General features: G+C 42.0%; 2 protein-coding genes across 2 annotated transcripts; one reads left to right on the top strand and one right to left on the bottom strand.

Annotated features, from left to right (window-relative positions):
- The first annotated feature begins 13,440 nt into the window (after positions 1-13,440).
- Positions 13,441-29,904, top strand: CCDC152 (coiled-coil domain containing 152). The gene is made up of 8 exons (XM_058680019.1): positions 13,441-13,527; positions 15,533-15,638; positions 21,251-21,319; positions 21,994-22,058; positions 25,306-25,408; positions 27,415-27,542; positions 29,340-29,423; positions 29,683-29,904. The coding sequence occupies exons 1-8, from the start codon at positions 13,441-13,443 to the stop codon at positions 29,803-29,805; spliced, it is 765 nt and encodes a 254-aa protein (XP_058536002.1). The 3' UTR covers positions 29,806-29,904.
- A 4-nt stretch (positions 29,905-29,908) lies between these two features.
- Positions 29,909-40,076, bottom strand: SELENOP (selenoprotein P). The gene is made up of 5 exons (XM_004583679.3): positions 39,862-40,076; positions 36,186-36,403; positions 35,270-35,482; positions 33,630-33,747; positions 29,909-31,416 (listed from the first exon to the last, which is right to left on the bottom strand). The coding sequence occupies exons 2-5, from the start codon at positions 36,386-36,388 to the stop codon at positions 30,784-30,786; spliced, it is 1,167 nt and encodes a 388-aa protein (XP_004583736.3). The 5' UTR covers positions 36,389-36,403; positions 39,862-40,076; the 3' UTR covers positions 29,909-30,783.
- Positions 40,077-72,089: the final 32,013 nt, after the last annotated feature.

The following is a 72,089-nucleotide window of genomic DNA, read 5'->3' as shown; positions in this document are numbered from 1 at the left end:
CAGTCTTAGTGTTTCTCTATTAGGTGGAAATTTACAGCTTAAAAAAATATTTATCTTCTAGCTTTGTGAAAGTAAATTTGAGGTCCTCAAATGGCTTCCAGAGTGAGCACAGTAATCCTTTGAATATGCTAGGAAGGCTCCATGGGTAGGGATGACGGATAACACCCAGAAATCTGTCATTCTTTGCAGTAGGAATCCTAAGTAGTACCAGATAGTGTCCTTTCCATTTAGTTTACATTTGGTGAGAGGAAAACTCATCTCTATAAGTGTGTAACAAAATGAGATGTCCTGGGAAGATTGGCTATTTATGAATTTTGGTTTAATGACAGAAGAATATTATTTCCAAATTATGCCTGACCTAGATTATTAGTGCATGCTATTTCATCTTGGCTTAGATGTCTGAATCACTCCCCAAGTAGCCACTATAGCCAGAGCTGAGTGGATCTGAGGCCCGGAGCTTCTTCCAGGTCTCCCATGCAGGTGCAGAGTCCCAAGGCCTTGGGTCATCCTCGACTGCTTTCCTGGGCCACAAGCAGGGAGCTGGATAGGAAGTGGAGCAGCTGGGATATGAACCAGCACCCAGAGAGGATCCCAGGCAAATGCAACGTGAGGATTTAGTCACTAGGCTATCACTCCAGGCCCACAATACGACTTTCTTATGTTTGAGTGAGAGGGAACCAATTCATCAGATCAGGACACATTGCAAGTAGACTACTTCCTGTTTAGAAACCTGGACTTCAGGTAAAGTAAATTCGTATCCTTATTCCGTTACCAAAAAAAAAAATAATAATAATAATAATAATAATAATAATAGTAATAATAATAAAAGAAGAAAACTGAATTGTGGTTTCACCCAAAACCTACTTAGAAGAACTATAGATGAGATTATCACTTAAATATTACAAAGTATTTCCAATCTTTAATTTGAAAAGTCTCAAAAATTCCTTGGCAAGAGTTGCAAACAAGTGAGGAACTGTCCAACTATACTTTCAAGTTGAATTAATCAATTCAACCAAGGATTCTGGGAATAAACACATAAAGAAAAAGGATTCTTTGAAGCCTAAGATTGCAGTATCTGGACTAGGTAAGTACAGGAATTTTGTATCATGGATATATGTAGGATAAAATCTTCATTTATGTCCCTGAGCCATTTATAGGACAAAAGCATTTGATATTCCCCCTAATGGACTTTAAAATGAGGATACTGCAGGGGGACAAGTATGGAACCAGGAATCTGTAATTAAGAGATTTATAATCAAAGGTTTGAATCCATGCTTGGCTTCTGGTATTAAGGGATGTTGACATTGAGGAGAAAAATCATACCTGTTGTTTAGAAGATCTAGGACAAGGGCAGAACGTGTAGTCTGTCTATGTACACCCTGAACGCAGCGGCCAGTCTGCTTTGGAGATTGTCCAAAGTGGGTCTTCAGTCAGAACTCATCACTGACATGATAAAGATGTCGATTTAGGGATGATTAGCCCAAAAGAAGTGCCCAGGAAACAAAGGATATCTCTGCTGAGCAAATGAGCCTGACATCCCAGCACTGCCATCTTTTATCTGGTAAGCGAGCTGCAAAGTAAGTTGTCAGGAGCAGCACTTACCACCAACTCCCATGACAAGAGCTCTTTCAGGGTGACATCCTACATCAGAACTCAGACTAAATCAATGACTTCCACATCAATTAGACTGATGATATCCTTAACTATGACATACAGGATGATGAGGGACTCTAGGAGTGTGATGGTCATATGGGTTCCCGTGAAAGCTTTGAGTCCACAGGCCCCTTCCATCCTTGAATAAGGAAATGAGGAAACTAGGAGTTCTCCCTCCCTTCAAAGCTAAGGGCCAACCCATTTCTGCTTATTCTCATTTACATTAGGGACAAAGGATTGGCAGACTTTTCATACGAAGTCATACCTTATGTCAGTATCATTCTTTTGGACTATTCCCCATGGTTGCATGCCCCTCTTAAGGTTGACCCTGAGGTCACAGGGCACTAGCTACTGTGACTACTATCATACAAGCCTATTGTCTACGCTGCTGCTTGCTACACTGCAGTCCCTTTCCCCCTTAACGTTATCTGTTATTAACAGACTGCCCAAATGCTGTGTCTGGCTTCTGGTATGGTCTGCATTCCTTTGTGGGAGCCTAAGATTCCCTAGCAAATACAGCTAGAAATGTTTGCTACAGCTTGAACGAAATTTGTGTTTTCTCATCTCTGTCTTTGGTTCCTGCCCCTTCCTCCGTCTGCAGATCGCCCGCTCAGCACTCCTGTTGGAATCAGCCTTCACAGCCTCCTTTCAGACACAGCCTCTGATTCTCTCTAGCCCTTCCTGATCATCGCCTTCTCCAAGCCTCTTTTCCTGGCGTTTCTATCCCTCTACTTGTTGATTCACCTGAGAAGTGTCAGGAGATACAAGGATTCCTTTGCATGGGGTTTCATCAAGCGATAATCCTCAGAAGGATGTTTCCCAGGGGAAAACTTTGTGGACTCGCTATACGTAAAAGTCACAATGGGACAGGCAAGCTCAGAAGAGAATTGCCTGCTGGAAAACCAAAGTGGTGGAGCTTTTCTGGCAAGGGTTAGGGGAGTGTCCAGGATGTAGATGGCAGAGAATGGGCAGCCCCTCCTATTCAAGACAGAAGCACCTTCAAGCATGGTATATTCAGAAACTCAGTTCAAGGAGTTGCTGCTTTTAACTCTAACCTTTCTTGTTTATGGTAACCTTGTTCCCTTTGAGTCCAGTACTGCACGATAAACTGTCATAGAGCATACCCTGAAAGCAACTTATGATACTCTCAAAAGGTTTCTCTAACCGTGTTCCAGCACCCTCTTTCTTCTAGATTCTCCACTCTTGGTTACATAACCACCCGGAATGGATTTACCAATGTGTATTCTGGGGGAATACCAGATACCTAAAGTTTTCTTAAACGGATGAGTCCATGGTCAAGTAATCCTGGAAAACACCTCATCCTGCACTTCCCTCAGAATGCATCACAGTGCAGGCTGACAACAAGAAGATGCACACATCTCTCTCATCCCTCCTCTCCTCCCTGGTCCTCTGCATCCCTCCCAGAGGCCTACACGTGGGTTGCAATCTCTATACCCTCATCTCTGCAATGGACATTTTAAAATCAATGATTTTTTTCAAAAAAATCATGAAATTAAAGGTAAAGAAAAAGAAGGACGTGGCATGATGACACAATGGCTAAATCCTTGCCTTGCACTGGCCAAGATCCCATACGAGCTCAGCTCAGCTCCAGCCATTGTGGCCACTTGGGAAGTGAACCAGCGCATGGAAGATCTTTCTCTCCTCTCTTTCTCTCTGTAAATCTGCCTTTCCAATAAAATAAATAAATAAATAAGTCTTCTTAAACAAAAAGGAAAGAAAGAAAAGGGAAAGAAAATTAGGCCCGGTAACTAACCCTAAGCACCAGAAACAATTTAGTATATAATATTGCTTCATGGGAAGAAGTTTCTGACAATTTCATGGTGAAGAGAAAATACAACGTCAATTGTTTCATAACATCTGTGTGTCCAAAAACACACTTCCTGAAATAAATATTATTTTTCTGATAAACTTGACCAGTGCTGTTCTCTCAGTAACTTGACGACCAGTTCCTGAGGGACATCATTTTCATGGTGTCTGTATGTGCTTAGAGCAAGAAGGGCCCTTCTGCTCTCCTCTGTACCCCCCCAACCTTTGCTATGAAAACCCTGGCAAACTTGCGGGAACATAAGTATTTGGGCCATCATCTTCTACTCCACAGGCAGGCTGGCAGAAAGCTTGATCAGAAGTGCAAAGTAGCTCAGACTTGGACCAGACGTTCTAAGATGAGGGTGTCCCAGGCAGCAGGCTGACACACTGCACCACCACACTTGGAAAACATAAGAAGAAAGATGATGGGGAGGGATAGAATATAAAGAGACACAGATGATGAGTGCATCACTGACAAGGCTGTGCTAGAAGTCATGAATAAAACAACTCTCTGCTGAAAACAAATAAACAAAATAAAACTTCATAATTGATTAGGCCACAAAATTTCTGGGGCAAAAATGTTGCCATTTCTTTCTTGGTACCGTAAAAGATCCTTAAACGGATGCATGACTGCAAGCCTTGGGCCCTTTCCGCCTTCTTCACAAGCCCCTCTCCTCCGGCCTTCAATGTGTGACTTCCCCCCTCCAAACTTCTCCAGATCTTCTTTCCTCAGCCTAAACGCCGGCTCTGCCTCATCATGGCTGGTCTAAGCTTTGATCTGGCATGGTTTTGTTTATTTATTTTTTCAGGGAGACCTTACCGTGACCTCCACGTCAGGTTAGCTCTTCATGACAATTAGCACAATTTTTTTAGTACTTATGCCTTTCTTTCTCCCTTAATTTGAGAACAAGCACTACATTTATGATTGCCATTTTCTGTGAGCCTATCAGGAGATCTAGCATGCACTATGTGCTCAATTAATAGTAAATGGATGAATTCCAGATTTGAAACTCGCTAAAAACTTTTTTTGTTTCTTTTAAGAGGTAAAACTTTGTCCTGCCTCTGTTTAAGTCTTATGAATGCTTCAAGCATACGTGTGCATTAAAAGTGACATGTATTATACAACAGGTTTTATGGTGAAGCCATAAAAGGTAATTCACCTTCCTCCTGGCTCCCATAGGATGCACCCTTTGGAGGAAGTCAGCCACCATATAAGAACTCTGACAATAGTGAAACTAGCATGATAAAGACCATTGGCAGGTGGTGCAGACAGCAGTGTGGGCTAAGCACTCTGTCCCTGTTAAGAAATCAACAACCAGTGACACCATCTCAGGTCTTTCACTCCAAACCACGCCCTAATGTCACTGAATGACTCGCTGCTGCTATAATGAGGAAAAAGAATTGTTCACCCACATGTGCTCAAATTTCTGAAATACTAGCTGCCTGAAATAAACTAAGGAGCTTATTGTAAGTATCATTACATTTTGGAGTGCTTTGGTTTGATGCTGGAACATTCAGAGACTAGAGAAAAATTACTTAAAGAAGGTCTGAAAATTGAGAGCACCTACATATACCAGATAAAGAGTGCAAGAGGGTGGGCCCGGCGCCGTGGCCTAGTGGCTAAAGTCTTACCTTAAACACACTAGGATCTCATATGGACACCGATTCTAGTCCCAGAGGCCCCACTTCCCATCCAGCTCCCTGCTTGTGGCCTGAGAAGGCAGTCGAGGACGGCTCAAAGCCTTGGGACCCTGAACCTGCGTGGGAGACCTGGAGGAAGCTCCTGGTTCCTGGCATCGGACTGCTGCAACACCGGCCGTTGCGGCTCACTTGGGGAGTGAATCATTGGACGGAGGATCTTCCTCTCTGTCTCTCCTCCTCTCTGTATATCTGACTTTGTAATAAAAATAAATAAATCTTAAAAAAAAGATTGCAAGAGGGTAACACATACAACACAGCTACATCTGCTTTGCAAAGTTTTTAAGTTCCACGAAGAAACATGCACTCATATGCAGAATCTGAACTATCAACCCATCTCCTACATTATAGAATGTTTCAGCACCTCAGATGATATTTGGATACTAATTTAAATATATGCCCCATGCACTTTTCAATCCCAAAACATCTTTATGCATGTGAAAATGCACAAATACCTAAACTCATACCTCACAGACTCACCATAAGTTAAAGCACATTCTTTTCACAACCACAAACATTGAAAACAGAAATAGCAAGAGAATTAAAGGGCTGAATTTTTCATGATAATTTAATCACCTTTTAATACTTCATGTTAGAAACTTCCTTGAAAAATTTCTAATTTTACTGAGCACGTGGGTTTGCTATCAATGCTTAGGTTCAGAATTATAAATCCTTACAAACTCCTTCTGGAAGATAGGGAGGAAAGAAAAAATATGCATAATTATAATAATTTATTATCTCTTAAGGTAATAAAAGCTGATGATTTTCCTCTTCACTGAATCTTGAAAAATAATCCTTTCGCAATACTTCAGAACACTGCATTCCAAATTTACGAGATTTCAAAGCCATCAGAAATGCTCTAGGGACTATGCAATTATAGCGAGTTCACCAAAACTTCTTTTAATGAAATTGAGGAAATGGGAATTCCGATAGAGTTCTCCACATAGTATTATATGTAGCATAATACCTTACATTATTGCAAATTTTATCAGGACTTTTTGTTAGGCATATGCCTCAACTATTTTTCAGTAGCTTTGCCCCTTTTGTAAGCTATATATTGTCCTGTTTGGACAATGACTGTTCATTTTTGCTTTTAAACTTCAACTTCTAGATATGTACTGTATATATAAATAATGTTACTTCTTCCATCAATCAATAATACCAGAATTTATGATGACCCAAGTTACAAATACCTAAGCCACAAATACCCATGCTTCCAGTCTGCAAATATCCATCCCATAGAGATCTCTAATCTTTTTAGTCATCTTATGAAGAATTTGTGAGAGCTTCACTCTTATAACTTAATAACTTTCTAAATTCCCCCACCTTCAGATACTATGCATTAGAGAATAGTTTCATTCTATGACTTTGGGAGCTGAGGAACCACACGAAGGCCCACAACTCAATACTGTGCTGTTATTCTAGCTTGATATTCTGAACTGTTGAATAGTATCCCTGTGTTTTTATTTTGCATGAGGACCCACAAATTATACAGCTAGTCTGCCCACAAAGAATGAAAAGCTAGAACACATTCTACAAAAGATTTAACGTTACATTTTCCTGAACAACTTCTTTTTTTTTTTAAGATTTATTTTATTACAAAGTCAGATATACGGAGAGGAGGAGAGACAGAGGAAGATCTTCCGTCCGATGTTTCACTCCCCAAGTGACCACAACGGCCAGTGCTGCCAGGAACCTCCTCCGGGTCTCCCACGCGGGTGCAGTGTCCCAAGGCATGGGCCGTCCTCGACTGCTTTCTCAGGCCACAAGCAGGGAGCTGGATGGGAAGTGGAGCTGCCGGGATTAGAACCAGCAGCCCATATGGGATCCCGGGGCATTCAAGATGAGGACTTTAGCCGCTAGGCCATGCTGCCGGGCCCCTGAACAACTTCTTTTAAGAGTCCATCCCCAGCCAGAAACTCTCCCAGTTGCATTTTCCCATGAAGTCATTTATAAGTCATTTTCCCTGTGCATCGATTATTTTGCCTCATGCTGAATTTTCTTATAAATATATATATGTATATATATATTGTCTAGAGACTTCAACAGGTGGAGAATCCAACATTGGTCCTGCTAGCCCACCAACAGAACAATGTCCAACCCCTCAGCTGAATCTGCATTTTAACACGGAAATCTGTGGTCATTTAGGTTACTAAAGTAGATGTTAATGTTGCTGATTCTCAACAGTATTTAGTTCTGTTAAGTCCTGCAGTTGGCTTGAAAAAGGCTTTGAAAGAGTACAGTGTTTTTGGCAAATAAATAATACAGCCTCTGATATTTTCCTGGTTGCAAGGTGAAACTAGCTAGTGGATTCCAGGGGAATAAGGGATGTCAAGAGACTATGTTGCCATTTTGACCCAAATTGTCCCTTCAAAGCCTGATATAAACTCTACCTGAGTTATTACCTTGAAGTGTGAATAGGATGGGCGTACAGATAAGAGCAAGTCAAAAAAGCAGTGGGCAATGCAAAGGGCAGTCTTGGTAGTTATTTGCTGTTTTTTCATGTCTTTTCTCTCTCACTTTCATCTAATCCACTGAAAGACTCTCTCAGACAGCTTCTCAGAATGAATGTTTCATTCACCCTTTAGATCAACACACCCTTATTGGCAAAAGCTACATTCCAAGACCCTTGGCAGAGGCCTGAAGCCATGGAAAGTACTGAACTCTATATATGTTATGCTTTCCCTTCACATACACATCACAATAAGGTTTTATTTATAATTAAGCACAATAAGAGATCAACCACAATAGCTAATAATAAAATGAAATATATTTTAATAAACAATAAAACAGGCCATCATTAAGTAAAAGGTGGGTAATCTGAACACAAGTACTTGACTCCACTGACAACTGATCTGATACTCAGGAAAGGTGGTAAGTGGAGGTCAGGAGTATAATGTACAGAGTGTGGATATGCTGGACCAAGTGATTATGTCCTAAGCACGGTGACGTGGAATAGCTTGATTTTTCATCATGTTTCTCAATGTAAACTCAAGCTGCAAACTGTTATTTCTGGAATTTTCTATTAAATATTTTTGAGCCACAGTTGACCAAAGATAACAGAAACCTTAAACAATAAAACAATGGGTAAGGGGAAACTACTGTGTCAAATGTTTATGGTTTTTTTCTTGTCACTACAATTGTTCTTTCTTAGGTTATTTGCTAGTTCCTTATCTATTTCCCCTAAAAAACTGTAGGCTCTCAGGGACAGAAAGCCAGGTCTATGTTGTATTTTTCTACTATTCTCACAGATTTCAGAACATGCTTAGAATTCAATATTTCTTGAATAAATAAATAGATAAGTGCTGATAGTGATAAAAAAGGCAAAGGAAAAAATAAAAACGAAAAGCTTTCTTCTTAGAAGACCAATGCTTTTCAAACGCTCTAATCAGTCAGAAAATGAACACTTTCTGAGCAAATATTCAAAGAATTCTGTTTCTCAATTAGATGAATAACAAAACTGTGAATCCAACTATGAGTTATTCCCTTTTGAAAGATCAAACATTGGAGACTCATATATTTTCTCATTGATAGACATATTTTGAGCTCACTAAAATTCTCTGAAAAAGAATGCTTACATTTATAAGTTGGAAGAGAAACCTGTGACTCATTCCAAAATGGAAAAAATCAAGCTACATAATGCTTACTTGCTTTTAATGCATGGGTCCATTTTTATTTTTTTCTGCCTAGACAAGATATTTTAGAGAAATATACATACAAATAAAATAGAATTTCTCCTCCAGAGAGGCCAAAAAAACTACAGAAAGATATTAGTTCAAACAGCTGTAATACTGCCACCAAAAGGCTGACATGTTCCACGAGGAAGGACAAGTCGCTGCTGATTAGCATGATTTGTGTTAAGTGTCATGAAGGCAGTCTTTTTGATGAGTGATAAAAGAAAATTGTTTCAAAAATTAATGTTACATGAGTCGCTTTTCTGTGTGACATTGTATATACGCTAATTTGAAAGGATCTGCAATTTGGGCAGCTGTTTGCTTTCAACATCTGTATGCTTCATTACTAATGTGGGGAAAACCTTATTTGAACAGAAGAGTGAGGACCATGCTCTAAATTTCTCTCTTTTATGACTTCTCTTGCACCATGCTGTAACAGCTTTCAAATAATACAATGTGAGTTTTTCTAGCACATTTTTTTATTTTTCTGCTAGCTGAATTTACAGCCCATCAAAAAATTAAATTCATAAGAACAAATCTCTCATCATCACTCAAAAAAAAAAGCTAGATGAGACAAAGTTGACAGTGAAATGCATTTCCAAAATGCTATTGAATAACATTTGAAAATTACAACGATCAGTTTTTAAAGACTTACTTTAAGTAAGAAATTCAATGAGCCCTAAATGTATCATTTCATTCAAGCATCGCAGCATCGTAAGAGTTAGGCCCTATTATCGATCTGTATGATACAGATAAAGCAGCTGAGGCATATGTAATTAAGAACTCGCCCCAGTTGCCCATGGATAAATAGAAGTGAAGCTTTTAATGCACAAGCAGCCCCATCCTTAATCTCTAAGCTAAGACAAAACTCTGCAGATGGGAAATGCTATTAAGAGAGTGATACTTCGTAAACCTCCTTACAAGCCAGGAAAATAAATTTGGACTGTTGTTTACTCAATGCTACAGATCCATAAACCAAAGCTTTACCAGCGTGGTCTACTGTTTCCTTTTAAAATTTTTATTTTTTTTTTTATTTATTTATTTATTTATTTATTTATTTATTTATTTATATTGGAAAGGCAGACCTACAAAGAGTAGGAGAGACAGAGGGGAAGATCTTCTGCTGCTGGTTCACTCACCAAGTGGCCGCAACCGCTCGAGCTGAGCCAATCTGAAACCAGGAACTTTCCTCCAGGTCTCCCACACGGGTGCAGGATCCCAAGGCCTTGGGCCGTCCTCAACTGCTTTTCCAGGCCACAAGCAGGGAGCTGGATGGGAAGTGGAGCAGCCAAGACACAAACCGGTGGCCATAGGATCCCAGCGCATGCCAAGGCAAGGGTTTAACCACTACGCTATCACACAGGGCCTGTAACCTACTCTGGTAAAAGACACAGTTACTCATCTAGAAATCACTGGTGTGGCTCCATTGTAGAAACCATGTGAGAGAACACCTGAAAAGCAGGAGGGACAGAGAGGAAAGAAGGCCACGGTGGTAGGAACGCGGCGGAAGGGAACTCTAGGACAGGGCACCAGCCGGAAGCGCAGGTCGGACGCGTTGCTGAGGGGACTCGGCTTCCCCGGAGAGGACGACAGTCAGAGGCGGACCGGCCCAGGGAGAAGGCGGAGAGAGGCCGGGAGCACCAGGTACGCTCCATGTTCTTAATCCGAGGATCCAAATTCGCATTTTTCCCCGTGGAGACTTTTTTCTTCATACCCGCTGTGTCCCGGGCACACGGTGGGTTTTTGTCCCAGTCAGCGTTCTCACACCCACGAGTCCTCAGCGCTCCATACCCGACGTTTCTGTTGGGCCCCAAGGTGGACAGAGCTAGGATGGAGGGAATTTACAAAAGGCAGCGAGGAGGGGAGCGGCAGGGACCGAAGCCTGCCCACCCTGCGTCAGCGAGGAGCGGCAGGGCTCACCCGAGGTCAGGGCGAGGGATCCAGGCAGGCAGGAGGCCGGGGAAGGACCCTGGGCTGTGGGGCAGGTGCAAGCTGGGCTTGGAAAGCACAAGCCAATGTGGCCGGCGCCTGGGTAGTTTGGAGGCCTCGCTGCTCTGCTTGGAATCCTGAGCCCTGCACCTGCGCCCGGGAAAGCCACAGAGGAGGGCCCACCGCGAGCTTGGGCTTCTGGCACCCACGTGGGAGATGTGGAGGTCGTTTCTGGCGCCCAGCTCCGCTGGGGGAAGTAACCCAGCTAACCAGAGATCTGTCTCTTGCTCTTTCTGTGTGTCACTGCGTTTCAAAAAGATCTTAAAAATGACAAGCAGTAAATTACGACAGTGTGGACATTGTTCTCACTGGGCAAGAACTCCTTATCTACCGAAAGGCTGTTACCCCAAATGGGAGCCATGAAGCTGCCTAGGCATGAATCTGCTGACTCAGCGATGCACAGCACCCCAGGAGTCATCTTGGCATCACGGAGCTGGAAGAGTATCGAGCTCAAGCGAAAAAGCACTTAGTTCAGGAGGCAGGTTCTGAGATGAAACTCTTAGTTTCAAATGTTAAGGACTCCAGTGAGGAAGTTGGCTGAACTGGGTTTTGCATTTACTTCCTCCAATTACTTTGTAATGACTGTTAAAGCGCAACATCAAATAGTGGTGATTTTTCCATTTTATCACAAAATGAGTTTTACCATATTCATCATGAGGAGATATTGCAGTTTTTTTCTCTTACCATGTGGATTAAGTTTTAATTAAAGGATTTAGTGTTTCATTCATATGTGTGAAGTAAAAGATAATTCAATAAGATGAAATTATGTGGCTAAAATTCAGTCTTAAAAATCATTACTAATTGTCAATGTAAAGAAGAAAAAGGACATAGGAATTCTTAATGAAATATTTTATAGGCAGGCAAACTCTGGTTCAGTATATTTCCTTTTTTAAAGGCTATGCCTTCCTCTGGGCCCTGCGCAGTAGCCTCATGGCTGAAGTCATAGCCTTACACGCTCTGGGATCCCATATGGGCACCGGTTCTATTCCTGGCAGCCTCACTTCCCATCCGGTTCCCTGTTTATAGTCTAGGAAAGCAGTCAAAGACGGCTCAAGGCCTTGGGACCGTTCCCTCAGGTGGGAGACCCGGAGGAAACTCATGGCTCCTGGCTTCGAATCAGCTCATCTCCAACTGTTGTGGCCACTTGGGAAGTGAATCAGCAAGCCAAAGATCATTCTTTCTGTGTCTGCCTCTCTCTGTCAATCTGACTTTCCAATAAAAATAAACCCTTTTTAAAAATGCCTTCCTCAATTATTTTTTAGTAATTACATTGGGACTTCAAATTAGTTGTCATTTTATTAAACCCAGGTGTTGGCTCATGTTCTTTCTAGAATGTAAAATGTCTGAATTCCAAATTTATATCTGCCCTGCTTTCTGCTAGACAGACATCTAAAGGCAAGGGTCTCGTGCTTTCAGTCTATGTTCCCGTTTCTTCTGGACATCTTTTTATCAACAAATGCAAATGCTGAGCACTTTGGTGGAGTACTCTCAGCCATTAAAAAGAATGAAATTCTATCATTTGCAACTAAGTGGTCCCAACTAGAGACCATTATGCTCAGTGAAATCAGCCAAATCCAAAAAGATAAATATATCTTCACTCTGATTAAGGCAACTTTCATAAAGGTAAGTAAATGTGCACTTATAATCTCACAAAGGATGTAACGAAGACCAGAGTACCAGGAATCAAAGATCAACAGTATGCATCTCTACTCTTGAATAAGTTAGGCCTCTGATAAAACTGCTAAATATACTTAGACAACAGAATTCTAGGCTCGCTAACATTGCTTTATCTTTTAATGTCATAACCCATATCAAAATCAAATGCTGGAGGTTACAGCTGAAGGGTTACATTACTGTAGAACACGAGGGACAATGAGGAGGGGAGAAAAGGGAAGAAACCCTATACCTGCAAAACTGTAAAACAGAAAATAAGAATAATAAGGAAAAAAGCATTCTCTCCATCCTCGATGAAAGAGTTTGCTTCTGTGAGTCTGAGGAATTCCTTACAATGGATTCTCTAACACTGAAACTGAAACATTTTCCCTTCATCAGCTGGTTGGTTATTCCTAGAAGTTCAATCTTAATTAAATTATAAAAGAACAAAAATACAAATTGAGCATTTTGATATCCATGTTCCTTTACTTCCAAATAAAACAAAATATGAAAAATAAGCCCATGAATAGAAAGTAATTATGACATGCTAATAAGTGCAGTTAATGTCTTAAACAGAGATACTTACACGTAAAAAGTAATATCTTGCGTTTAATATGTATCACATTTGAAGTCCAACCATATTGATGACAAAGAGGTGAGGGCAGGACAGTGGCATCGCTGGTTTTAATCTTTTGTTTGCTTACTGGGATAAATATTTCCTATTATATCATTGTACTGATTTTATTTTCATATGGGGAAAATTCTGCTTGGGAGATAAGGTGTAGAGAAAACAGTTAACTGCTGTTAGTACTGAGAAGGACAAATTCTGAAGTGCAATAGAGCTTCAGGTGGGTACTCCACGAGTCTCGAAAGATTAAGTATTTGACTTACGACCACTTTTGAGATATTTTAGATGATTTATTTTTCACTATTTACTTGCTCAGGCATGGACCGAAACAGTGAAGGATGTATGAAAAAGATTGGCAGTGTGAATCTTGACAAACTTATAAATGACTTCGCACAGATGGAAAAGGTATGTAAAGCTAGCAAATGGTTAAAACATACAAGGAAGAAGGAAGTAAGTTTTGCTAATAGATGAAGTTAGGAAGAAAAATGCACCCAAAAATGAACAAGGTGGTGATAATGAACATTTATTTTGTTCAGACTTTCCTTTCTCATTTTGAATCTGTGCTTATGATACATTTAAAGCTGTATTTAAATTTTTGATTCATTTGTAATACTAGATTGAAATGTTTCTAAATCAAGGAGCAAATAATTGATGTAAAATTAAAGAGAAATTACATCCTAAATGCCCAGGATGTCCATATGCCTAGGAGTAGTTTTAGGGGAAGAAAATAGGCTAATCTTTTCAATATTTCAGTTATAACTAACTCTAATCTTACTTCATAGTGTTCTCCTAGCTTATGTGTTCCATTTTCCTTTTCTTTTGCTTAAAGCTAAAGCCAGGCGTGGGTGTTTGACACAACAGTTAAGGTACAGTTCAGGATGCACAAACCCCATAGAGGAGTGACTGATCAAGTCCAGGTCCTGTCTCTGATCACCTTCTTACCAACCACACCTTGGGAAGCAGCAGATGACTAATTTCTTAGTTCCTTGGCCGTTCACAAGGGACTGAATTTAGGCTCCTCACTTCAGCCTGGGATAGCCCGGGCTACTATGGGCATTTGATAAGTGAGCCACAGGATAGAAGATAATTTCTGTCTCTCTCTCTACGTATGTGTGTGTGTGTGTGTGTAAATACATAGCCCACATGTGCCTCTCCTTTCTTCCTTTGCTGCTCCCCTAACACATAAATGGAAGCAAATAATTAATTAAGAAAGAAAGAAGTGCTTCTTCTCCATTTTGTACACATAGTCAACCAAACCCACAGGTATAAACTGCACTGGGTTTGTCCCCCTTCTCTGCTAGACAGAGGAGTAGAAATAGATACATTGCAAGCATTTAAGTAAGTAAAGATTTGGGAGGTGAAGTTGTGGAACAGGAGTGGGAGGTAATATAAGGCCTACCTTAGGTCCAATTTAATCATTCTTTTTATTCTTTTTCTTTCCTGTGCATATGTGAGTACATACTCTCTCTTGTTTTTGCTGTCCGCCTCTCATACACACACACACACACACACACACACACACACACAAATGCCATTAAGAAACAGTTTTCATGATGATAGGTTTTTGAAGTAATATTATGAATTCTTTTTAAATAATGACCTTGAGTTTGCTTTGCGAAGTGATTCTCAATATAAGAAGAAAGAAAAGAGAAAGAAATTCTGGTGATTGGAGAGAAATTAGGACAAAGCTTGAAGATTAATTTGGAAATGCCATGTTCTTAACCATTCTAAGTAGAAAACAATTGTTTTTTATATTAAAATGGTTTGTATGTCATATTTCAAGGGCTTTTAGATATGCATACAGATGACAGTATTTGCAGATGAAATAATACCAGGAAATAGCTTTGAGAAAAAGTGGCGAGGCTAAGAATGTGGGTAGAGTTATCGATAACACAGACAGATCATGAACTTACAATTTTTGAAGTTGTTTCATGAATAAATGTCCATGTGATACCAAAGGTACAAGCTCAAGCATTTTTATTTTCCTGTAATAGCAAAATAAGCAAAAATTCTCTTCAATTAAGTTAAAGATTGAAGTAGACACACACATACTTACATGACATCATTCCGCTAATAGTGCCAAGTAGAACAGCCAAGTTGCAGAATAAAGTGTAATATCATTTTCACAGTTGCGTATAAATAAATTTTTAAAGAAATATATACAAGGCATGGTAACTCTAGAACTGAGGAATGAATACTTGGAAAGAAAGGCTTCAGGGTAGGTCATGCTCTCTTTTCGTTGTAACTGTTTTTCTAACAATCAGGAAGTTGAATTATTTAACAACATATGCCCAATTCATTTTTATACTTCCAGTTATTAAGAGGTTTTCATCAGTCTTTCAATCAGCAAGAAAAGAATGAAAATAGTGGCATGGATTCGGAGATCACATATGTCCTGTTTCTTCTCTAGAGAATGTTAGAAACCAGTGGGAAGAACCATATACTGGACGTGAAGTTGGAAAGGTCGAAATGCCTGCTGAAAGTGATGCAATCAAAGGAGGCTGCAGTGAAAGAAGGTGGGCTCTTTGCTACCTGACGAAATACTAATTCTTTTTTTAATGGCAGCACCATTTTGTGTGTTGCATAGGTAGTCACAGAGGGAGAGAGAGCACAACACTGAAAGCAAAAGGTTTTGTATCCTTGAATTCACTGCCCAAATGCCCACAGTGGCCAGGGTGGGCCTAGACCAACACCTTAGGCCTGGAACTCCATCTGGAGCACCCATGTGGGTGTCAGGGGCCCAAGCACTTACGGCGCCTCTCACTGCTTTCCAAGTTGCATTAGTGAGGATCTGAATTGGAAATGGAGCAACCAGAGGTGAACCAACTCTCAATATAACAGATAGCAGTTTAACCCACTGTGCCACAATGTTTGCCTTAAGAAATAAGAATTTTAATGAAAGTAATTTTTAAAATTTTTTTTTTTTTGCAAAGTCAGATATACAGAGAGGAGGAAAGACAGAGAGGAAGATTCTCTGTCATATGGTTCACTCCCCAAGCGGCCGCAACGGCCAGAGCTAAGCCAATTCGAGGCCAGGAGCCAGGAGCTTCCTCTGAGTCTCCCACACAGGTGCAAGATCCCAAGGCTTTGGCCATCCTTGACTGCCTTCCCAGGCCAAAAGCAGGGAGCTGGATGGGAAGTGGGGCCTCTGAAATTAGAACCAGTGCCCATATGGGATCCCATTGTGTTTAAGGCAAGGTCTTCAGCCCCTAGGCCACTGCACTGGACCTGGAGAATAATTTTTAGTGTAACAGTGATTAATATTATATCATAGGTTTATAAAGTGTTTTAAATCCACATAGAGTTTTCCAGACCATCTTCTCATTTTATCCTTAGTGTATCCCTAAAGGATGAATAAGATTAGCATTATTATCCCACTGTCTCTCTAATAAAGAAACACAGAATTAAAGAAACTAAGTAACTTCTGGGAATACTGAAACTATTTCTGTCTGAAAAAAATTAAAGTCTCAAACGGGGGGGGGGAATCAAAATGATTATGGAAAATGTAAATTATCCTGAAATTCGATTATTTCATGAGCTTTTGGAAGTTACCTCATGTAAACCTGTAAAAATCATGACAAAAATAAATAGCTAAAGTTGAAGTCCTAGCTCACAATTACACCAAATAAATGTCCGATGAGTCAGAAATTGTATTAGTAAAAACAAAGCCGTACACAGATTTCCTTGGTTTGTTAGCAGGAGGATCCTAGAGGCACAAAAGCGCTCTCCCCCAGTGAGCGCACTACAGCCAGATCTTAGGTTCTATCACTCGCAAATGCAGGTAGCTTAAGTTCTCTGGAAGATGGCTGATTCTAGAATCAGGGCAGGAAGCATACAACATAGGCCAGAAGCATTTTATGATGCCAAAAAGTAAGGAAGTACTCAAAAAGAAAAACAAGGTGGCGGGAATCAAAAGGGGGCATATGAGCCAACTGAAAGAGTTCTCAACGGCCAAAGCTGAAAGAATTTGAACAATGAAAAAAGTCATGTTCGAATGTAATCCAGATAGGCTAAATAACTAAGAATCCATACTGATGTAAATAAATGACTTAGTAAGGATAATTGGGGGAAATGAGACCAATATCCTGTGCAGAGGACACTCTAAGTCACTTATGTAGATAATTGGCCCTCACAGAGCATGACACTCTTATTACAGAGGCCGGATGTGGAGGCTTCCTTTCCTGAGGCCAGCCAGCCAGTATGGCTGGAGTGTGGGTAGGGCAGGGTCACAGCATAGTGGGGAACCTGACCAGCGCTGCTCAGCCGCATGATCAAGAACAGCAGACCTCATCGGTGGCATGTACTGTAAATATGATAATACAAAAATGATACTTCTTCCTCCCCAAAATCTGTAACACTACTCTAACCATGAGATAAACATCGAACAAATCCCCATAGAAGGCTATTGCAAAAGATCCCACAACACTGTCAAAATCATCAAAAACGAAGGAACTCTGAAGAAGTCCAGCAATCGGGGTAAGCAACCAAGACATGAGATAGATATAATACAGCGTGCCAGGTGGGTTCCTTCAGACTGAGATAGAGCTAAGAAAGGAAGAATAGGGTACATGCAAGTTCAAGTCCATTCTGTAAGTTCTCATGCGGGTAAAATGATGTGTATCCACTATTACAGTATGTTAGAATAGTATTTTCACTGCCCTAAGATATCCCCAGTGTTCCACTAACTCATCCCTCCTTCTCTGCATCTCTCTGAACTCTGGAAACCACTCATATTTTTACTATGGCTATTAATTTTTTCTCTGAATGTCATATAATTTAAATCCTATGACGTGTAATCTTTTCATATTAACTTCTTGGCCTAGAAAGAAGTATTTAAGTTTCTTCCATGATGTTTGTAGCTTAAGGAAAACCCTTTTTTCATTTTTTTTTTAATGTGGATGTATGCCCGTTTTTTTAAATCCGCTCACTTATTACAAGCTATCTTAGGAAGCAGGCTTTTTGCCTACCAAGTGAGACATCAGTTAGGATGCCTTCTGAGTCAGACTTGTAGTTCCTGATTCCAGCTTCCTGAGATTGTAGCCCATGGGAGGCAGCACCGAGAAGTAGCCAGCTTCCTGCCTCGCCGGTGAGAGCCCTGGATGGCTGCTGGCTTCCAGCCTCATTCCCCCTCCCGGCCTGGAAGCTGACACTTAGGGAGTGAACCGCGAGATGAAATCTCTCCATCTCTTCTCATTCTCTCTCCCTCCTTCCTCGCTCACTGTGTGTGTGTGTCTGTCTTTCTGTCCCAATCTCAGTATGTGGGTCTCAACCTCTCAAATTAAAAAAAAAAAAAAAAAAAAGAGAGAAAAGAAAAAGAAAGAGAAAACCTTGGTTGCGCCAGTTTTGCTCTCATGAGTAAAGCTGTTGTAAACACTCATATACAGGTTTTTGCATGTACATACATTTCGATTCATTTGAGTAAATTTCAAGGAGTGCAGTTGTTAAATTGGATTATAAGAGTTTATTATTATCTACGTAAAAAACTGCCAAACTGTTTTGCGAAGAGATCATACCATTTTAAACTCCCCTCAGCAATGAATGATTTCTCAATGCTCCATATCCTTAACAGCATTTGATATTGTCAGTGTTTTATATTTTGGCTACTCCAATAGATGTTTATTAATATCTCATTGCTTGAATTTTTAATTTCCTAATGACAAATGTTAAACATTTTGTCATGTATTTATTTACCATCTGTAAGTTCTTGGTGAAGTATTGGTTCAGATCTTCAGTTAATTGGCATTGTTTGTTATTCTGTGGTTGAGTTCTGAGAGTTCTTTGTGTATTTTGGATTTTATGTATTAAGGTGTCAAAAGGAATTAAAATCCATCATTCTGTATTAGCGAACCGCATCCTACCTAGTGAAGAAAATATGGTTAGCGCGCCACCTCGTGTTCAAGGGTTGAAATGCACTTTTTAAAACTACAGTTTCAGATGTGAGGCTGTTTTTGATTTGCTGGTTACTGAAGTAACTTCAGCACCAACCCTTGTAATTCATGAACTGCTATATTCAGTACTCCAAAGACACAAATGAAAGTGATGGCGGTATCTAGGCTTTTTTAGATTTTAAATTGTAGCAGCAAGAACAATGATATACATGAAACAGTAAATGCCAATAAATGTAATTTAATCTTCTTCCTAATACTGTTAAGTAGCTCAACAGAGAAAGTGGAGGCAGGTGGGATCTATGACTCAAAGACAGAATAGGAAGAAGTGAAAGATTACAATTGTACAACCTGATATCTGCATTAAAAATTTCTGCAAAAATACTTTGCTTTTTATGCATTATTGAATAAAGCACATGGAGACAGCAGGAAAACCTTTCATTGAAAGGTGAGAGATTTTTGTTACTCCAGCACAGTATTGATTCTTTCACTCAATTAGATAAATGGCATTTTCAGGCCAGCGCTTTCTCCATGTATGCCCCTCCTGTTCTAGCTTTACTGAGATATTGCCATCAATCATCCAACAAATGTCTGTGGATTTCCTACTATGTACTACAGCTATTTTAAATAATTGGATGAAATGTGTAACAAAATAGAAATAGTCTTGTGCTGTGGTGTTGATCGTCCGAGTGGACTGCTGAAACCAAGAGATGTCTGCAACCGCTGCTCCCAGCAAGCACGTGGCACAGTGAGTCAAGTCACTACCTGCAGAGCCTGCGCTGTGCTGCAGCTCTCTTCAAGTCCTGGCTGATCTGCTTCCAGTCCAGCTCCCTAACAGTATGCCTTGGATATGCCCGATGTGTGAGTTCCTACAACCTCAACTGAGACCCAGATGGAGTTCTAGGCCCCTGACTTCTTCCTGGACCAGCCCTAATCATCGGGGCCATTTGGGAAATACACCAGTGGGTGTCAGATCTGTCATGCTTCCTTCTATCTTACTGTCTTTTTCCCTCTGACTTTCAAGGAAATAAACAACATCTTAATATATATTATAGAATACTTACATATTCATATATTGATGTTTTTGTTTATGTAGCTGTTGCTAGTGATTCCTGAGTATAATCAAGGCTTGATTATAACACACTAACATTTCAATAAACATTCCATTTCCCTGTGCATCAGAAGCTGTTGATATCATAGTTTTATTGCTATTCTCTTGCTCTGAGACTCAGGCATGCCCATATGGGAGACCAGAATGGAATTCCTGGCTCCTGTCTTCAGCTTGTCCCAAACCTGGATGTTACAGTCATTTGGAGAGTGAAGCAGTGGATTAAAGATTCTCTGGTTTTCTGTTTCCCTCGTTCCCCACTTACCTCCTCCCTTTCTCTCTCTCTCTCTCTCTCTCTCTCTCTCTCTCTCTCTCTGAAGCTTAGCCTTTCAGATGAATAAATATATGAATCTTTTTTAAGAAAGAATCATGAGGACAAGTTAGAGGGCAGTAAGGAAAGCATCCTCTCACGTCTTCACCTGACCATCTGGCTTTGCACAGACATTTGTGTATTTGATTACCTTTCCTGAGGATATTCGTTCATGGAAGACTTTATTCACCCCTCAAAGCTTCCCACACATGATGAAGTATGACTTACTCATCGAGCAGAGGTTTCTAACACATGGGAGGATCCTAACTATACTCTGTTTGTAAGAATTCATTATGAACTCTTAGAATTCATTTGATTTGAAAGGGTGATTACAATTTGACTGTGTATGGAGTGGGCATTGGACACAACCGTCAAGATGCTGCTCAGGATGGCAGCGTCCTGTATTGTAGGGCCTGACTTTGAGTTCTCACTCTGTTTTCAGTCCAGCTTCTTCCTGATTTGCAACCTGCGAGGCAGCAGCTAATGCTCAAGGACTTGTGTCCCTGCCAACTGTGTGGGAGGTCCAGATGAGCTCCGGGCTCCTGGCTGCAGCCTCATCCAGCCCCGGCTGTTGAGGGCATTTGGAGAGTGCACCTGCAGACAACTGTCTTTCTCTCTCTATCCCTGCCACTCTGCCTTTCAAATAAAGCAAATAAATAAATAGAATTTCTAAAATATTACATGATTTTCTTTCAGATGCCTGGTTGCTTTAATATTTAATTATCAAGTAAATATTATCTTAGTTATTATTTAGTTGCTTCAGCTGAGAGAATGATTCAAACATGGAAACATTTACAAGTAAATTTACTTGTTTTTTTGTTTTAGAATGTGCTGCCCTTCATAATATGATAAAGGGGTTACAACAGACCATTGAATACCAACACAATTTGAAAGGTAAGGTGACATGATTTACTTGGGCACCTACAGTGAATTTTTGCATCATTAACAATAAGTTCCTTTTCATTTGATCATATTCAATTTATTATCCAAGGGTAAGATAATGATTATGAAATAAATGCTACACTGAGCTGAACAGCTGAGTAACATTCTGGCAGGTATGTCAGGAGAAGTTCTGTAATAGTTCATAACAGTTCTTTTTATTAACTCATGTTTGCATTTTTAATGTTTGGTTTGTAAGAGCTCATTGTTCACTTTGGAGCAGGGGGAGTTTGCTGGTTAAGCCATGACTAGTCCCTGCAAAACTTAGTGATAGTTTACCATGTAATTTTTTCTCATAAACTAGAGAAGCCAACAGATTCAGCATACCATTTTTAATATTCATCTCTTTTTTAAAAAAATCCACCTTGAGAGACAGAGAGAAAGAAAGCATGGATGCTCATAAGCTGCCATTTTCATAGCATATAAATATATATATAATATATATGTTATATATAATATGTATATATAATCTGTCTCTATGAAAAGTGATCATTTTTTTGGTTTTACATTCCAAAGGTTTATCGCAGTGCTAGAGAATGTTTGTTGAACACACGTAGGAATAGGAGCTAAAATGTTAAATGTTCCTATACTAATTGAGAAGTGATCTGCATGTTATTATTTCTATACAGGTGAAAATGAACAACTGAAAAGAACTGCTGATCTTATAAAAGAAAAGTCAAAATCACAAGAGCAGGTGAATTTATGCAGCATTGTTCCGGAACAAGGACCTGTGAAGCATTGTCCTTACAAATTAGGCAAAAGAGATTGTTTTATTTGTTCTTAAAAGCTTATTTTTTTTAGTTGAAAGGCATGTTTACAGAGAGGAGGAGCAGAGAAATAGAGATCTTACATTAGCTGGTTCACTCCCCAAGTGGCTGCAATGGCCACAGCTGGCCTCTCCAAAGCAGGGAGCCTGGAGTACCTGCTGGGTCTCCCATGTGGGTGCAGAGGCCCAAAGGCTTGAGCCATCTTCAGCTGCTTTCCCAGGCCGTTAGAAAGGAGCTGGATCAGAAGTGCAGCAGCCAGGGTGCAAACTGGTGCCCTTATAGGATTCTGGCACCTAAGGTGGAGGCTTAGCTTACTATGCCATGGTGCCAGCCACGATTATTTTTATTAATAAGCACAGGTAAAAATATACACAGAGGCACACACACATACAAAGGGTCTTCAGAGAGTTTATAAAAAACATATATTACAGGCAAACTATACCTGAACTTCAGATTTATTTTGCACTAAAATAAACTTATCTTTTCATTACATTTTCTACGAACTTTGTGGGGGAAAAAAATCTTCATCTTTAATAAGTGAAAATTTACTTTAAAACCGATACCGATTTTGAAAACTCTAGTCTGTTATAAAATAGATTTAATATATTGCATGCACTGCTGCTCTTCTGCCAGAAAGGGATTCAGTTATTCGGCTATGTATTTTTCAATTGTCTTCACACAGTTCTAAGAAGCTCTACTGATGAGCCATTTTAAATTCTTCTGTGGTAGACAATTGTGTACCCTTTGTGAGCTGGATAATTATTGCACCGTCTAAATAAAGGAGCTCTTTTATATGAATCACAAATTAAATCCTTCTAAAGGACTGTTGTACCTATAGGAACAGTATCGTGATAACATTTGTAGAACACATGGAAATTTAGAAGATAAGCTTATCTTGGTGCAAAAATATTAAACTCATGCATAGTATCTTCATAATTCATATTTTTATGAACTTTTTGAAAACTTGCAAAATGTGCAGATTTCAGAATGCTTTAAAACAAGGCAAAATTTTATTTAAATTCCATATTGCATGAAATTCTTGAAGTATTCTCTTATACTTAAAGGGGGTGTTGGTGCACACTGGCTAGCACTGGGGCATGGGGAACCCTCTGCCTGTAATGGTGGCATCCCATATCATCACTGGTTCGAGCAGCTCAACTGTCCATCCAGCCCTGCCAATGGCCTGGAAAAAGCAACAGAAAATAATAAATGTTTGGGCCCCTGCTGCCCATGTTGGAGTTCTGGAAGAAGCTCCTGCCTCCTGGCTTGGGCATTCCTAGCCATTCAGTGGATGGAAAACCTGTCTGTCTCCCCCTTTCTTTTTTTTTTTTTCTTTGTTTTAAAGATTTAAATATTTTTGCTGGAAAGTCAGATATATGGAGAGGAGGAGTGCGGGAAGCCAGGGAGTTGGGACAGGTGACCCAAGGGTGTAACGAGCACAGCTCTCGGTTAGCAAGGCTACGGGGAGTTTCTGGCTGTGTAGCAAGGCGGAGCAGAATGTCTCTCCAATCAGCTTATGGCTTCCTCACCCCGTTGTATGGACACTTGATTACCTCTCTGATATTTCATGAAACTATCCTGAGGGTGTTGTTTTTCTGCAAATGTGAAGTGACTTCTGTAACTGGTTTAATACTGGAAACTGATTTTATCAATCATGTTGTGGTGAAGGGTCTTAAGGGTCTTAAGACAATGACACACAGCTAAAAGCATACACTACTACAGTTGAGCCCACATTGTCCCCATTCCATGTGCCACCTTTATCCTAGAACTTACCCTAACATACATTTCCCAAACATCATATTATGTGCTCAACTTTGTCCTGGAATTTATCCTAAAATGTGTGATGTTTTCCTTAAGAATTGGCTTGATAATATCTTGGAAACAGATGGCAATTTTGGAAGTACAAAGAATTTATTTACTGCACAGCCTCGAATTACTGCATTACATAAAATGACACATTTTGGCTTCCCACCACATAAAGCAGAAAGTATATGGGCATAATAAAGAATCTATAATATATGACTTTATAAATTCTTTTCATTTATAAGCTTTCTTTTTAATTTTGTGTTCTTGATATTTTAAGTAATATTAGTTTAGGTTTAATGAAAACTGATTTTGGGATATAAGTAAAACACCTGTTACTGTGTAACCACATGTGCTGCCAACCATGGAGTTCTTGGCTTCAGCCGGGAGACTGCAGGTTTGAATGAGTAATGGTTTGCTGAAAATGCTTTCTTTGAAGTAAACTGATAATAATGCTTTTTAGGATTATTTTTCTAGTCTTTAACAATTAAGTAAAAATGAAACAAGTGGATATTGCGCAAAAGCTTATGATGATGTCTGTATAAATAAAGAAGGCAACTATTCTGAGTTGTCCATTATGAGCTCATTATAGTGGTCCACGTCTGTTCTTGTCTTCTCACCAATCCATCCATCCTTTGCAAGCTCTGAAGTCAGCCGGAGCTGGTCTCCAGCAGGAGAGAGACAAAAAGATCTTCTGACTGCTGATTCACTCCCCAGATGGCCTCAACGGCCAGAGCTGAGCTGATCTGAAGCCAGAAGCTTCTTCCAGGTCTCCTGTGTGAGCCCAGGGTCCCAAGGCTTTGAGCCATCTTCTACTGCTTTGCCAGGCCACAAGCAGGGAGCTGGATGAGAAGCAGGGCTGCTGGGACACAAACTGGCGCCCATCTGGGATCCCAGCACTCCAAGGCGAGGACTTTACCCACTAGGCTACTGTGCCAGGTCCTGGCTCTTCCTTTGTCTCTATAACTTACCTCTGTACTTCAAATAAATAAATAAATAAATCTATAAAGACAAAAAATAGATTTTAAATGTTCTTACCAAAAAAATAAGTGTGTGAGGAAATAGATATAATAAGTAGTTTGATTTGGTCATTCCACATGATTATGTGTCCTTAAAACAACAGATTGTACAGCATAAGGTATAATTTTTGTCAACTGAAAAACCAAAACGGTTGAGATATTTGAATATGTTCACTATACACGTGCAAAAGAAGAAATAGGTCAAAACTTTGTACACTGCAGATAAATGCTGCCCCTCCCTGATGTAAATACACAGCAAAAATCTATATAAACTGTAAATTTTACATTATTCATTAATCAAAAGTTATATGCTAATATAAATTTTAAGAGTTAATATACATTTTCCCTCTAGGAATATAAGAATAATATTGCCAAACTTTTAAATGAACTGAAAATCAAAGAGGATGATCATAAATTAGAAATAAACAGTCTTTATCAAGAAATGCAGAAAAAAGGTGAGATTATTTAAATTTTCTGACTTTTACGACATTATGAAACAATTTTAATGTGCGTGTTCATCTTTTCTGTAGTAACTGGTATTCATTAATACATTTTACTTTCTTTTAATTTTTTTAATCTTTCTGTATATTTATGTTATATAAGGATAACATTTCTACGTTTTGATTCATGATTTTACACTAACATCATCATTACTATCCTTTTAAAACTAGGATAAGTTTTGTATGATAACTTTTGTATTCATTTACTAAGCATATTGAATATAACTTCATTAATAAAATTTTCTTTCAGTAGATTAGTTCTCACAAGACTATGTTGAAGGTTAGTTTCAGGTGGCTAGTAGATATGTTCCTTAGTGAACCCGTCTCTGTGCATATCATATCCTGGAGTCAAAAGATCAACAAGATTGAGAAGGAAAAGCTGGATGTGAAGTGGGAAAGAAAGAGGATGATCTGGAGCCTGCATCTTTCTTGGACCTCCATCAACCTTGCTGCTGTGGCAACCTGCAGGAAAAGTTGCCAGGGAGCTACAAAGACATTTGGCCTGATACTCACAAAACCTGAAAGAAGATCTGTGGGAGCTTCAGATGTGAAATCCAGTGCTCCCACGCAGCAGTGAGGGAGCCCAGTGGCTAGTGACAGCTCACAGAAGTTGCAACATGGCCTGGTGCTCTAACTGACCTTCAGGTAGCTGCCATTAGCGTGAGCCGGAAGACCAGCAGCACCACCTGTCAGCTGCAAATCGCCTCGCATCCTCCACTGACCTTCAGAGGATATTAGTTTCTGCTTTACTTCACATTCCAGATCTTGTGAAAATTTCTCTTGTGATCAACTCTAAATTAAAGCTATAATGAGAAAAGAATGCTTAGGGAAAAATAATTCTAATTTAGTCAATACAGTAGAAAAACACCAAAGATACAAGAAACAGTAAGTGGCATTAAAGTATTGTAAATATTTATTTTTATTAGAAAGGCAGATTTATAGAGAGAAGGAGAGGCAGAGAGATATCTTTCATCTGTTCACTCCTCCAAGCGGTTGCAACAGCCAGAGCTGAACCGATCCGAAGCTAGGAGCCAGGTGCTTCTTCCAGGTCTCCCACCCATGTGCAGGGTCCCAAGGCTTTGGGCCATCCTCTAGTGCTTTCGCAGGCCACAGCAGGGAGCTGGATGGGAAACCGAGCAGCCAGGACACAAACCAGCATTCACATGGGATCCTGGCTAGTGCAAGGCAAGGGTTTAGCTACGAAGCCATTGCACCAGGCCCCCATTGTAAGAGTTTTATAATGTCCATAAAGCCATTATCAGAAATAAGAAAGTTCAGAGAAAATTGGATGTGAGAGCGGTCTGATTACATAAAAGGATACAATAGGACGGTGATGTCTCTCTGAAACTAATAGTTTGGGTCTAGGATTCCAGGCTTCTCTCACTCTCCATCTTTTTAATCTGTTTCTTTTCTTTTTTTTTTTTAAGATTTATTCATTTTATTACAGCCAGATATACAGAGAGGAGGAGAGACAGAGAGGAAGATCTTCCGTCCAATGATTCACTCCCCAAGTGAGCCGCAACGGGCCGGTGCGCGCCGATCTGATGCCGGGAATCTGGAACCTCTTCCAGGTCTCCCACGCGGGTGCAGTGTCCCAATGCATTGGGCCGTCCTCGACTGCTTTCCCAGGCCACAAGCAGGGAGCTGGTTGGGAAGTGGAGCTGCCGGGATTAGAACCGGCGCCCATATGGGATCCCGGGGCCTTCAAGGCAAGGACTTTAGCCGCTAGGCCACGCCGCCGGGCCCTAATATGTTTATTTTCTAGGCCTTAGCTATGAAAGGGTATTGCTAAGTGACTATTGTGTTTCAGATATTGCTTAGAGCCGTGTTAAAAATACATAAAAGCTACCCTAAACATGAAAACTTTCTAAAATGCATTTTATTTCAAAATTTTGTTTTGTGGATTTTTAAAACACTAAACAATGTGAAGCATTAACTGAATTTTATTTTGTTTTATTTAGTTGAATTAAATGAAGAAAGGTACAAAGAACTAATCAAGAAAAAGGAGATGGAGATTTCAGAGTTAAAAATAAAATTAGAAACTCAAGAAAAGGGAAAACGAAATGAAATAATCAAACTACAGCTAGAGGTAAGTGTTTGTTTACTAAAGGAAACACTTCTTACTATAAGCCCCCCTTTGTTTATTTTTTTTATCACAATGAAACACATTTCAGGACTAGAAACAATTCTGTGGGTTCTGTACCAGCTCGCCCTGCAGCAGGTGCCACGGGCCCATTCATCAGCTGCAGTGCCATGCAGCACTTGGCCTGAAGGTGGGACTCTTGCCTTATTCAGAAGGCCCTTGCTTCCTCTGGGCAAGGAGACGGCCAGCGCGTGGAGTACCCACATTTGACAGCCACTCCGTGCAGGCTTCAGAGACGAGCACTCTAGGAGAATGTTGCTTTCTGCTTGGCACACATTATGGAATTGGTACGCCAACTAGAAATTCCTCTTGTTTTATCTGGGATAAAAACAGATTTGGGGAGAGGGTAAGGGAAATTCCAGAGCCTATGGAGTTGTATCATGAAATAAAAAGTAAAATAAAATAAAAACAATTCAAAGATTAAAAAAGCAGAGACCAAACTGTCCCTAATCCCTGAAAAAATATATATATACAGATAAGCTAAGACCAGATTCCTAAATTAAAAATTTTAAGAGACTTCAAATAGGACATCTTACAGGCTGAAACTCCTGCTCTTCGCTCTGAACCATTTGCAGTTATGTCATTGATGTCACACTCCAAAATTATTGATATTTTGGCAAGATACTTGTTCTTAAATTTTTTTCTATATTCCACCCATCTTCCTTTCTCTCATTCTTCCATTGGTTTCCCCAGAATTGATTTCTACTTTACCTTCTGTTGTGCAGGTTTACAAGTGTTAGTTAAGTTACTTAGTTGATTTTCTCAAAACTTGTGTATCTCTGATGTGTTTGGTATGGTGCCGTGTGTGAACATTAGGCAGAAAGGCATTTCTATTGGCTATAGAGGATGTAGGCTGCAGCTGCCACTTTTAGCCAAGTGTACCCCAAGCAGCAGATAAGGTTGCAAAACCAACTACAATATCATAGGTCCCATTTCTAGATCTACCACTAATTCCCAATCTGCTAGCTGGGAATTCGCATTTTCTTCACCATCGGATCCCTGTCACTGGACTACCCCAAGCCTGTTATTTGATTGGTAATCAAAACTCTGTTGGTTTTCCTCATCATAATTACCATTTTCTCTCCCCAAACCGGAGCATGGTGTCACAGAGTTTATTCCTAATCCTTAGAGACTACAATAAGCTAAATCTGAAGAGAAGAATTTTAATAAAATGTTCTGCAAAAAGTATTTGTCCATTAAGCATGTCATCTGAGGAATTTTAAAACTGATTCAATTAAATTCAAGCCAGCAAGAGTTCAAAACACATCAGCACAATCTTACCTGCTCTCTCACATTAAGGTTCCGTGTTTCTACAACAATGGGCTGAATTGCTCTCCCGTGCTGTTGATTGTCCTAGATGTGCTTTGCAGAGGCAGGCTCATGGGAATGTGAGACTGCTTTTATCCATCTTTAAGTTAAACTAGCTTCTCAACCCTAGTGGACGAATATTCACCTGATATTTTGGAGAAAAGATGGTACTAGCTACACCCTAGAATCTCTAAGGTGGTACCCAGGTATTTGATCATTTTAAAAAAGCTCCCCAGAAAATTTTAACATGTAATTAGGGTAATCTTATTGGAGTGGTTTTGGCTTTTTCCTTAAAACTGTTTCTTAATTATTTTCATGATATGTTACGTAGAAAATGTGCTTAAATTAACATGGTGTATGCTTATATTTATGGAATTGATTGTTTCTAATTGTTTTAGAATGTTCTTAGTAACCTACTTTTTAAACTTGGTTCAGTTTGATGCCAAACTAGCAAGAGTTCAGACCAAGTCCAAGCCATACCCAGACGCTACCCTTCTGCCGCAGAGCATCTACAGAAGGGTACGTGCACCTTCCCGTGACTATTGCTTAGGAAAATAACATTTTCTTATTTTATTCTATAAAAATTATCTGTCAACAGCTTATTTCACAGGGGTTGCTTTACCTTTAAGTAACACAAAGCTGAAACTAAAACTTTCAAAGGTGTATTTTTAAACACAGATTTAAACATGAAGGTGTATTTTTATTCTTGCCTTGTTGTTACTTGTTTCTAGTCTTTTATTTCTGAATTGAGATAATATATTTTTTCTCCATTGTTTAGAAGCTTCAACATCTTCAAGAAGAAAAAAATAAGGAAATTGCAGTTCTTCGTGCTACCATTCGTGATTTAGAGCAGCGCCTTTCTGTTGGCAAAGATTCTCATGTTAAGCGTAGACGATTTTGAGTAGAGTAGTAAATTCATTTGTTACTCTTTAAGTTCTTTAAAAGCAATGAAAGAAATCTGCTTCTATTTCCAATGTAAGCATACCACCCAAATAAAAAAGAGACAACTCCAAATGTTTTATTGAGCTTTTTAAACAAGTCCATATGTCAACCAACTGTAACCTACATTCTTTCTTAATAGTATTTTCCATAAAGGAGTTCAGATTCACAGGGTTTAGTTTACCTGTTAAACCATCATTGACATGGAAATACTATCTGAGCAGTCTAAAGAAAACAACTTTCTTTTCTTTCTCCTTACATCTTTCAAGATAACCACTAAAAATCCAGAAGAGTGTGATAGAATGCTAGATAAAGGCAAGATACAAAGGCTTTATTTATATATGAAAGTAAAAATAGAATTATGAGTTAGATATAAAAAGATAAATGTATGTTTTAAGTGTAGTCTTAAATGCTTGCTTTTTTAGCAGAATATATTCACATGTTAGGTGTTTCTGGATCTTAAAAACACAATCTACTTTCTTTAAAAACTTAATCAGTTAAAATTTAAGATTATAAAGATATTATTTTGTGAGAGTTATGTAAAAAAAAATGGAAAACACGTCTTTGTTGTTCTTTCTCCATTCTAAATTGCTAATTATCCAACAGAAACCCCTAGGTCATAGTTTACGTTTCTGTTCTCATGAATGCAAGTAGAACGTTGGAAAAAGAAAAAGAAAGACATATTAACCAGAGGCTGCAGTCACCATCCAGTTGCCCCGTAATGAAAGGGATATTTTTGGTTCAAAATTTCTATGATGTATAATTTAATGTTTGGAAGCCAATCTATTAGAATTCTCCATGTTTGCACAAGTCCAGTTCTTTTTTTTTTTTTTTTCTTTTTCTCTTTCGTTCACTAATTAAGTAGCTTATAAAAATCCTGGAAATGAAATTATATCGACACTGACTTTAAGGGGGCACTCAGGTAGCTTGGTTTAAATATTTAGTTCGAAGGTCATTTTCACTTTTTTGCCAGATTCTTTCAGTTTCAGTGGGTGCTGCTCGTGGGCTTGAGCTGCTGCTGCTGACCGGCCTGTCAGGCAGCGGGAGGCGTTCGTCACTGACAGGACTCAATGACGTTCTCCTCCGCCAGACGCCCCTGTCAGCTACACAGAGCGGGGAGGGTTTCTCTACACTGTCAGGTGACCGCAGATCCCGTGTTTTCAAATACCAGATGTCGACAGTGACAGCAACAGCTACCTGTGGCTTGCTCGGACTTGCTGAGCATCTTACACTGTAGCTGATTTTTGCAACCCTTTCGTCAGAGCTGCTTCTGTGCAAGTGAAAGCTGTGGACTTTCACTCTCGGGCATATCTCAGCTCTCCTGGTGACCCTGCCTGTGCTGGCCCTTGTGCTTATGGTGGTGGTGGTGGTGAGGGCCTGCGAGAAGCGGGTGCGGGGGGATGGAGGAGGCCCCCGCCTGCTGCTGCTCCGACAGCTCGCTGCTGCCCAGATGCCGGTGCCCGTGCTTGCGGTGGTGCTTGTGGTGGTGGTGGTGATGCGGCAGCAGAATATCCACTACTCTTTCCTGGGGAGCCGAGGATACGTTCTTACAGAAGACTTCATCTTCTGGAGCCTGTAAAGCAGTTACAAATGACTCGGTAACTGTATAGACTTACCAGGAATGCCAGAGAAAATATTTACAGCGGACACATGTCAGAAATTTCAACTATTTAATTAGCATAGAGTTGTCTTCACTTTTCTAGCATCAAATTAGTGCAAAACAAATGAGATGCTAGTCTCAACAACTATACCTTTTACTAGATATTTAAGAAAAAGCCAAACTACTGTATTTACACCTGTAGAAGCAAAGCTAAAAGAATTGAGGTCATGGTGAAATCACCCAATAGCAAATCCTATAAAATCGCCAGAATCACATGGAACCTGTCACATGTGGGCCAATAATGCATCTAATAGAATACTGTATTCTGAAGTAAACTAGTTCCTGGTCATTTAAAAATATTTTTAAACTGCTAAAATTACTAGTTTGGTATTCTTCCACCCACATCCAGGAAATACTTTAACCTCACCAGAGCTTTAGTAATATGTCTGTACCATAGTTCTTTCAGCAGAAAGGAGCAGACTTCTGCCCATCTCTTATTACTGTAAGGTAACATTCTGTATGATTCTGATTCTTTAATTTATTGAGTCTTCATTGTTTTTGTAGGACCCAAAAATCAGAATATGAGCCAACAGATACCACAATGTAATTCTAAACCTCAACTTAAAATTGATTTGCAAATAAAATTGCAAAATTAACTTGAGAACCCAAAGATTCACTAAGTGTCTGGAATGTTTTAAAAAGTTGTAAGTTCCATTTGACCTTAGCACATGACTACAAAATGCCACCATTTTTATTATCTTCGAGTAGCTTATAGATAAGAACTTAGAATGTTGCTATAAATAATTTGATAAGTGCTTAAAACACGCTCTATGCTGTTCTCATCTTTCAGTGATTACTCAGCTAGCCTTACTACTGGTCATCTAGTTAATCCTTCAGTGATTTATCATGTATATATTTTTCACCTTTCGATGTTTTTGAAACTAGAATGCATCCTACTCTCGATGGTGTTTTAGAATTGTGTCCTACTTTAATTGGAAGCTTTTTCCCCAACAGCACATCCCTAATTTAACATCATTTGATGTTTTCTAGAAAACCATGGGATCAAATTCAATTTGTTGGGGCGCGTCAGATATAGTTACACATTAGTATGATGTATAGGTGTCTCATAAATTTTAAGCAGTTCATGGAACTTTTCTCCCTTTTCTCAATGTAATTGAGTATATGTATAAATAGAAGGCATTTGCATAGATGGAAAATTAACAATACCAAAATATGAGCAAGCAATACAGGTAGAATGTATTAAGTAAGTAGTGTGGTTAAACATTGATGTAGTATTTTATTTGCATTAACTGTCTCTTCATCTTTCTAATCATAAAGTAACTTTCATTTAATAATTACAAAGAATAAATGTAAAAGTGACAATTGAAATAATGTGTTACACTTCTTAACGATAAATGGCTTCAAAGATTTTTTGAAGTTTAAAATAGCTTTCCTTAGAGCTGGCAAAAAAAGTCTGAAGAAAATATAGCTCACAAATAAGATTCAGAATATTTTTAAATCAGAGTTCAATCTGCCCTATCAGGAACACATTATTTGGAATTATTTGTTTTTCAACATGAAGCTAAACAAGTATAACTAATACAAATTAAAATCAAAGATTTATCTTTTCATAGAAAATATTCAAATCTAATGCTTTTTGTAACAGGAAGTAAATATTGTCATGGATGTTAGGAAATAAATATCAGTAATGAGTAGAAAACTTTCTCAATTTTCAAGTAAATTCAACAATTCTGGTTGTAGAATAGTTGATAAATTAGATGGTTGCTTGGCCTAAGTTCCGGAGCAGTAATGCCATGGATAAGTTTGGCAATCACTGTTGTCTTCTGTGGACATGTTCAGGTTGCTACAATAATATTGTTCTGTACACTGACAAATTCTTCAAGTGCCTTTGCATATCTAACATCATTTGGTGATAATTAGAATATGTGATGTATATTGATTTTTATTTTCTAAAATCCTGCTAAGTAATGGAAGGAATATAGATCTTTTAAATGGTACTTTAAAATACGTGTTATGCAATAAGAAATGTGTAACTATAAAGTTATTGTTTATTTTTAGTACATATACAAAAACATAAATTAGCTAGTTGATCATAAAACGTTAACTTCTTTAGCTAGATCTTAAAATATGGCCCTTTTTTCTCTCAGTAAAAATAAGAACAGTACCGAGAGAGAGCAGTTTCCACATCTTTCTTCACAGTAAGCAATCTTAATAGCTTCTTCGACATATGGGAAAGTTAAAAGGGAGTAAGGCAAACCAAGATGATATACAAGGCGGCCACATCTAAAAAAAGAATGCACAAATATGATGTTATGACATTATTTCCATATCATGACTCTACTCAAGCATATTTGGAACAGGTATTATAGGTGTCATGGTCTTTTATTATCTTTATTCTTTGCCATGATACTGTTTTGTCTGTCATGATCTTACCATCAAAATCTTTTTCACACCTCTAAGTTTTCATGGATGTGGTCCACAAATGAGTGCCCAAGTCAGTTCATAGAAGACTATAAGTCTAATAGTAGCATTTTCAAACAAAATAAATATATCATTAAGTAATATTTTTAACACATGGTATAACCATGTGATTTGGTCAATTATGATTATGTAATTAACACAAATTCTGCCAGTAAGCAAACCACATGTGCTATAGCTTGAGCTCTAAAAACGACATGAGATTTTTATACCCAAAATGCCAGTTCATAGGAAAAAAATGTATCATCAGATCTCTGTATTTCCTTAGTGGAATGATGAACACATTTTCATGTCTTGCTTTCAAGAGAGTCATTTCAAGAATATTAATACCAGCCTATAGAACTGTATCATGGAAGAACAAATTATTTAATTAAAAAATTAAAACCAAACTCTTATATGGAGTTATCCTGAAACAGAATAATTCATATAAAACAAATGTAAATGTCTTTGTTTTAAATCACTTCTTCCTAAATATCACACAGGAAGGAATCAAGTGAAGATTAAAAACCAAGAAAAGGTAATTAGGAAGTAGTTTGAAATAGTGCTTATGAAAACAAGATAAATACACCGAGGATCTCGAATCCGAAGTTTGATTCACCCAAAGCAGAAGCTGCAGTAAAAGTAGATGATAGTCACGTGCCCTCGGATAGGCTCTTATCAGCAAGGCTACCACACTTGGAGCTTGTGAGATCCTGATGAGCTCACGTAATGACTGGCAGGAACGTGGAGGATCATGACATTGATTGCCCTAATGGGTGGTTACATCCATCTCAAAAGGGTTGCTTTATGTAATTTGCACAAAGGTTAAAGGTGAAGCAGGTTTTGGGAAAAGCTACATCACTCTAGGTTTGAATAACTGAATTTGAGAAGTTGTTGAATGTGTCTGTGAAGCAGACACAATGGAATGGAATTCAGCCACTGTGTTTGAGCTTTGTATATATATTTGGGATCATCAGATTATATAAGAATCTAGGTTGTAAATATAGTCAAGAAATACATGATGTTGTTTGGGGAGAATGTGCAGAGTGTGGAAAAGAGGAAATCTAAGTAGCCTTGCACAACGCAGTCATGCAGAGAAAAAGCAAAAGAAGAATGAGGAAGGGGTGGATGGAATGCATCAAGGTGTCGGGGAGGAGAAACACGGGGGGAACCAGCAGAGTATGTTGTCATGAGAACAGAAGGATGAGAGAGTTTCAAAGAAGTGATTTTCTCCTCTTAATGTTAACAAAGTAGATTGAGATGAGGATCAAAACATGGCACCATATTTGATTTTAAAGGAGACAGATCTGGGCTGTGTGTGTGTGTGTGTGTGAGTGTGAGTACACACCTGTCATAAATGAGGAAGTCGTCTTTGGTTCCTGTTAAAAGAGTCCAGACATCTGTTTGACTTTCTTCTTGTTGGTAGACAGGAATATGGTGAGAAACTTTATTTTTAAGGTGTATGTATTTTAATTGAGAATCAATTCCTTGGTGATTAACGACAACATAGGAAATATTAGAATATCCTTCTTTTTCCAGTTTTATTCGCAGGTCTTCCAATCTAAAACATTGGGGGGAAGGAATATAAAACTGATCATTGCAGTAGTGGTTTCTTCTTCCTTATTGCTTTCCCCATGAGACACTTTCTTACTTTGGACTGACTCATACCTGTTTTCTAGATGATTCTAAAAGACTCAGGTTTGCATTTCTAGAATTCCTTACAGCGTGAGCTCAGCTAAAACCTTACTCTAAGTGCTGTGCAAACTCACTCACTTCGATTTAAAAAATCTTATAAAGTATATATTTTTAATTAATCTTATAGATGCAGAGAAAGTAAACGATTACTACTCAGTAAACGATTGCTGCCTAAATCAACGTTTATTTATGTATGTTACACTTGCTAAATGACCCAATGCCTTTGACACCAAGTCTAGTGTTTATTCTACTCTGCATTTTTATTTTGAAGCAACATTCATTTACAGCAGTGCATTTTAGGAAACTTTTGCTACAAAAGCAATATATATGTAGTGGGATCTTATAAAACAGAGCAACAAACAAAAAGTTTCCATAACCCCAAGAAAACCATTGTAAACATTTTAATGTAGATCCTACCACTTCCTCTTCTAACATATTCCATACAAACATGCACTTTAAAAAAAAAACTGTGATTTAACAAATGTACTGTTTGCATGGTTACCTTAACTACGTATGTATTTAATGCCTTGACCCTCAATATAACCTAACCCACAGCAAGAAGAGCTCACCTGCATGCCTGCAGAACGCACAGGTTTCAGCTGGCTTGGAGAAGAGCAACCACGGTCACTGAACCAAAAGAGTTCAGCATGGGATCCTCCTCTGCTATTCTCCATGGTGGCGGTGGCTCACACACAGAGCTTTGGCCCTGGCTCTCTGTTCCTCCCCAAGGAAGGAGACAGAGAGCCAGGGCAAGCCCCAGGCTTCTCCACATTGTTGGGGTTGTATCCTGTGAAAGAGAAAACCTGTAGTCTTCATTGATGACGTCTCAGACCTAACTATGAACTCCTGTAAATCCATCAGGTAGAAGTTTGCTTCCTAGGAATACCTAGGCTGCTGATCCTGTCTCAAGGTCAAAGATTTTGTTGAATTCACTCCCCATTGTAATGCGCCTCTCTGCAACAGATCATCCTGTAAAGGGGAAGGTGTCAACCCAAGGCAGATGCATTGGCAAAGCAATCACAACTATGTCCTGGCAAGATATTCTTGGTTAGGCATGCTATGGAAATCCACCTGATCAGGAAGCTAGGCTCTTCCCTAAAAAATAGATGTATTTTAAAGTGTTCTAACACAACCAGGTTTCATTTGAGATGCAAAAAGTTCTGACTGCTTCTTTCTCTGGCTGCTGCTCTCAGAAAGGAAAGGGGCCCAGTGCAGTAACTTAGTGCAGTAAGTCCTTGCCTTGCAGTAAGTAACTAAAGTCCTTGCCTAACATGCACCAGAATCCCATATGGGCACTGATTCATGTCCTGGCAGCCCCACTTCACATCCAACTCCCTGTTTGTGGCCTGGGAAAGCAGTCAAGGATGGCACAAAGCCTTGGAATCCTGTACCCACATGGGTGACCTACAAGAAGCTACTGGCTCCTGGCTTTGGATCGGCTCAGTTCTGGCCATTGTGGCTGCTTGGGGAGTGAATCATCGGAGGAAAGATCTTTTTCTCTGTCTCTCCTCCTCTCTCTATATCTAACTTTCCAATAAAAATAAACAAAAAAGAGAGAGATTCAGTCCTGAAACTGAACGAACTACCCTAGAACTCAGAAAGAGAGGAGGCAAAAGCTGGGAGAACACCGTACCAATATGGATGTGACTCATGCCGGGCTCTCAGGCCCTCGGTGCAGGCCTTCTGTATTTATAAATACATTGGGAATAGTCCCCTAGATTTCTTTATGCTTCAAAGTCTGGCTATTGAAATTTAAAGAATTGAATCCCAACAGACTAAAAAAAGAGAACTTCCCGCCATAACATAGGACAAAGGAGAGAAAAACCTGACCAAGAATATCACAGATCATTTAAGACTCAGTGAAATCTACACCCAGTCTATTGGTTGACTGTCTACTACTTTTGGAAAGTTCCTGGAACTAAACAGTACATTCTTGGACAGTAGGTCAGTTAAAATGTTAAGAAACACCCCAAAATAGAGCTAACTCAACAGAGAAAGACACAAACACGCAGAGGTAGGTTGCAGGAAAGTGAAAGGAAACACATTCAACAGAAATGGGCAAAATTCACACAGGTAGTTCAGCTCTTTTTGATACGAACATTTGTGGAGAGAGATCTGGACACAATTGTAAAACCGGAAAGTTGGTGCATTTTAGGTAAAGCTTAAGAACAAAAACCAAAAACAGTCTTTGCAGGCTGGGGACGATTGAGGGGGGACAGATAATAAGCTACCTATAGAGATCCTAGTATTTAGAAGCAAGCAGAACAGCAGAAATGCAATTGATCCATTCTCTAAGGCACAAATGGATATAGACAGAACTTTTAAAACTCATTATCCTTTATAGTTTAACACTTCCAAACTTCTGCTAGATGGAATATCTCAGTAATAGTCAAACTAAAGGCAGCCCATTGAGTCATTCCAACTATTACTATATTAAAAATTCTAGTGTTTTAAAAGGGAAGCCATACCTGGACTAAATCTGGGAAATTTCTTTAGAATGGGAGATTTACACTGATAATTATGCGTATTATAGCTACCATTCATTGAGCATTTGCAGAGTTATATACATGTGTCCCCATGCACTTGTCTGTGTCATGTCCAGTTAGTCCTTAACACTGCTATGACCGTCACCCTTTTTCCGCTAAGGCAGCTGTGGCTAGGAGTCGGGCATCTTGTCTGTGATCGTATCAGCAGTTAAGTCACAAACAGGCTAGATCCAAAACAGTTCTGCCAAATCGTATACATGAGCTCTTTACTCCAGCATATGATAGTTACAGTATCCGGGTTTGTTTTTTATTTATGCCCTAGGATGGTCAAGAGAACAATGAAGTTCAAGCTATTTTATTTCTTAATAGAGCAGTTAAATTATCCCTATTTTTAATCCATGAATTCAGGAGTTATAGAACTTGCAGCACGTATTCCACACTTGGCACTCTCATTGTGTCATCAGGCACACAGTTAACTCAGAGGGAATATAAATGAAAAGACTATTTTCCTCATTGGCTTTAAAAAAATCTATTTGAAAGAGATACAAAGAGAAAGGGAGGCATCCAGAGAGACAGAGAAATATCTCCCATCGTCTGGTTCACTTCCCGGATGAAGCAAGCAGAAGCCAGGAGCTAGGAGCCCCAGCTGGGTCTCCCACTCGGGTGACAGTGGCTCAAGTACTTGGGCTGCTTTTCCCAGACCACTAGCAAGGAATTGGGTCGAAAGCCAAGCCATGAGACTTGAACTGGCAACCATATGGAATGTCAGCCTGGCAGGTCCTCCTCACCAGATTCTTGGATGAAAACCAAGCCAGTGTCAAAGGGTATGAGATTACAGATTTTATACTTCTAGGTTTTCCTGTCATTACGGTCAACAGGCTGTTCAATTTCATTTTCTTAAAATTATTCCTTATACAATGAACTTTTGTTATTGTAATTATGGCTATCATATAGATTAAAAATAAGTCTCAAAACTGAATATACTAGAAGATGATCCAATAAAAAACAAATTAATATCACATTTCAGTAGTAAATTTCAATTACAAAATCTAGCTTTACTGTCCACCTACAGACCTACATCTGTTCAAAAGTCCTCTTTAAAAGGCAGAGTATGCAAAAAATGTTCTCCCTCCTTTCACCCTAATTTCAGAGCAGCATCTGAAAGCCCCGTATTTCCCAGAAAGTCTCCATTCTCCACTTTGTGTCTAATCACCAAGCACAGATTATAATCAGAACTCCAACTCCTTCGAGGAGGACCCCATCAACAGGGTGCACTTAAACTGCTCTCCCCCACTCCTCTCCTTCAAGTTGATTTCTTGTTTTTCTGAAACCACTTGCCCTATTCCTAGATAGCGCATTTCAATCTCGGTTTTTCAAATCCTTGTGGCTATTTTTTCCCCTACAGTTCTCACTCTAATTTCACTCTAAGTAGAACATGTTTAAATGTGAACATATAGTGGCCCCTGTATGACAACACAGCTTTTTGTAAAGTCCAAGCTCTAGATCCCCCAGCTCCCCGGGCTCTGCAGAAGGCAGGGGAGAAATCAAACAGGAACTGTCAGCTTCACCCGTGAGAACTCCACACCCCCCACACAGTCAAGATCTTTTCATTAGTATTAGTTTGTTCTTTCATATTTAAAAATTTGATTTTCCTTCACTCACTTTTCTAAATCTATTTGGGGGAAAAAAAACGCATTTAATCAGACTCAAAGTATTTACCCAACTGTAAAGAAGTATTGCAAAACACAAATATACTTACACAATCCCCTTCCCTGGCCTGCCTCCTTTCTCTCTGCTTGGCTGGGGCAGCTCCGGGAAGCCGCAGCAGAGCCTCTGGTATTTATAGTCCTGTTGTTTACGCTCCCCTCAGCTGGAGTGCAAAGTTCAATGCTCACTTTTGCGGTGACCTTGCAAGCCCTGAACTGGTTATGATTATTCTGAACTTAAAGCGACAAGTGCCACTGTGCATGAAGTGGAAGGGAAAGTCTAGCAATCACTCCTTCAGCCCTTGTGTTTTTTTTTTTTTCAGTCTCCCCAACCTCTAGGATTTAATGGTACAGTCGGGGGCGGGAGGAAGGGCCTTAAGTCACGCTCTGTTCTCAGCTACAACAGGACAAAACATCTGCTGAGCCAGCCAGTTATGCTATTGCTTTTTTTTTTTTAAGTGTGCTTTTTTTTTTTTTTCTCTTTTTGCTTTGGGGTGAGGAAGTGGTGGTGTAATCCATGGTCAAGCGAGCTTTATTGTGAAAGTCACCTGCTGTTTCAAATTGCTCTGGTCTCCCTGTTACAGACCTGTGTGGAAGCGGATCTCACAGAATCATTGCTCTTTTCCTTTCCATTTAAGGAAAGGAAATAAGACAATAGAAGCCTCCTATCTGAAGGAAACAGGGCTTCATTAGCATGTCACCAAAGTTCTACTCCCTCGAAGGCCTGTATCCCACGGAGTCGTGTGAGATTCTAATGTAAAATCGCCTCAAATATAAGTACTATGCAAATAAAAGCTAGTAATAGTTTTTGGACATGGAAATTTTAAATACACAACCAAAACAGAAAATTCTTGCTTCAAAAAAGGTCAATTCCTCCCAATAACCCTTGCAAGATGACACACCCATGATGAGTGGGGTAGGAGTAACTGGGGGGCTTCCACAGGCCCCCTCAGCTCTGAGCCTTCAGCAGCAATCCTGTGTCCTAACGGGGAAAAAAAAAAGTCAGAGAGTGCTTAGCTGCTCTGACCAGACGGTTTCAGCCAAAGCCAGTTCTTGAACATCCCTGGCCCTGATAAAGGTGTTTGGGTTGTTGCCCAAAATACTTCAGTAAACTGGTCCCTGTCCTCACCTGAAGTCCTCACACCTTCAGATAAATCCCCTACTTTTATCCCATTCCTGCAGGCAGCCTGGGAGAGCATTTAGCTTCCCTTGCTTTCCTCCCCAAGGGTATGTTACGTCATTCTCAGCTGCAAAATGGTCCCAACTGGAGACCACTATGCCCAGTGAAATAAGCCAGTCCTAAAAGGACAAACGTTAAATGTTCTCAGTGATATAAGACAGCCTTCATGCAAAATACAAAATCAATAGAAATATAGGATGCTGGACTGTCTACCATTGTCTATACCTACAATGTCAGGATACATTTAAATAACAGAATTTGGGCTTGTGACTGTTGCTGAAGGATTATGCTATTGTTATAATATAGGGAGAAACTGAGGGGGAGGGCGAAGGGGGAGTGTGGAAGGGGAAATCCCTGAGCCTGTGGAACCGAATCATGATAAATATTATTTTTTAAAAAATTACTGGATCAATGAATATGTTCCTTTATGAACAGGCAGTTGGTTACTAATCACATCTCCTGGCCTCTCATTATGGTCTGTATTTACACTTTAATTACATTGACTTTCTAATATCATATATATTAATCCTCTATTACGGAAGCTTCTAACATGTATAAAATAAATAGAAAAGTATAATGTTGCTCTTTCAACCTGTCAAAAAAAAAAAAGGCTCTAAGTTACGCCAGTCAGTGCTGTGGGCTGCTCATCAGACACTCGCCTGACTTCCCTTGCCCCATCTCAGGATGGCTTGAGGTAGGCACTTGTAGGGAATAGCTTGCCTCTGTCTTGGGAGTAACTCTTGCCACAATTTGTAGGACAAAACCCAATGATAAGTGATGTCATTCTTGGGTGATTTTCAAGTCAACTTTGCTCTTATGATCCGTGTATTTTGTCCAAAGAAACCCCTACTGATTGCTATGTGCTGGGTACCATCATACAAGGTGTAAGAAATAGGAAGAGGCTCGGACATCTTCCTTCTCTTAAAGAAATTCCCATCACATCAGAATATTCATATTTGAAAGTCAAATTCAGCTTACTTGCACTAAACAGAAGGCATTAGCCTTCTTTGAGCCTCAGAGCCCTTTGAAAAATCTAGTGAAAGGGTCCGGCGTGGTAGCCCACTGACTGGAGTTCTCATCTTGCGTGCACCAGAATCCCGACTGCTCCACTTCCCTTGCAGCTCCCTGCTTGTAACCTGGGAAAGCAGTCAAGGACGACCAAAAGCCTTAGGACCCTGCACCCATGGGAGACCAGGAGGAGGCTCCTGCCTTCGGATTGCCTCAGCGCTGGCTATTGCAGCCGCTTGGGATGTGAACCAGCAGATAGAAGATCTTCCTCTCTATTCTCTCTGTAAATCTAACTTTACAATAAAAATAAATATTTTTTAAATCTAGTTAAAAATAACTTAATCTCTTCCCAAAAATGCATAGTATTTATTTGCTTTTTTTTTTAAAGATTTATTTATTTTTATTACAAAGTCAGATATACAGAGAGGAGGAGAGACAGAAAGGAAGATCTTCCGTCCAATGATTCACTCCCCAAGTGAGCCGCAACGGGCTGGTGCTGCCGATCCAAAGCCAGGAACCTGGAACCTCTTCCAGGTCTCCCACGCGGGTGCAGGGTCCCAATGTATTGGACCGTCCTCAACTGCTTTCCCAGGCCACAAGCAGGGAGCTGGATGGGAAGTGGAGCTGCCGGGATTAGAACCGGCGCCCATATGGGATCCCGGGGCGTTCAAGGCGAGGACTTTAGCCGCTAGGCCACGCCGCTGGGCCCTATTTATTTGCTTTTTAAAAATAGTTATGAATACAGAGAACAGAATTCATGTATTTCATAGGTATAGCTCTAAAAGAGACAATCATATACGCTCCTTCCTCTCCTCTCCTCTCTCTCCTTTCCTCCCACAATCCCACTTCTTCATAATTTTCCTTCTTTTCTTTTTTTTTTTTTAAAGATTTATTTCAAAGTCAGATATACTGAGAGGAGGAGAGATAGAGAGGAAGTGGAGCTGCCGGGATTAGAACCAGCGGCCATATGGGATCAAGGCGAGGACCTCAGCCACTAGGCCACACTGCCGAGCCCTATTTTCTCTGAATTTCTGCAAAGGAGAACCTTTTACAAAATCTTTGTTCAAAGCATAAAGTCTCTAATAGTTCATTTCTTTGATAAATTTAAATGGTCACCTAAGTCTGTCTATGGCAGAAGACCAAGGATTTCATTGTCTCCTCCTCCCTATGTGTGTGGTTTAGCACGTGTCTCCTACCTCAAAAAGGTTCCCTTCAAGAGTGTAACTGACTCTAAAGAAAAATACCCAGGATTCTGAATATGTAGAGGCCATGTTTGTTTAAAACACCCTGGTGATAAAAGGAGATGACAAGAATCTAAGATCTCCTAGCTACTGGCTCACTCTGCAAATGCCCGCGACAGGCAGCACTAGGCCAATACAAAGCCGGAGTACTCAAGCCAGGTTCCCCAGGGGGAAGTGGCAGGAACCCAAGTGCTTGAGCCATCACCTGCTGCTCCTCAGGATGCCCATCAGCAGGAAGCTAGAAGAAGAACCGAACCAGAAACCAAGGTCAGGCGCTCCCCTCTGCAGGTGCACGTGTTCCCAGGGTTTTGTGAACCATTGTCCCAGCACCCTACACAGGATCCAGTCCTAGGAATGCTTCTGTCAGGTGATCTGGGAGCAGTTAGCATTTTAAGGAAGAATTTTTTGAGCAGATAAGAATTGAAACCTAAGTCAAATTACACTGCATCCAAAAAATGCTTACTGAGTGCTCCTGCTACTAAGAATGCTGGATTTTGAATTACAGATGTTAAAAAAAAAAAAAAAAAAAAAAAAATTTCTCTTCCTTATTTTCAAGGACCTCAAAATCTAATAAACAGATAAGTTAGCAAGAAAAAACAGCTGACCATAAAATGTGATGCTGCCTAGAATGGCTGTGAACATCAGGTTCTGTCAGGAACTTGGAACACTGAGCCCAGTCTGGAGACAAGATCGGCATGCTGAACCCAGCATACTTCCAGTGAAGTGCACTGCTCTCCGTCCTGGGCTTTAGCCTCTGCTGAACCAGAAAACCAGACTACAGCCCTGGCTGGCCAGTGAGTATAATTGCTTCAGTTTTTATAAACAACAACAATCTCCTGACAGATGGGTCCAACCACTACCATACAAATACTGTGATTCCTGGAAGAAACTAATTGTCAAGTTGAGTCTGTCCTAAAGATTTCATCTATTACAACTTCCAACCCCAGAGCCACAGCTTAGAGCTTTCAGGCAGTCTCATTCCCCCATACTCTTCATCGTTTATTCCTGGTATGCTTATGCATATAGTTTATCCATGTTTTTAATAATTCTCATCTTCTTATGAGCAGCAAGGGATTTAAATGGAAGAGTCGAGCCGTGAGGATTGAGAGTATGCTTGAGAGAGAGTATGGATTGTAATTTTATTAATCGGTTTATCAGATGATATTAGCTTAGCATAGACACATGTCTTAACATCTATAATGTCTCAAAATGTCGGGGGAAAAAGTATGATTACTCTATGAGGTGCCAGTTAAAATAATAACTGCTTGGTTTATTTGTTAAGTGATGCTTTACATACAAAAGGAAATAGAGACTTTCTCAGTGTTTTTGGTGACTTGTAACTTTCACCTAGATTGTCTTCTCCTTTGTGTATATAAACAGACACCTTTGATGTTGTCCCAAGAACTATTATAATTACACGTCGTTTGGGCAGGCATATTGAAAGATTAGGAAGGCCTTGAATATACAAAGGGTGCTTTAAAAAAAAAAGCAGAATGCTTTCAAAGTGAACAAGACAAATAAGAACAATAGCCAAAGGAAGGCATCGGGTTAGCAGTTTGAATCAGATAAAAAAAATAGTTTGATCTTTTGAGATTCATCTGAAACGGAAATCTGCTTTGGTGGGAGTTTTTCTGGAAACTCTTAGTTTACAGCTCTCAGAATTGTTCAGTATTCCAGACACGAATGCAGTGGAGGGATAGCCACACACGTTGCCAAATTTCTTGCAAGATTGAGCACATTCAGAGAATAACAAACACTAAGGAATTTTTGCTTGGAAAGAATGCTGCTAAGGAGGCGAGTGGGGTGGGAAGCTTGTCAAGGCCAGAGTCGGGCCAGCAGCTCCTTGTGGGACGGGGCCAGCAGCTCCTTGTGGGACAGTGCCAGCGTTAAGATGTAGGAAGCGTGGAGAGCTCTCAACATTAATCCCTGGAATTAGTGAAACATATTATAGAATATTCCATTCCTGTTTTGGCCTGCAACAAAACTAGAAACACATGTATATATTTTAAAAAGATAGTTGAAGGGAGGGTATTATGCACAGTGGGCTAAGCCACTGCTTTGGACACCCATATCTATTTTCAAAGTATACGGTTGAAGTCCCTGATACTTCCTACTTCCAAACCAGCTTCCTACTGATGTACCTGGGAAGCAGCTCATCTAGACCAGCAGCGGAGGTCAGTTGTCTTGCGAGAGGATAGAAAGCAGAGCAGGTTGGACAATTCTCCTGGCCAAGCTTTGAAGCATGTTCCTGGTTCTGTGGATAAACTAAGGTGGCCTTTGTCAACCCAGTAGACCTTGGAAAGATTTTCTCAATCCTGAAACAGTAAAACTGACATCTCAGGGAGATCGAAACCACTCAAGGAACATCCTCGGAACGCTCTTTCCCACATTGGGATCTCCAGGCATCATCAGAAGACTATCTCCCATCCCTGGCTGCTGATGGAGTTTGACACCAAGGAGTGACCCTCTTCCTTTCCACCCCAGCGGACACTGGAGGGAAAAAAGAAAACTAAAGACTAAGGCGTGTCCCACCCACCCTCCTCCATACCCTCCCTACCCTCAACAGAGGTCTATGTGGGCATGCATCTCTCAACCATGTAAACAATATAAAAACGATTTTTTAAAAAAAGGAAGAAACCAATAAATAGAGTTTAACCAGAACTCCCCATAAATGCCTGGCTTTGATCAAGGACTTCTTCCGTTGATTTCTGGAAAACTTTTTGTCAAAAAAATTTCTGGAACACTTGAAATTTATTTTTCATTACAGTAATATCAACCAACACTTATTCCATTGTTCAAACTGCTATTTACATTGGACTTTATGAAGTTTCTTCCCAAGTGTCCCATCTAGTTTTCTCAAAATCTACAATGAGATATTATCCTGATTCATATTCTTGCTTTATCTGATACATGACCCGCATTCATTTTACTTTCCTTGAACACATGAGTTGGCTAGCCCAGTAGCCAAGGACTCTTGAGGGTGAGGTGACTTGTGAATTGTTTCAGACCATAAGCTGTGGGAAACACTGAAATCCAAGCAGCCTACACAGCTAACATTTGAATCAGAAATCAGTTTACAAGGTCCCAGGGCACCACTGTCAGGATTCAAAAATCCAATTACTGAATTGGAAAAAAGGAACAGAGCGAGTAAATTACAGAATTGGTATTCAATAAGAACAATATGGAAGACCTGCCTGGTCAAACACCTAGACAGGCATGGCTGAAAGCAGTTGCTCTTACATGTTCAGCAGGGCAAAGTGAGCAGGATCAGAATCAGGTTCTGCTGGACAAGCTCTGGGAACATGATGTGACTGTGCTCAAGGCCATTGTCACCTGAAACAGTGGAGACACACCAAATGGCTTAATACAAATAACTGATGCATATGTGTTTGTAACAGAATGGGTAAATGAAGAATGAATTCTTCTGCAGTGCTTAAGAACCAAGAAGTCCACCTTCTAAAATTCTGAAATTCTCCTTGGGAATGCCTGTGAAGTTTCTTGTAACCTAAAGAGGGAGGCAAGCTTAATGAACCTTTGCTGGTCTCTATCTTGAAATTATTTATACTTGGACATTTGCCATAGTCAGAGGCTGTTTTATTGCTGGTGAAGTTCAAGTGAGTATTCATTTCCTCACTATCATATAAATGAAACACATAAGTCTCTGGTGCATTGACTCTCAACACTAATAATGCTTGCACCGACGTTTGACACAGTGAGTTAAGCCATCACCTGCCATGAAGAAATTCAAAGATAGAATTTGAAAGCGATGTGCTCTAGTGGAAAACATCCCTGTTTCTTTGGTGCTCTGAGAGTCTGGGGTCATCATGTCTTTTTCAAGTGCCAGTAACATTCCTGGGCTGCTTAGAAGGGACAAGTGCACACAGGTGTTTGATATGTAACATTCAAGGATTCCAGCTCCTCTGCTCTCTGACATCAGACCATCAAATGCTGGCCTCCAGCTCCTGCATTCGTAAGAGCACTGGGCACAGCTGCGCCTTCAGAACACACTGAACCCAATCTTGGCTGCTGTTTCTTAGGGTGTTCCCACTGCAGCTTTTGATTGGTCGTGGACTCTGTGTTCCAGCTCTACTCGTATTTGGCATTCCCAATGCACTGACCCTGGCCTTTTTCCCTGACTTGGCCTTTTTCCCTCCCAAACAAGGTTCTTACCTTCTTGCCAACATTTGCCTATTAATGTCATCTTTATTTCAATCTTAGTAGTGACAAGAGTTTGATCCTGAAGGCTTAACCAAACAGATGGCTTGAACCCAAATCACCTTTCCCACTTTATTTCCCACTTCACAGGGTGACCCCCCCAACAGCAGCTCCAGAGCCCCCCCTGCACATGGCTCCCCCTCTGCACCCATCCCTAACCCTGTTCCCGGGCCCCAGAATGCTGCTTCCTCTTATTTTCCAGCTCAAGTCTCCACATGGGTCTGAAAGTTCAAGCCCTGTACATCAGACTGCCTGTGTGTGCTTTCTACTGTTATACTCATTAACTCTGTGACTTTAAGCACGTTACTGAATTCTCCAGGCTTCGTGTCCACCCATGAGAAGTGAGAACTATAGTAGAATCTATCTGAGAACCCTGATGTTTGTTCAATGGCCCTTGCCTGCCTTCTTCTCATTATATAATTCTGTCCGAGATTATATGCTCAAAGTACAAGAACAAATCAAAAAAGGACTCAATTTCTTTTCCAAAATACCTTTGAGGTGTCTATGTGATCCAATTCTAATCAATGGGGTGCAACAGACGTTTAAAGCCTCCAAGGAACCCCTTTTTCTTTCCCTTGATTCCCACTTCTTACTCTGGTTGCCATTCTGGTGTAATATCCATGCAGTGCCCGAAGTGGGTCAGCCATTTCCTAGTCGTGAGGCTAAACTCACACTGAGCATTGTGAAGCAGAAAGCAAAAAGGGGTGGAACTTTAATGGTTTCTTTTTCTTGTAAGATTTCTTTTCTTTTTATTAGGAAGGCAGATATACAGAGAGGAGAAGAGAGAGAGAAAGATCTTTTGTCCAATGCTTCATTCCCCCAAGTAGCTCTACAGCTGGAGCTGAGCCAGTCTGAAGCCAGGAGTCAGGAGCCTCTTCAGGGTCTCCTACGTGGGTGCAGGGTCCCAAGATTTTGGGCCATCCTTGACTACTTTCCCAGGCCACAAGCATGGAGCTGGACAGGAAGCAGGGCAGTTGGAATTAGAATCCCTGTGTGTGCAAGGTGGGGACTTAAGCCACTAGGCTACAGTGCCGGGCCCTGGTTTCTTAAACATTTGTATCTTCAGTCCCAAATTGCTTACTCCTGAACTTCTTATTCTATGAGGAAAGCTGTTACCCAGCTGAAAGGGCTGGCACAGTGGTGTGGCAAGCTAATTCTCTGCCTGCAAGCACCAGCATCCCGTATGGGCGCCGCTTCGTGCCCCGGCTATTCCACTTCTCATACAGCTCTCTACATATGGTCTGGGAAAGCGGAAAATGAAGGTCCAAGTCCTTCGGCCCTAATGCTCATGTGGGGGACACAGAAGAAGCTCCTAGATCCTTGCTTCGGACTGACTCTTCTTCCACAGTTACAACCATTTAGGAAGTAAACCCCAAATACAAAATTTTTCTCTCTGTAAATCTGCCTTCCCAGTAAATAAATAAATCATTTTTTAAAAAAGTTTATTTTTTAAGTATCTTATATGTAGCAGATATTCCACAATTATCTCTATTTTAAGGTTGTTAAATTTCATCACTTTAAATGACAAAGCATAAAATGTATTAAAAGGGCTCAGTGCAGTAACCTAGTGGCTAAAGTCATCACTTTGCAAGCCCTGCAATCAGATGTAGGCTCCGGTTCGTGTTCCAGCTGCTCCACTTCCCTTTCAGCTCCCTGCCTGTGGCCTGAGTGGTTAGCTCAGCTCTGCCCCAAGGTCATGGGACCCAACACCCATGTGGGAGACCTAGAGAAAGCTCCTGGCTTCGGATTGGCTCTACTCCGGCCATTGTGGCCACTTGAGGAGTAAACCAGCAGATGGGAGATTTTTCTCTCTGTCTCTCCTTTCTGTAAATCTAATTTTACAATAAAAATAAATGTTTTTTTAATGTATTAAAAGCGCATTCTGATGTCAAATTTATGTTTGAGTCCCCACTTTTGTGTCACCATATTAGGTCAACTTTGACAAAATGACTTAGCTTATTTACTCTCTGTTCCTACATTTGGAAAATGATGATGGTAACAACCCTCCTTGGATGATTGATATAAGATTGGTTGCCTTTGTTTACAAAGCTCTCAGATTTACACAGGAAGTGTTTAATATGCATGAACTAGTAATATTGAAGAAAATAAAAAAAACACCTAATAACATTTAGGCTAACTATGTACAATTTAAAGCTATTTTTTCATGAAAGGCTTGCAGTCATTCCTGTATTACTGTATTCATGTGTCATAATTTAGCTTTATTATGAAATACAAGCGTAGTTTCTTATAGTATAATCAAAATTTTTTTTTTTTATAATCCATTTTATTGTATTGTTGTTGACAATCTTTACATAGTTAACTATAGTTGAAGGAAAATCAAGAAAGAAAAAAAAAAAAAAGGTTCAGGGGGATAGGGAGGTGGGCAATGCTATTATGTCCATATTGTTTCCATCATGTGTCTGAGGTAAAAGGGGATATTGAGGGAGAAGCCCCACCCGGTTTCCCGCCCACCCCAAGTCCCGGATGTGGGGCATGCTCTGAGATATGTGCTCAAGTGGAGTTAATAGTTCTCCAGTTATGAGTCACTGCCAGTTTCGCTCGATGAGGTGGTCCACTGATTGATATGGTCCATCATGAAGTCTCCATTTGTCCCATATTTCGCTGCCAACATGTAGCTGAGATGAATGATTGTCCTATTCTGTCTTCTGTCTTTTCTTGGTTAGAATTCTGAGTCCAGCAGTTCAAGTGGGGAGATCTCCAAAGATACTTTGAGGTATTCCCAGACCAGATTCTTGTATGTTCTAGCAAGCACAGGGCCCGGCACAGTCCATCACCCTGATCAGCTGGTGGTTGCAATTGCTGTGTTGGTTCTGTTTTCAGTCCCGAGTTGCACTGGAACCAATGGGTGTTGCAGTCCAGTCTGGTTCGGCCCTTACATCATCCAGTGGGAGCTGCAGCCTAGTCGGGGCGACCCACAATAACCCCCACCAAGCCTGCCCCCTACCCTGGTTTGCCAATTTGTGTAGCAGAAGACCAGTCTGTCCCCCATCCCATTTGGCTCTGGTATTTGTCAATGGGTATTAAAGCTTAGTTCTATCTAATCGACTCAACCATCCAGCCCTCACAGATGTTGTTGAGTGCCTCTGTCTAGCCATCCCAGCCCCCGTCCTAGTTTTCATGCCCTCCCACGGGAATAGTGACCCAAGAAGGGGGAACCCACTTTTTCCCTCCCAGGTCTCTCTGTCCCGGTTTATGCACTCTTTAGGTGGTCCTGTGATTTGACTCGACAGAATTAGTCCCCAGTGCCAGCTTCTGCCAGCTGATGCTGTGGCCCTGATCTAGTCCACATGCAGCGCACAGGTGTTGTAGCCTTGCTTAGTCGTGTCTGTCTCTATCCCAGCCAACACTCTCCAGTGGGAGTGGTCGTCCAGCGAGGGGACCAGCCCCTTAACCCCCCCGCCAGCTCTGCCCCTCCCTTCCTGGATCTCACGTGTGCTGGATGGGTGCTGCATTCATATCCAGTACAGGCAACCACGTCCTGGCGTTCCATAATGTGTACTGGTTTTGTCGCAACCAAACCCGGCCCATTCCACACTCTGTTCTGGTGATCGGATTTGCCAGAGGATGACATGAACTGATTCAGCCTGGTCTGCTCCTGACCCATGCCGAATGCATGCCAGTGGGAAACTTTCCATGGCCTATTCTGGGCTGTTTCCAATCATGCTTCTCGCGCTTACCTGCAGGGACTGTGTCCTGCCAGAGGAGTTGCCCAGGCTCCTCCATCAGAACCCCTCCCAATGCCAGATTTTGCGCTTGCCAGGGGGTTCTTGAGCCAACCCTACTCAGTTCACCTCCTGTCCTAGCAGGAACAGTGGCTTTTCCTGGCTGGCTTTCACCCCATTCTGACTCTTGTTGTTGGATGTTTCAGCCCAGCCATGGCTCGTCCATACCCACATACAGCTCACACATGGCTCAGAAGGGGATTGAGACCCAGCCTAGTCAGTCCCACATCTACCCTGTTTCTCCATAACACCAGATGGTGCTGGGATCTGAACCGGCCTGGTGCATCCAATCCCAGCCCACACTAGTGCCTCGGGTGACTGCAACTGTTTCCTAGATAGAACGCAGCCCCCATTCCAGCACATACACCCCTTGGTGGGAACCTCATCCCAGCTGTGGCATCCCAGATTGGGACCGTTCCTAGCTGTAAATCACGCACCTGCACGTGGTTGCTCCGAGGACCATTAGGTGCCAGCCTGCTACACAAGCCGGAGCTTATCTTTTACTTGATAGGTGTTCAAAGCTCAGCATTATTAAGGGATTGGAAGTTCTTCAAAGGAAGAGTTACTGGCATTGGGAATCTTTAGGATTGACTCAGATCCCAGAAACAGTGGGGTCACTCTAGAGCTATCTCAGCAGCGATTCAGATGTCCAATACCCCAGACCTCCCCGGCCGGGCGGCCAGCAGGCACAGCCTGGCGCCAAATGGCACGCTGGCCGCCCGGGCCCAGCCCGCCATGAGCCATGGGCACATGGCGGACTGGGTTCGGGATCCGAGCTAGACGTCCTCTCCCGCAGCCCTCGGCTCGCCTCTGGCAGCCGGAGGTTAAATCCTGCAGGCCCGAGGTTGCACCCCTCCCCAATCCCGTTCACCCACCACCCAATGAGGGTGTTGGGTGGGTCCCGGACATGCCCAGTCACGGAGGCCTCCCCCCTCGGCGTACTCACCCCAGAAGGAAGCAGGCCGCACTCAGGCATGTCCGGGCCCAGCCCGCCATGAGCCATGGGCACATGGCGGACTGGGTTCGGGATCCGAGCTAGACGTCCTCTCCCGCAGCCCTCGGCTCGCCTCTGGCAGCCGGAGGTTAAATCCTGCAGGCCCGAGGTTGCGCCCCTCCCCAATCCCGTTCACCCACCACCCAATGAGGGTGTTGGGTGGGTCCCGGACATGCCCAGTCACGGAGGCCTCCCCCCTCGGCGTACTCACCCCAGAAGGAAGCAGGCCGCACTCAGGCATGTCCGGGCCCAGCCCGCCATGAGCCATGGGCACATGGCAGACTGGGTTCGGGATCCGAGCTAGACGTCCTCTCCCGCAGCCCTCGGCTCGCCTCTGGCAGCCGGAGGTTAAATCCTGCAGGCCCGAGGTTGCGCCCCTCCCCAATCCCGTTCACCCACCACCCAATGAGGGTGTTGGGTGGGTCCCGGACATGCCCAGTCACGGAGGCCTCCCCCCTCGGCGTACTCACCCCAGAAGGAAGCAGGCCGCACTCAGGCATGTCCGGGCCCAGCCCGCCATGAGCCATGGGCACATGGCGGACTGGGTTCGGGATCCGAGCTAGACGTCCTCTCCCGCAGCCCTCAATCAAATTTTTTTTAAAGATTTATTTATTTTTATTGGAAAGTCAGATATACAGAGAGGAGGAGAGACAGAGAGGAAGATCTTCCATCCAATGATTCACTCCCCAAGTGAGCCCCAACAGCCGGTACACGCCAATCCGAAGCCGGGAACCTGGAACCTCTTCCAGGTCTCCCACGTGGGTGCAGAGTCCCAATGCATTGGGCCGTCCTCGACTGCTTTTCCAGGCCACAAGCAGGGAGCTGGATGGGAAGTGGAGCTGCCGGGATAAGAACCGGCGTCCATATGGGATCCCGGGGCGTTCAAGGCGAGGACTTTAGCCGCTAGGCCATGCCTCCGGGCCCTAATCAAATTATTTTAAACCAAAGTTATATAATATGTTCCAGGAAGGAAGGCAGGCAGGGAGGGAGGAAGTGACAGGGGAGCAGAAGGAAGGAAAAAGCCAGTCCAGAGCAGACATCTCAATGATTCTATGTACAGCTGGTGTCAGGGTCAGGTTTTCAACACCCAATTCTAGCATGTCTGATCCTCAGCAAAGAGTTGCTAGGGCCCAGTACAATGGCCCAAAGGCTAAATTCTCACCTTGGAAGTGTCAGGATCCCATATGGGCACCAGTTTGTGTCCTGGTTGCTCTACTTCCTACCCAGCTCCCTGCTTGTGGCCTGAGAAAGCAGAAGAGGATGACCCAAAGCCTTGAGACCCTGCACATGGGTGGGAGACCTGGAAGAAGCTCCTGACTCCTGTTTCAGATTAGCTTAGCTCTGGTCATTGCTGGGAGTGAACCAGCAGATGGAAGATCTTTCTCTCTGTCTCTCCTTTACTCCCTAAATCTGATCTGCCTTTCCAATAAAAATTTAAAGATCTTTTTTTTAAAGAGGGGGGAGTCCATATTGATGAAAGTTTATGATTAATTAGGCATATTATTGTCAGTTTTTACTTTACTACTGGTGGCATGAATTCAAATATCTTTTAATTCTAAGCATTTCTTATCCTAACTATAAAACAACTTCCTTCCCCTTGAACTCAGATCATGCAATAATATCCTTCAAAATCAAAGTTTCCCCCTTCGGTTTCTGGATGGACTTAAAGAGTTTGTCTAATTGAAACCAGAATGGCCATTGAAGTGACGTATTGGGAAGAGTCCTATTTGAATAGTAAATCCATGAAAAACCAAGAGTTATACTTTGATCTACAAAATAAAGGGAGGTAAAAATGCAGGATTGTGAGCCTGGCGTGATGGCCTAGTGCCTAAAGTCCTCACCTTGAACGCACCTGGTCCCATATGGGTACCAGTTCTATTCCCGGCAGTCCCGTTCCCCATCCAGCTCCCTGCTTGTGGCCTGGGAAAGCAGTCGAGGACGGCCCAAAGTCTTGGAAGCCTGTACCAGCATGGGAGACCTGAAGAAAGTTCCTGGATCCTGGCTTCTGATTGGCGCATCACTGGCCATTGTGGTCACTTGGAGAATGAATCATCTGATGAAAGATGTCCCTCTGTCTCTCCTCCTCTATATACATCTGATTCCACAATAAAAATAAATAAATCTTTAAAAAAAATTCCAGGATTGTGGGTCCGGTGCATAGCCTAATGGCTGAAGTCCTCACCTTGCACACACTGGGATCCCATATGGGTGCTGGCTTGTGTCCTTGCAGCTGCACTTCCTATCCAGCTCCCTGTTTGTAGCCTGGGAAAGCAGTAGAGGGTGGCTCAATGCTTTGAGACCCTGCACCCACATGGGAGATCCGGAAAAAGCTCCTGGCTCCTGGCTTCAGATTGGCTCAGCTCCAGCTGCTGCAGCCACTTGGGGAATGAATCAGCAGATGAACAATTTTCCTCTCTGTCTCTCCTCTCTGTATATCTGAATTTCCAATGCAAATAAATAAATCATTTTTAAAAATCCAGATTGCCATTCCAAATGAAAACAGAAGCTCAGCCAATGAAAAAGAAAGAATGATCAGTGCAAACAAATCTTTGAAACTTTCTGAAAACTATTTAAGGTAAAGCAACAACTGTGCCATTGGCATTTGAATTTATGGCCATCCCCACGTTGTGGCCCAAGGAACTTTCTTCCATGGACTTATAGCTGGATTCCTGGAGGAGATAACTACAAAGTGTATAAAGAGTAAAGGCCAACTGAGAGTACAGCCTTGGGAGGAAAACTCCAGGAAGACTCTTCAGTCACCCCTTTCTCCTGGATCCATGTCCATACATAATCAGTCACTTCTACAGGAAAAAAAATAAAAAAGAAATAGAATATCACTTCAAAGACTCGCATTATCTCCTGTTTTTTTTTCTTCCACTTTCTTGTTAATTCTAAAGGAAGCCCCTTCCTACCCATGATGCTCTGAGCCTCGCCTTGGAGAAACCCAGGTACCACAAAACAGCAATAACCATAAAAAATTAATTCTGTCAACAACCATCATTCCTAGCATTGGGAGTTAAATAACATCTGTGGGAGAGAAATTGTTTTGGGTTCATTTGTATCCCCCCTAAAATCTGTATGTGGAAGTCCTAACCTCTATCTCAGAATGTGACTTGTATTTGGCAATAAAGGATTTATGGAAGTAGGGTAAAATAAGGCCACATAAATGGGCTTTTTTCCAAGCCTCTTATCATGTAATTTCATGTCGTTTTCCGACTCTTGTCCTTTTAGCAGTCTCTCTTGTTTGGGAAAACTTCCAAAGCACAGATGGGGTTGGGAGCTTCCTGAAAGTTAAGATCCTCTGGAAAGAGAACTGTTCTTGCTGGCTCAGCACCACAGCACCAGATGTCTTTGTTAACTTGTGGAAAGGAACACAACGGAATTGGGAAATGAAATTCTTTGAAGACCACAAATAATAGTGGCAGAGTTGAGGTTGCTTCTTGGGTACTATTTATTACAGTTCAAGGCTCACAAACGTCTCTCTCCAAGTCTGAGCAACCGTTTGCTGGGTGAGATACACTAATACTAGGAGACTCCACTGAGTGTACCAAGGCACCAAAAAGTCTTCTTGAGGTTTCCTACACCATCACTATTATCAAAAAATAACCTCAAGGCAGGCAGCTTCAATTGCCATATGGGAAGCCCACATCTCATAACATAGTCTGTGGGATCGAGTCACGCCTCTGCTTCATTCAGATCCACCTTCTTGCTAATACACATCCTGGGAAACAGCAAATGATGGACGAAGTGCAGGTCACTATACCCATATGGGATACCCAGATTGAGTTCCAGAATCAACCTTAATTGTTGACGGCATCTGAGGAATGAGCCAACAGATTAAAGTTCTCTCCCCTCCGCACCCCCACCACACACAGAGCTTTCAAATAAAATGGAGGGTAAAAAACAACCTCCACCTGAAGTTTTGTCCAGGTTAATGGGAGAAAGAGAACAGCTTGAGAAAAACCATGGTACCTGTAGGTAGAAAGACACAAATCCCAAAGGGGCAAGAGAATGAAAAAGAAGGCAGGAGACTGAACCCTTAAGCCTCAACAGTTGAGTCCAACTGAGCAAGAGCCTATAGAAGCTGCGCAGGGGTACGGGGTAATGGGATGGCTGGTGAAGGTCATTTAAAATACTCTATCACCACCGATCATAAGGAAAACTACATGCTAATGGGGCATTAGAATAGCTCCTGAGTACATGCGGGGTGAGACTGCCTTGATATAGTAAACATCTGGTTTTATCTACAGCACTTTATGGAGTAACATTGAGATCTATAAAAAGTCCAAACCCGGGAGAATGGTCAGATCCTGCCTATGAGTGGCAAATTTTTCTTCCTGGAGTTCCTTTTGCTCATTAACCAACTCAACAAATATTTGTCAGGCATCAGCTATGGGCAGGGCTTTGCATGAAGATACAACTGCCTAGTGCAAGGAAAATAGTTAAGAGTTTCTTTTGTGCAACAGCTAAAGACGGGTTTGGCAAGGGGGTTGTGAGGACACAATAACAGTAAGGCTTGCACAGGGATCCACTGCTTACCCCCACAGGTTGACCTCCAGAAGGGAGGGAACACAGGACCACACAGTAAGGTTTGCCTGCAGCCCTATCTTTTTAAAATAAAAACAGCCTATCAGTTTCTCTAACCAAGATCAGCAATAATCATGGCTCTTGGAATCACCCTGAGAAACAGATGTGACTATTTATTTCATAAGAGAGAGATGTGGTGGAACCATATGCTCCAATAGCTGAGCCGATGGCAGGCTATTGCGACAGTTGCTACACATTTTAATGCTGTGGATTTTTTTTTCCCGCATGGCTTCCGTGCAAATGCCCTACCACTAAGGTGCACCCTCTCTTCTTTTCTATCAGGGTTGGGAAGGAAACACAGACTATTGTTAGCATGAACTTTACACTGGGAAGCTAGAACCTCTAAAATGACACAATTCTCTGAGTATTGATCACAACCAAAAAGTTGCAGGGATTCTCTTCGTTATCTCTTCTGACACAGGTTCTGCATCTGAAAACAAAATGCACATTATTCTGCTCAGATGGGTCATGATGCGCCCTGTGTCTACTGTTTTCTTTCAAAGGGAACTTCCAGGCAGTGCCCTGGAGCAAACTCAATCCCAATCATGGGTCCCAACTCTGGCTGCATGTGATAACGACTGGAGATTCTTTTTTTTTTTTTAATTTATTTTATTGTATTGTTGTTGACAATCTTTACATAGTTAATTACGGTTAAAAAAATAAAAAAGGTTCAGGGGGTATAGGGAAGTGGGTAATACTATTATGTCCATATTGTTTCCATCATGTATCTGAGGTAAAAGGGGGATATTGAGGGAGAAGCCCCACCCGGTTTCCCTCCCTCCCCAAGTCCTGGATGTGGGGCATGCTCTGAGATATATGCTCAAGTGGTTTTAATAGTTCTCCAGTTATGAATCGCTGCCAGTTTCGCTCGATGAGGTCGTCCACTGATTGATATGGTCCATCATAAAGTCTCCGTTCGCCCCATATTTCGCTGCCAACATATAGCTGAGATGAATGATTGACCTGTTCTGTCTTCTGTCTTTTCTTGGTTAGAGTTCTGAGTCCAGCAGTTCGATTGGGGAGATCTCCAAAGAAACTTTGAGGTATTCCCAGACCTGATTCTTGTATGTTCTAGCAAGCACAGGGCCCGGCACAGTCCATCACCCGGATCAGCTGGTGGTTTCAATTGCTGGGTTGGTTCTGTTTTCAGTCCCGACTTGCACTGGAACCAATGGGTGTTGCAGTCCAGTCTGGTTCTGCCCAGCACATACTCGGCCCTTGCATCAACCAGTGAGAGCTGCAGCCTAGTCGGGGTGACCCACAATAACCCCCACCAGGCCCGCCCCCTACCCTGATTTGCCAGTATGTGTAGCAGTAGACCACAACTGGAGATTCTAATGAATCTTGATGGAGTTCAATTTTAAATGGCATCGCAGAAGATTCTATTTTGTGGCCTCAGTTGAGAATCCCTGCTCCAGAACATTCCATAAGCTAAGGTGGCCAGGTGAAGTACCATGTCACTCTCCCTCCCCTATATACAGTTACTGATGTTAATTAAGCAAAGAGCCCTTGCCATCTTTTAACACCATCCTCATAGTCAGAGCTATGCTAGAAGGACTCAATATATGCTGGGCTCATGGCTGAGGGCTTACAGGGCTCAACGTATAACTGGACTCATGGCTAAGATTTATTCCAGTGACGTAATGGTGATGGTATCCACTGGGGACATAACACGAGAAGCCACAGGTGGGATCTGGAGAGATCCATGTACAGCATTCCTGTTTTTCTCCTTGTGGGTGTATGATACTTTCTCCAGCAATTAAAAATGTGGCAACCTACATAGAAAGTTTCTGCCAAGAAAATCCTACCAGCCTTCAAGATCTGTGAAGGTCTGGCCACATTTACTCTGTCTAGCATGGCCCCAAATTCCAGACTTCCAGAAGGAAAACAGTTGTTCAGCATAAATCACATTGTTTGCACAAACAGCCTAGATACACTGAGCCACCCATATCAGTACTTAGGAACACCCAGCACCAAGGGCCCAGTCTTACAAGCAGGACTTCGCAAAGGAGCCTTTACACCTCTTTTCTCTTCCAAACTCTGTTGTCATTCCCAGAAAATATTAACATTCACAAGGCTGTGCATTTGTGATTGCAAAATACACTTGATCTTAGCCAAAAGGCCGAGAAGCGATTGTGATTGCGAAATAAATAAACAATACAACAGTCTCAAATCTGCCAGTGTTTGCATACTGAAATCACATGTCTCTAAATAACAGGAAGCTACACGCAAAATTTGTACTTTAGAGTCTGTTAAAAAGACAGCACAATGGGTTGTTTGTTATAGTTACACTTAAAAGAGAATGTGATTTTCATTCACTGGTTTACTTTTAAACTCTGACATGATCGTATTCAAGTTAAAAATAAGTGTTATCTGTTCAACAACTTCTTTGTTCACTTAGTTAGGCCTCCACTAATCTTTCAGGAATCACTGCAAGAATTTAACAAGGACTGTTAAGATCAAAACATTGTTCTAGGGCGGGGTATGGTGGGGGAGGCAATGAGTAGAATTCAAGGTGTTCTTAGCATTCAACGTGCAAAACCGTGCGGAGCACAGACACTGTGTGCCAGGGAACATTAAACACCATGCACTAGAATATGCAGCAAATCTTTCAATTCCATGAGAACTTAAGGACGAGAGGCATCAACAGAGACAGGACCCATCCAACAACTACTTGCAGACTTGGGAGTTCGGAACCCAGAATAGGTGAAACCCTTTTGCGCTCCCAGCTGTCTCAGCAGCCCCAGGGACCCAAGTTCTACTTTGTGGTTATCACTTGGACTCCACTGTGAGTCATTCCAGCAGTCTTTCAAAGTCCTTCTCAAGTCCCTGTCCCTGTTAGTCCGTGGGTACAATTTTCAGTTGGGTCATTTTCATAAGATGATAGTGTGCATGCATGATCACAGTCATGATTTATAGTCATTGTAAAATTAGTTATTCCAACCCTGCCTGGCCACAGGTCTGTTATGGCGATTTGGTTGAACAAGTCCTTCCATACCAGGCTAATCTTTCAAGTCCCAGAAAATGAAGCTCAGAAGAATCAGATTCTCCCGCTTCCAACCTGTGGGAGATAAAACTGAATGTTACCTTCGGACCTGTCATTACCTCCATTCTGTGAGACAACACATACATTCCTGAGATGTTACCGAGTGGAAGTGGTATCTGTGACGCTTGTAGAAAGTAGTAACCATGAAGATGTTTTATAGACACCAGGCTTACTGCCCATGTGACAGCATAAGCCCAATGCCTGTGGCACTGGAAGTCATGCCTCTGGGCCATTCTGCTGTCTTCACTGTGGCGTTTGAAGATGCCAGGCTCCTGGGAGGGTCGGAGGCTTCTGGAAGGGAAGGGTGGAAGGCAGAACGCAATTGTTTTTGTTTTGTTGTTGTTCTTGGGGTTTTGTTTGGTTGGTTGGTTGGGGTTTTTCTGCAATCTTTACATAGTTGATTGGGGCACAAAGGGTCAAGGGCTACAGGAAAATGGGGAAAACTACTGTTTCTACATTATTGCTCTTTTTTTCTGTATCTGGGGTAAAGCGGGAGATAAAGGGAGAAACCCCACCCAGCCTCCCACCCATCCCATGCCCCTGATGTGGGGCATGCTCCGAGGGTCCTGCTCAAGTGGTTTTGATAATTCAGCAGTTATAAATTGCTCCCAATCTTGCCATTCCAAGAAGGATAGTCCACCTTAGAATCTCCGTTTGCCCAGATTTTCACTGCCAACACATGGCTGGGATGGTTGATTGAGTTGTTCTGCCCTCTGTAGTGGTACCAGGTGTCCTCTGAAGGTTCTAACGCACTGCCATATCCTCCATGTGCACCTGGATATGCTGTCCACTGCTCCGTCCGAGCCTCTGAGGAGGCTCAACTTTGACACATGTACTCCATGGTCAGACCATGGAACCTGCACTTCTCTTCATGATTGGGGTTCTGAGTCCGACAGTTTGATTGAGGAGATCCCCAAAGAAACTTTGTCCGAGCTGATCCCAGACCAGTTCTTGTGTGTGCTTGCCAGTGCAGGGCCCAGCACAGTCTGTCACCACCAATCAGCTGGGAGTTGCAATTGCTGGGTCAGTTCTGGTTCCAGCCCTGTCTTCCACACAAACCAATGGGTATTGCAGTCCAGCCTGATTCTGCCTAGCACACACTCAGCCCTCCCATAAACCAGTGGGAGCTGAAGCCTAGTTAGAGCAACCTGCAATAACCCCCACCAGGCCAGGCCCTTACCCTGGTTTTCGTGTTTGCCTGTATGTACCACAGACTTGTTCAGTCTGTCCTAGATCCCATTGTGCTCTTCTACATCTCAATGGGCATCGAAGCCTGGTTCAACCCAACAGGGCCCACCATTAAGCCCACGTACATGCTGGTAGGTGCCATTCTGTCCAGCCACTCCTGCCCCAGTCCTGGTTTTCATGCTCTCCAGTGGGAGTGATAACCTAAAAGGGAGGTGCCCACTATTTCTTCCTGGACCCACTCCTGGATCATGACCTCTCCAGGTGGTTCTTGACAGAATTAGCCCCCAGTGCCAGCATCTGCCATCTGATGTTACGGCAAAGCCCAACCAACCCTCACCCATTCTGATTTATGCTTGCACCAGTAGAGGCAGTCAGCCAAGCCTGGCTCTTCCCTGATCTGGCTCACACGAGACCCACAGGTGTTGTAGCCCTGCCAGGGCAGACTGCAACATCACAATGTTGCCAATGTAGCTAGGTGCACCCCTTGGAAATTATCAAGGTTGCCCAGGCCACCTGCTGTTAGAGTAAAGATGTGCTGAACTGGCGAAGACTTTGAAGCCATGAACAACACCTGGATCTAATGTATGAGGGGAATTTAAAAAGATTGCAGAAAAATAGAGTTAACAGATTAGTTTATTTTTTGTGCAAAAGTGATTTTAATTTCATACATTATTTTGTGCCTTTGCATACTTAAATAACTTGATTCTGTCATTCATCAATAATTTGCTCATTAGTAATACTGAAGGATTAAATATGCCCTAAATATCCAAAATTTCACATATGAATCTCTTTTGTTATAAAATGTGATGCTTGTGTAAAACAATGACCACTGTGGTTGCTGCCTCCTCTCTTCATTGAGTATTCACTCCTTCTCTGGAAGTCCACATACTTAGAGCAGTTCGTACCTGGGAGCCTTTTGGTCCTACGCTGGGGACCTCTGGCAATACCTGGAGACATTTTCAGTTGTCATAGTTGAAACAGAGAGAGTTCTAGAAACTCATGGGTAGAGCCAGGAATGCTGCTGAGTATCCCCTGATACACAGGACAATGTAGAAAATCAAGTCCAAGAATTGCAGTGAACCCTAACTACAGGTAAAGAAGAAAGAGAATATCATGATAGTCAAAATAATTTAAATCAATCATTTACACCTCTTAACAAAGGGTGTAAAAGAGTTTTTAGGACCAGTTTCAGATTATTTTCTCCTCTGAATCAGTACCACGCATTGGAATAGTGTGATCTCTGTTTTAGCAGAGCCCAAAACTAGCTTGGCTGCGTGAATAGATCTCATTGTTCTGCTAATGCATTATTCATTACAGTCACATGGTCATGCCAGACCAACTTTAAACAGCAGCCAAAACCCCTGTGCTGATTTCAATGATCTGTTTCACCACAGCTATAAATTCTGTCCTCTTTTACTGTGTCTATTTAGGAACTTGACTCCTCTGTATGTCAACATACTTTAAATGACCTGCAAGCCATTCTGAGTTGAACCAAGGAGACATCTTTTCCTCCTTACTTGTTCCTATCTTCACATGTACTTTGTACCCACAATCCCCTCTTGAACGCTGACTCCTCCCCCGCCCCCAATACACACATCCAATTGTCCAAGAATACAGGAGCTTCTAAGAATCATGTGATGAAAGAGGGAGAAATGGAGATTTTCACCAGCCCAGCAGCACCACTGCCATACTTGTCCCCTACTCTGGGTTACAGTTCCAAGGTTTTCACTCTGTTTTACATGCACATGTCTAACCTCTGATACTCTGATACTTTACTCTGTAAAGGCTTGAGGTTCTTACTTTGAACACACACCATCCTGAAACCATCCCTTGCCCTAAACTGTGAAGCCCTTTCATTAAGCCTAGAGCTCAGAGAAAGCACTAGAATGGACATAAAAACTGCTGACTAAACTTTGACCTCTTCTTGTTGGCTCTGCCTGTTTACTCTCCCACAATCTGTCTCCCCTGGAAGCCCAAAGTTTTCACTTCTCTACACAAAAACTGTCTTCTGCTAACATGTTGTGTGAGCCCACGTCCTCAGCTTCCTGTGAGCTGTGTATCATCAAGAGGTCCAGTGTATTTGCACCATGCACCTGCAGCACCTAAGGCACACAGCAATCATTGGTTCAGTAGGCATCCAAGGCCAACACTGGGGAGTCATGTATAGATGCTATGGAAAGGAGACAGATGTGCCCAGGAAAAAGTGCATTGGTTCTTCAAGAATCACAAGGGAATAATTATGTAAACAGAAGTGGGAGCAGGAAGACACTAGCGCCTTGGTTGGGTTCTCCTACATCTGTCCTCTCCTAACTTTTCCTCCCTGTGGCCTGCCTGATGTGCCCAGAGGCGTTGGCTCCCTGCCTGCCTCCCTCTCTGTCAAGCTCAGCAGAATTTCCACTGGCTTTTTTTTTTCAATTCTCAGTGGCCAAATGAGTTAACTCATTGGAGAAAGGGAAAGAAAAGAGAGCCATGTGCTGACATTTAGCCCAAACCACATTCTTCTCTCTAGTTTTTCCATCAGTAAAATTGGCAGTTTAAATGCCCAAAATGTACTATTTGCAAGGCCATGGAAAAAAAATCAGTAAGATTTTAGCTATCAACATGCTGACTCTGTGCTTACTTGCTAAGAAACCTCAGGACACAAACTACAGATGACTTCTTTAAACATTCTCTAGGGCACATGGAGTGCCTCTTTCCTGATATGTCTCTGGTTCCCAGAAGTAGCTGCATCCTTCTCCCCAAATGGAGCTGCCTGATCTGAACACTGAGAAGCTCTGTGGGCTGCATTTTGAGCTCTGCGCGTAGGTCCACAGTCACAGGTCAGGCTTCCTTGTTGATTTAGCAACATATATGTCAGTGTTTCATTGTTTGCCTACTCTTAGGACCTTGCCCCCATAACCCAGACTGTACACTTATTTATAACACACATTCCAAAAGTGCAGTCTACTCAACATAGAAAGCGCAGGCTCAAAAGGCAAGACTGGGCAGGAATAATCTGTGTTCAAGCAAAGCTTTCTGGTCGTTCTGTCTTAACTTGCCTTTTGGCAAAGCACTTGAATAAACACCACCTCTGTCAGGTTTTGCTTTGCAGAGGGAGACAACAATGAACCTTTACCACCACCCCCAATCCCCTGATTCCCCCATCAAAAATACCTATTTGTCTTCCATGAGACACTTTACCCAGAACAAGTGATTTCTTGGACAGTTCCATTAGCCAATTTCTTTCTTCCTCAATGAGACAATTTCATGTCAAATTCTTAGGAAAAAACAGTTGAGAACCATGAACTCTTGCAGTCTTTACCAAGTATTTTGATTACATATTTGCTGGCATTAAAAAAAAATCAAATCTAACACAAACCAATTTTTCTCTCACTTCTATTGGGGGGGTGGTAAATGGGGTTAAGCACTTATTTATTTGAAAGAATGACAGAGAGAGAGAGAGAGAGAGAGAGAGAGAGAGAGAGAGAGAGAGCGCCAGGAGGCTGGAATTCCAGCCAGGTCTTCCGTGAAGGAGCCCAGATACTTGTACCAGCTTCTGCTGCTTTCCCAGGCACATCAGTAGGGAGCTGGATCAGAAGCAGAGCAGCCAGGACTTGAGCCAGAGTTCATAAAAGATGTCAGGATCACAGGCGGTGGCTTAACTTGCTGTGCCAGGAGCCTGATTCCTGTCACCACTGTTTGCTTATAAAGTTATTTCCATTCTTCCTAACTCTCAAGTACTGTTTTATGGAAATCAAGCTGCACCTATGGGGACACTTTTTGTCATTTGTCACTGGACAGCTGCTCTCACAAGGAGTCAGGGATCTGACAAATCAGACAAACCCAAGCCTCTGGGCTTTCGAAGACTCCTTTCTAAGAGGTCCTCCACCTCTGAAGAACAGGAGCTGTAAAGACCACAGTGACAGGAGCCCTGCCATCCTCCATGTTAGCTTGACAAATGCAGCCAACACCCCCCCACACACACAGCCCATCCTAATATTCACCAACATGAGAAAGGAATAATCTCTGCAATAACGGTTCCTTACAACCTTGGACATTTATCCTTCTTTTCTGTGTTTAAAATCACACACAAAGACCAGCCAGTGTTGTTGCATAGCAGGTAGCCTCCACCTGCAATGCTGGCCTCCCATATGGTGTCAGTTGGAGACCCTGCTGCTCCACTTTCAATCCAGATCCCTGCTAGCGTACCTGGAAAGCAGTGGAAGATGGCCCAAGTGCTTGGACCTCTAAATCATGGGGGAGATCTGAAGGAAGACCCTGGCTCCTGGCTTTGGCTTGGCCCAGCACCAGCTACTGTAGCCATTTGAGGAGTCAACCAGCAGATACAAGATCTCTCTCTCTCTCTCTCTCTCTCGCACGCATCACGCAGTGTGTTGTTGGTGATTTCTTTTACTGTTTGTAGTTGTCAATGGTTTTGACCCCTATGAAGCAACAGGACACTCTGCCTTGGTATGACACACATTGGAAGGGTAGAATACAGAAGGATACACCCCTTCCTACTGCTGTGTTACTGCACACGTTTTCATGTTGCTCATAAAATATTTGATATTGACAAGGAGCTAAAGTTCATACCAACAAGGGCTGAATAGCTTAAGAAAGCAGGTCAATGTCTGCTTTTCCCTGATAGAATGCTGAGGCAAGAATTACATCATTACATTTTTGGTTCAGAGGCTAGTCATAATGTCTATAAAAATTTCAATTTCCAGATTGTTTTTAGACTGATATTCTTCATGAAAAACAATAATGATGTGGGTCAGGATTGGAAGACAAGGTCTGTTCTTCATTATACTATGCTAGCTAGTGGCCTGGGTTCTTCCAGAAAAGGACTGTGGCTTATTGTGCATCTGCAGCACCTGCATGGTACCCAGCACATCTCAGGGCCCTGGAGTGGACACTGTCCACCAGCCCCTCTGGATCTGCCTTCTTCTCCACCTGTCTTCATCCCTTCTCATCTTGAGAAGGGGTCACAAGGTGCTCCTTAACCTTCCACCCCTGGTTGGGCTTTGATCATGACAAGTGGAAATTAAAGGGAGGAATAAGTCAATTCCCTTCTTGCCAAGCTTAGACGTGACCTTGGTTCTATTCTTCCAACGCTGAGTGTCCTGTAGTTTATCCTTCCACCCACACTTTCCCTTCATCTCGGTGTTTCTGCCCTCCCATCCACCATCAGGTGAGGTGAGACGGCTTCCCTCTGCAGCAGCCCTCTGGGTGCCTCATCCTCTGGGGTGGTTCCCTTCATTGTGCCTCCCCATCAGAAACACTCCACCAAACACGGTGCACTTGCAAACCCCTCAAGAGGTTTGAGTTAAAACTCTAACCTAAGGAGGTGCACATAAAGGTATATGAAAATATATGGAATTTTCTTCATCCTGATGTAATGAAGGAAAATATTCAGCTGACAATTCAGAGATGGAAATTATCCCAAAGGTCAAAGTCTCCCAGAAGCATGATACTTAAAAAGTAGACTCCACCCTGACTCTGCTCTGCAGTTCGCTAGCTTCTGTGCTAAGCCGTCCATGATGAGAGCACTTGTCAACCCCAGGATAGCTCAACATGCATACGCAAATACTCCAAAATCTGAAACATGTTTTGTCCCAAACATTTCAGATAAGAGATGCCCCACATATGTCAAAATGTATTTTTAAGCAGAAATGGTATATTTTCCTAATATTTTACAGCTCATTCATCCTGTCTCACAAGAATCCTTCTCAGGATAAAAAGGTGTACTCTTTATGTCACTACACACCCAGGTTCGCACAGCATCCTGAAGTCACCAAGGCATGAGAAGGGTAATTAGTACCCAATATGGACATACTTTTGAAGATTTCATTTGTTTTAAAAGCAGAATTACTGGGGAGGGAGTAAAGAGGGAGACACAGATGGAGAGGTCTTCCACCTGCTGCTTCCTTTTCCAAATGGCTGCAGCAGCTAGGACTAGACCATGCTAAAGTCAGGGAGCAAGTACTCCAGCCAGCCCTCTCAAGTTCAGGGATGTCTCCCAGGTACGTTAGCAGAGAACTGGATCAAAAGTGGAAAAACTGACATTTGAACCAATGCCCACTGGGGATGCCAACATTACAAGTAAAGTTAACCTACTGTGCCACAATGCTGCTCCCAACATGGCTATTTCCAATCCTGTTTCTCCTGATCATAAACTGTTTGCACAGACGTGGCACTTTGCAATAGACAGAACATGAACAATTGGTGGGGAAACCTGGTGTTAGGATACAACGGAATCCTGGAAGTAGGTGATGTGTCATCATTTGCATATTTCCTTTGATTTTCTGACAGCCGGTGTTTCTGGATTTTTGTGCCCCATGTAAATCACATGGGACTAAAGACAAAATGCATGTGTCTTAGGCTGTGTCCCCAGGAAGCCCACTCACCCACTGTGAGGGACATGGGCTGTCTTGTGTAAGGGCTTCGTCGCGGGAGCATTCTCAGGGAGTAAGAGGAGCGGGAGGGGCAGACCAAGGGGCCAGTACTGATGAGGGCTCAGCTGTAGCCTAGCCTCAGCTGAACCCAGGGTCAACTGGGGCAGGAAGGACGTAATGGAATCATTCTGCCTTGGAAGGAGGGAAGGAGGTGTCCTTGGCATCTCTGGGAAGGAGGTTCCCCAAACCAAGGGCAAATCCCTCGATAACGGAGCCGCTGTGAGCTGTTTGTGAGCAACACTCCCTGCAGCTGGGGACTTGGCCTGGGGCGCGTGCTCCAGCCAGCAAGGGGCATCAAGGCAGGGACCGACAGTGTCCGCTACATGGAGCACCCAGATCAGCCAACCCAAGTTCCCAGCTTCTGTCTCTTCCATGCAGAAGGAATTTCTAGTTTCTAAACAGTTATCTTAAAAGTCCACTAGGACTGAAACTGGAATAAACAAACAAACCTTCAGCCTTTGCCCATGTCTCCTTTTATGTGCTTTAGGATTGGATTTCAAGTAGGATTACAACTGAATAAAGGGTGGCCTAATTTTTTGAAAAGTTATATATGATGCACAAGCATGTTGATGGCAGGATCCCTGTCTGTTGAGAAAACATGATGCAAATAACAGCCGCCGCTGTTAACCATTTAATCCTTACAACAGCTTTGGAAGAAAACCAAAGCCAACATTGGCTCCCACACTTAAATGTTCTTGTCATGTTAGTGGGGAACAGTTTCTGAGGTTTGAGCAGGCTCTTGCAGGTCACCTGTGTGGCCTGAGGCATCCCTGATGGGTTGAGAGTAAACGCACCTACTCCCTACCTGTGAAAAGGTGCCCCGCAGTAAATAAACAGCAGGCATGACTTGGAAAATTGGTATACCTAATGCATCAAGCAAGCAACAAATCTGAAGTTAGTCTTTTGATGTCAAATTAAGATGAAAACCTCCCATCAGCCCCCTCCTGAACAGTGTGGAGAACGGATGTCATGCTCTCCACGCCCCTTGCTGGCCATGACACAGGCTCTCCGACCCGCACTGTGATCTTTTCCAAGATCCTTTGATCTAGCGGATTTGCTCCCACATACCTTTCCTCTGGCCCTCAGTTTGTTTCTAAGCATTTAAGGTGCGGAGTCAACTCTCAGGATGTCCACTCCCTGTCCCAGCCAGAGGAGCTGACTCGACTACCTGTACACGCTTCCTGTTTTCTTTTCTCAGAAGTGCCCTTGCTGCCCCTCAGGCCACAGAAGACAAGGAGGAGGCAGAGCTCCAAGGTCAGAGCCTGAACCTGAGTGAAAAACAGGAAATTAAAAAGTAGAGGTTGCAGTCTACAGCGCGATTAACCCAGAAAAGCAGTTATAGTGGGCTGACCCTCTGGAGGTCCACACCACCTGCTTCCTGCAAGAGGGCACTTCAAAAGGTTCGTGAAAAAGTATAACTTTTAAAAAGTTTATTTCTGAGGCCTGGTGCAATGGCTCAATGACTGAATTCTCACCTTGCAGGCACCGGAGTCTCATGTGGGCACCAGTTAAAGTCCTGGCTGCTCCACTTTCCATCCAGCTCCCTGCTTGTGGCCTGGGAGAGCAGTAAAGGACGGCCCAACGCCCTAAAACCCTGCATCCACATGGGAGATCCAGAGGAGACACCTGGTTCCTGGCTGTGGATCAGTTCAGCTACGGCCATTGCAAGCAATTTGGGGAGTAAACCAGCAGATGAAGGATCTTTCTTTCTGTCTCTCCTTTTCTCTGTACATTTGATCTGGGTTTCCAATAAAAAATAAACAAATATTTTTTTAAAAAATTTATTTCTGATGCAAGAAAATGTTGAAGCCCATGTATTTTCCACTAACTTTTTGAAAGACTCACTTACAAGCCAGCAGATAACTAGGGGTGGGTAGTACCACTCCTAGAGCAAGTAGGCGTCCCTCTGGAATGTAATTAAGCAAGAATCAGAAAACTGGATATACTTGATGTACTTGATGGCTCATTTCTTGGGTCTCTGCCATCGACATGGAAGACCTGAACACAACAAAGAAGAAAACAAAATATACTGAATCTAAATATTTTCTCTGCCCTTCTTTAAGCCTGTGCTTTAATTGTTAACTAAGAAATCGAGGAAGGGAGTGTACGTCTGGCACAGTGGTTAACACGTCATCTGAGATGCGCACATCCCATATCAGAATGGCTAGATTCAAACCCCACCTCAGCTCCAGATTCCTTCCTTGTTCATGTGCACTCTGGGAGGCAGCCAGTAATGACCCAAGTGGCTGGGTCCCTGTCACCCACATGGGAGACCTGGATTGAGTTCTTGCTTCCTGGCTTTGTCCAGTGCAGCCCTGGTTGTCGTAGGCTTTGGAAAGTGGACCAGTCGGTGGGAAATCTCTCTCTTTCTCTGGCTCTCACTCTTTCTTCGCCCCTCAAATGAGTAAAATGAATAAAAGAAGTAAAAATTGTTGCCTAACCTTGAAAGGGCACTGCTTTTACTTCAATCAGGAAATTGGGTCTAAATATTTTCTCTGCCCTTCTCTAACTGGGTAGCTCTGGGGATCTCTGTCACAGTAAGTAATAAATTCCACGTAAGCAAATGAGAGAATAATACTGACTAATAGGACAGTGAGGAACAAGATGAGTTAGATAGCCTATTCAACGCTGCAGTAAAACCATAGGACCTTAACTTTCAACGGCAGTAAGTTTTTCTGCCTGTCTATAAGGCTTCAGACAAAGCTCAGGTTCATGAAAGCAGGAGAGAAGAAGCAAATGGAGAGAGAATTGCATTAGTGAGAAAGATTTAGAATGGACAAAGCAGACCAGAGACTCCAGTGCAGAAAGCGAATTCAACTCTCACTCTACCAAGTGGTGTAAAAGGACAGGGGCCCTGGTGGTGTGGTCAGTCAGAGACACACACTGGTCATCCACACATGCAGGTGGCCGAGACCAGGCTATGCCTCCAAAGAATAGGGAAATGTGAAAGCTGTTTCCCATATAACTTAATCCTCCCCTAACTAGGAGCTAATAGGTTCACGTCCCCTTTCTTGCCTTTGTGTAACATTAGGACCTTGGTGAGGCAGGGGTCCTCAGAGGTGACAGATTTATACCTCCTGGAACACACTACCCTAAAAGGCTTGGATACCTGCTCCATATCACACACAAATCCAATCCAATCGAGGCCTTGACATGAAGGTGTTATTCTACTCCACCCTGTTGTGTGCGGTATTTACCCTGTGCTTCCCTGGGGTAGGGGAGAGGGATGAACATTCTGGCAATATCCTAAATCAATAAACTTTTAAAATTAGAATTAGAGTTTTAATCCAGGCTGTCATGGCTGAATGATCTTGGACAAGCAACTTTCCTTCACAGAACCTCAGCTTCATTGTGCAAAAATCAACATAATTTAATCTACCTAGTTTACCTGGATGATGAGATGAGATGGCATGTCCTATAAGTGCTGTGTGCCCTCACAGGTGCTCAATGCTGCTTGCTACGGCCACTGATTAAGCTGTGATCAGTCCTGGAGCTTCAGACACCTTGGGAACGCTTTTGGAGTCACGGATCCATGACAGAGAAGACCTTTCCAGGACGAGAACATTGGAGATTTGGTAATTCTACCGGAGACCTGCTAAACTCAGGACCACATGGGGAATAGAGGGCTCAAATCTCCAGGTCACTCTTAGCTATTCTATTGACTTCTTTCTCGAGCATGTGACTTTTTTTGTTTTCTGCCACAGATTAATTTTTAAAGGAATGGATTGAGAGAAAAAAACAAGGGAAGAGAAGTAGGGAATAGAAAACAAAAATGCATGCATGCTGTTGGGTCCGTTTTTTTGTTTATTTGTTTTTCACAACTACCAACTAGAACAGAAAATGCTATGTGTAAAACATAAATAAAAACAAACAAAGACAGTGAAAGTTCAGTTTCAGCTGTATTCCCTTAGCAAGATTGGGATTTGGAACTCAGGCTGCACCCCTTGTTTTTCAGTGGATCACCGGGGAGTCAGGTGAAGACCGTGCTTTTAACCAGATTTGAGCTGCAGAATGACCACATGGCCCAGGTAGTTGTAGATGAAGTATTTGTTTCATGGGTTACATAGCTATCAAAATCTCCCCACAATGCTGTACCAGAAGGAATCCTATTTTGTGTCCAACTTCCTTTTTGAGTAACAGTCCTTTTCTGAGTTGTGTGCTGCACTGAGGTCTGTGGCATCTTTTTCAACATGCCCACACTCTTGACCGCTGCCTATTATCGTGCATGGTTACCGTGTCACAGGGGTGGTCCCTGAAACTGTTTTTTGGACAGGAGGTGCTGGCACATTCCAGGCCTGGCAAGAACCAGCTGCTACTGAAACCATGGGACATCTAAACGCACTTCCTCTAAGCAAACGCATCAGTAGTAGACAATGTGGCAGGCAGGACCAGCAGAGCTACCCCGGCATGGGGCAGAATTCCTCTCATGACACCACGTGCTCGCTGGGATACTAAGGATCATACTCCATACTCCAAAAACAAAGTAGAAGGAAAAAATCTGGAAAAGAAAAAGAGTACTAACCATAAAATTTAGTCAACGTCAGATTTCAGCATTTGGCCCCTTGTCAACAGCCATAGAAACTAAAGTTTCAATTCCTCAGAAACCCGATGGACCCTGTGCCTCTGCCGGTTGTCTGTCTGAATT

The sequence above is a fragment of the Ochotona princeps genome, chromosome 23 (assembly GCF_030435755.1).
Source record: "Ochotona princeps isolate mOchPri1 chromosome 23, mOchPri1.hap1, whole genome shotgun sequence".
NCBI classification, from domain to species: domain Eukaryota; kingdom Metazoa; phylum Chordata; class Mammalia; order Lagomorpha; family Ochotonidae; genus Ochotona; species Ochotona princeps.
The sequence above is the reverse complement of the archived record's forward strand: the minus strand, read 5'-3'. Positions and strand labels throughout refer to the sequence as shown.

Coding starts and splice junctions, on each gene's coding strand:
- CCDC152 (XM_058680019.1), top strand. CDS start 13,441: ATGGACCGAAACAGTGAAGGATGTATGAAAAAGATTGGCAGTGTGAAT. Junction 25,409..27,414: donor TCAAGAAATGCAGAAAAAAG/GTGAGATTATTT, acceptor TGTTTTATTTAG/TTGAATTAAATGAAGAAAGG. Junction 27,543..29,339: donor TAATCAAACTACAGCTAGAG/GTAAGTGTTTGT, acceptor AACTTGGTTCAG/TTTGATGCCAAACTAGCAAG.